This window comes from Bombina bombina, chromosome 6 (genome assembly GCF_027579735.1).
Source record: "Bombina bombina isolate aBomBom1 chromosome 6, aBomBom1.pri, whole genome shotgun sequence".
Classification (NCBI taxonomy): domain Eukaryota; kingdom Metazoa; phylum Chordata; class Amphibia; order Anura; family Bombinatoridae; genus Bombina; species Bombina bombina.
The window spans coordinates 548,292,264-548,364,352 of record NC_069504.1 but is presented as its reverse complement, the minus strand read 5'-3'; the positions used below and the strand labels follow the sequence as shown (position 1 = coordinate 548,364,352).

Below are 72,089 nucleotides of genomic sequence, written 5' to 3'. Positions count from 1 at the left end.
TTTCCAGATCTCCTCGCTCTGGTAGCTCTATGGTCGTTTCAGCTAGCTTATGTTTTCCTCCTCTGGTCCTTCTTCCCAGAGTGAGTCCCAAGATCAGGCTAGAATCCTGATTGCTTCAGCTTGGCCTTGCAGGGTTTGGTTTGCTGATCTGGTTCAGATATCCAGTTACCCTCCTTGGTCACTTCTTCTGCGTCAAGACCTTCTATCTCAAGGTCTGTTTTTCCCATTTGGATCTTTATTCCCTAAGCTTAATGGTATGGATATTGAACAGTTAGTTCTCAGGCAGAGAGGTTTCTCTGATTCTGTTGTTGATACTTTGATACAGGCCTGTAAGCCTGTGACTTGGAAGATTTATCATAAGGTCAGGAAGGCCTTTATTTTCTGGTGCATAAATCATGGGTTTTTTTCCTGGCATTCTTTTAGAATTCCCTAGGGTTTTGCAATTTGTGCAGTATGGTATAGATAAGGGGTTATCTGTCTGCTCTTTGAAAGGTAAGATTTCTGCTATTTCAGTTTTGTTCCATAAGAAGATTGTTCATCTTCCTGACATTCATGGCTTTGTTCAAGCTTTGCCTAGAATTAAACCTGTTATTAAGCAAATGTCTCTTTCTTGGAAAGTTTTGAACTTACAGCAGACATAAAATTATAGAATATAGTGACCAGCGCCAATAAATATAAATACTAAAACTCCAACTAGAAAATAGGACACCCTCTAAAGACCTATGATAGAAACCAACAGATAAATAAAAATACTAGGGAGCGCTCAAAAAAAGCTAAAGAGTATAGTAAATTCTGAACAATGAAAAAACTAATTTAAAATCAAAACTTAGAAAAAAAACTATATCTCACTAGCGCAGAAGATTAACCACAAAAGTGGACATAGGAATGATCCACAGTTATAAATATATATATAGATAATATAAAATATATAAATATAAATAATATAAAATGAGTGAATGTTACCAATAAAAAGTCAAAAAATGATATGTAATGTTAATAGCCAGAGTGAGATGCCAGTTACACAATAGCTGAAATATAAAAAAATTGTAATTTATTACACAAAACAATATAGGTCGACCTATTGCAAAATATCATAAATTATACACAAATACAATTTTCACAGAAAAAATATAAAAAAAAAATAAAAAAATAAAGTGCAGCAAAGTCTATATGGCTCTGTAGGACACGGCTATTGCATTGCACCCAAAAGAAATCTGTAGTATTCGTATGAAAGCCGTATTCCAAATTGCAGTCTGTTTTTAAAAGTCTTGTATGTCAATCCACCAGAATTTTTGCGAAGGAACAGCTGGTTGTGAAGGGCCGTCCTAGCAGTGATAGTAAGTGACGCTGTGTTCCTATAGACAGAGAGTCCTCTTAGTGTATTATCAGGACCAATACCAAAACGTATATCTGTACTCACATGTCAGAGAGCAGGAACCGGCTTCCAATCAGCACAAGCACCGATCGTGCCTTAGACCACCCACAGAGAATTTGCGGGTTAGAGTAATAAAGCAAAGGCGCTAGGCTATATGAGTATGAAAGTTGCGGCTGAAAACCCAGGTGATGCAGTGCAGTTTCTTTTACAGGTTTAGTATTGATCCAGCAAAACTAAACTTCCAAGACCTTTTCTTAAAAGGGCCAATACTGCCATTCTCACCAGAAGAGGGTTTATTCGCCTGAAAATCAAAAAGCTCCCGTGCTGGAGCTAAAATTAAAGAGCAACGCGTTTCAAAACCAAACTTTCTTTCTCAAGCTCTAATGAAAGATGACAGTTTGCTTCCTTTTAAACACAGAACTGACACCTGATCTATTAATTAACTTCCACCTGATTTTTAAACAGAGTTTTTAACTTCCACCTGATCTTTAAACCGAGTTCAAATAAGCATATATACCTCAATATAAAATATCAAGTGAAAACATCTAATACAAAAATCCATATGATTATAACATTAAACCAAGGGTAATTTGTTTAGAAAATAATAAACAGAAAAAAACATTAAAAACAGAACAGTAAGTATAATACATATATATAATAAAATCCGGCATCTTCAAACTGGCATAATACATTAATACAAAAGACTTAAAGTATAATAAATATGTAAAATTATTTTAAAAGAATCTATTTTATTTAAAAATATTCTTAAAAAATGACGCCTGATGGGAATCAAACCAACGACCTTTGATATCCAAAAAACCTTTGATATCCAAAAACAGTATACCATACCACTACCCCATCTTTCCATATAGGGGTGGAGGATTATTTTAGCAAAATAAATACTTTCAGAAAGATAAGTAAAAAAGTAAAAAATACTATGAACATTACGGGAGGCGAACCCGGGACCTTTGAGTCCCCAAAATATAGCTCTAACCACTAGGCTACTTCTTTCAACAAAGTTATTTAGAATATTTGAAATATTTATAATCAATATATCAACCAGAATTCATCTACCTGTGTCTTTAGAATTAATCTGCCTCAGTATTTAGATTTAAGAGCCCTTTCCTCAGAGCGGTATATTTAAAATTAGCATATTTAATATATTCAAAATATTCAAAAATCCAAAAATATATACTCAAAAAAAGGTACTCAGAAATGACCAAGATTCGAACCTCGGACCTATTGTGTCTAAAACAGACTCCCTAACCACTGTGCTATCTGTTAGGGTCTAACTAAAAGATTCAATAATAAATATATGATAGTTAAGAATATTAATTAAGAATAATTTCATAGCAAAGATAGACCCAGAGGGAACTACTAAAACTTAATACTAAAAACTAAAAAATGCCATTATAAAAAACACCCTAAGTCAAAATCTATATTTAAACCTTGTGGTGTAAGGGTTTTTAATTCAAAAATCCATTTCGCTTCTAATTTAAGGATCTCTTTTTGTGTATTAGAAACCCTCCAGTTTGGTTTCACCTTGTCTATTACAGTGTAAGAGAGATGTTTTATATTCCCATTGTTACACTTTTTAAAATGTTTGGGGACAGGCAATTCTCTATTTCTTTCTAAATCCATATTTTCAATGGAATTTATGTGTTCCCTAATCCTGTCTTTTACTACAGCCCTTGTGGATTCTCCAATATACTGGGCCCCACATAAGCATTCTAATAGATAAGCGACATTGGAATCTGTGCATCTATACAAATCCTTAATCTTATATTCTTTATTAGTAACATTTGATTTAAAAGTTTTATTTTTTCTTTAATTTTTGCACGTTTTACAGCTCAAACTAGGGAAAAAACCTGTAATTTTATTTCCCTTTAGATCTTGGTTTTTATTTTTATACTGTCCTATGGTTTTCAAATCAGTTGGGACCAATCTAGTTTTAAGATTCCTACATTTTCTATACACAACTTTCGGAATGTTTGGCAAATAAGGTCCTAAAGTCTCATCTGACCTAAGGACATGCCAATGTCTTTTTAAAATACCTTCTAGTTTTTTATTGTCAGCATTAAATTGAGTGATAAATGGAATATTTAAGGCCTCCACATTAACACAAGTATCCCTAGTTATATTAGTGTTATTATCCTCAGTCTTTATTATATCTTTCTTCGTCAGTAAATTGGCTCTATCTATTTTTAAAGCCTCCAATCTAGTTGATTCTATTAGGTCAGGGTTATAACCCTTTTGTAGAAATTTATTAACTAAAACATTTGATTGATCAATAAAATCTATCTCTCTTGTACAATTCTTTCTAATGCGTAAAAATTGGCTTTTCGGAATATTCATTTTCCATCTCTCTAGATGGCAACTTTCAGCATGAATATAGCCGTTCGCATCTACTGGTTTGAAATAAGTTTTTGTTATTCATTTCCCATTTTCCACATATATATTAAGATCCAAGAAATTTATACTGGTATTACTGATCTCGTATATGAACTTTAAATTCCTATCATTCACGTTCATTCTGGAGAAGAACCATTCCAGTTCTTCTTGAGTACCTCGCCATATAATTAAAATATCATCAATATACCTCTTAAAGAAGACCAGATTTGCCCCTAAGTCAGTAGAGTCCAAAAAAATTAACTCCCATAGACCCATAAAAAGATTTGCGTAACTAGGGGCAAATCTGGTCCCCATAGCCGTGCCACATTCTTGCAGATAATAATTACCATTGAAATTAAAATAGTTGTGTGATAAAATAAATCTAATACTATTAATAATAAAGTTCTTGTGTTCTATTAATAAACTGGGATCTTTGTCTAGAAAAAAAATTAGTGGCTGCTATGCCTTGATCATGTTTGATACAGGTGTATAATACTGATACATCTCAAGTGGCGAGGAGACAATCCTCCTCCCATTCAATGTTTTCTAGTATCCGAAGTACATCAGTCGAGTCTTTTGGATAACTAGGTAGGGTTTTTACATAATCCTGGAGATATAGATCTATATACTCCGACAGATTAGCAGTAATTGAGTTGATACCGGAAACTATTGGTCTTCCGGGCGGGTTAAGATTATCTTTATGGATTTTCGGTAAACAATACATAAGAGAATCTTAGGATCTTTGGGTAGCAAATAACCAATTTCTTTATCATTTAAGATACCTAATTCCTTTGCTTCTGTTAGAAGTTTGGTCAGCTCGTTTAGAAAATCTCTAGTTGGATCTTTTGTTAAAATTCGATATGTATCCTTATCATTTAGGAGTTGGTGACACATGTCTAAATATTTATCTCTGTCCATTAGGACAATCCCTCCTCCTTTGTCTGCTGGTTTTACCACCACCAAATTGTTATCCTCTAGTTCTTTAATCTCAGATAGTTGGGCCTTAGTCAGATTTCATTTTCTAATTTTACTTCCATCTATGTTTAAATTCTGTATATCATGCGTGACCAATTTTTCAAAAGTTCCACCTTTTATGTATTTAGGATAGAAGCGAGATTTATCTCTTAAGTTAGTGTGTTTGAATGATGATACATTACTTGTTTCTACTTTCACATTAGTACATCTCTCAGAGGGATTGCGAAGAAACCATTTCTTTACCGTCAGGTTTTTGGATATCAAAGGTCATTGGTTTGATTCCCATCAGGCGTCATTTTTAAAGAATATTTTTAAATAAAATAGATTCTTATAAAATAATTTTACATATTTATTATACTTTAAGTCTTTTGTATTAATGTATTATGCCAGTGTGAAGATGCCGGATTTTATTATATATATGTATTATACTTACTGTTCTGTTTTTAATGTTTTTTTCTGTTTATTATTTTCTAAACAAATTACCCTTGGTTTAATGTTATAATCATATGGATTTTTGTATTAGATGTTTTCACTTGATATTTTATATTGAGGTATATATGCTTATTTGCACTCTGTTTAAAGATCAGGTTTAAAGATCAGGTGGAAGTTAAAAACTCTGTTTAAAAATCAGGTGGAAGTTAATTAATTAGATCAGGTGTCAGTTCTGTGTTTAAAATGAAGCAAACTGTCATCTTTCATTAGAGCTTGAGAAAGAAACTTTGGTTTTGAAACCCGTTGCTCTTTAATTTTAGCTCCAGCACGGGAGCTTTTTGATTTTCAGGCGAATAAACCCTCTTCTGGTGAGAACGGCAGTATTGGCCCTTTTAAGAAAAGGTCTTGGAAGTTTAGTTTTGTTGGATCAATACTAAACCTGTAAAAGAAACTGCACTGCATCACCTGGGTTTTCAGCCGCAACTTTCATACTCATATAGCCTAGTGCCTTTTCTTTATTACTCTAACCCGCAAATTCTCTGTGGGTGGTCTAAGGCACGATCGGTGCTTGTGCTGATTGGAAGCTGGTTCCTGCTCTCTGACATGTGAGTACATATATACGTTTTGGTATTGGTCCTGATAATACACTAAGAGGGCTCTCTGTCTATAGGAACACAGCGTCACTTACTATCACTGCTAGGACGGCCCTTCACAACCAGCTGTTCCTTCGCAAAAATTCTGGTGGATTGACATACAAGACTTTTAAAAACAGACTGCAATTTGGAATACGGCTTTCATACGAATACTACAGATTTCTTTTGGGTGCAATGCAATAGCCGTGTCCTACAGAGCCATATAGACTTTGCTGCACTTTATTTTTTTATTTTTTTTATATTGTTTCTGTGAAAATTGTATTTGTGTATAATTTGTGATATTTTGCAATAGGTCGACCTATATTGTTTTGTGTAATAAATTACAATTTTTTTATATTTCAGCTATTGTGTAACCGGCGTCTCACTCTGGCTATTAACATTACATATAATTTTTTGATTTTTTATTGGTAACATTCACTCATTTTATATTATTTATAGATATATATATTTTATATTATCTATATATATATATATTTATAACTGTGGATCATTCCTATGTCCACTTTTGTGGTTAATCTTCTGCGCTTGTGAGATATAGGTTTTTTTCTAAGTTTTGATTTTAAATTAGTTTTTTCATTGTTCTGATTTTACTATACTCTTTAGCTTTTTTTGAGTGCTCCCTAGTATTTTACTTACAGCAGACATCCCAACTCTCCCTGAAGTTCAGGGAGTCTCCCTGATTGTAATAGCTGCTCCCTGATGCCAGCAAATGGAATGCAATCTCTCCGAAATTCCAAGTACCCAATTAGCAAATCAGCTCCGCAATGCTTTTAATGCGTATATTAATAACTCGTCTAAAGAAAATTGGGAGAAATACATTCACAGTAGACAAGAAAGAGATATTTTTCTACTATAAACACGGAGGCAGGGCAGGGAAATTCTTAGCAAATTTGGTCAGACATAAACAGAAAAAAACAATCTATTGAAGCTATCAAGTTTAATGGGAAGAAAGTATCAGATTTGCAATAATTTAGTAAGCATATAAGAGAGTACTTCTCCCAGGTCTTTTCTGACCCACTAGTTAATCAACAGGCCAAACAAACTTTCTGGGAGAAAATTAAGATCCCACAAATCCCTGGTGACTTTTTAGACAAGATTAATGCTCCAATTACAAAACAGGAGATAATGGAAGCTATTAAATCAACTCCTTCTAATAAAGTTCCAGGCCCAGATCAATTGCCTATAGAACTATACAAATTACTGGGGGAAGATATTTGCTTAGTCCTGGAAAAGCTATTTAATAACTATTTTAGTTTAGATGTAATGCACTCAAATTTTTTCACATCTTCCTTAGTTTCCCTAATTCTTAAGAAAGATAATAGGTCTTATAGACCTATTTCTTTGTTAAATAATGTCTACAAACTCTTGACAGGAATAATAGCACAGCGATTAAAGCCCTGTATGCATTTACTTTTATACATTCACAAGGACCAAACTGGTTTCATGTCAGGGAGGAATTCAACTAACATTTTGAGGAAACTTCAGACTGTAATAGAATTTTTTGGGAATAGTTGAGAAAAGAGGGTGTAAAACTATCAACGGATTTTGCTATTTTGGCGATCGACACGGAAAAAGCTTTTGATACAATTACATGGGATCGCTTGGTAAATACTCTTAATAGATTACTAACTCTAAAGCTTCTATTTTAGTTAATGGATCTCCTACAGAACCCATTCTCCTCCAAAAAGGGACTAGGCAGGGATGCCCGCTCTCACCGTACCTGTTCAACCTTGCTATTGAACCCCTGGCAATACTTCTTAGAAAGGAACTTGAGGGAATCTGTATAGGTCATATTCAAGTAGTACTTTACCTTTATGCAGATGACCTATTGATTTTTCTAAAAGACTCAAAAAAGAATATTCCGTTAATCTTGCAAATCATGGACGATTATGGCTCGTTTTCGGGTTACAAGATTAATCGTAATAAGTTAGAAATATTATGGTTATATAAACATAAAAATGGCTTACAGGAAATTCCTTTTTCAATAACATCTAATTACATTAAATATTTGGGCATTAATATCTAGGAAACCTAACGACTGGTATACTTTAAATTACACATTATTATGGGTTGAAATCAATAAAGATCTGTCTAATTAGTCAAAATTCCCTCTTTCCCTTTCAGGGAAGATTAACTTAATAAAGATGATGATCTTTCCTAAAATTCTTTACGTAATGCAGAGTATTCCTATGTTCATCACTAAGAAGGATCTTAGGTTTTTTAGACAAATCTGTACAAAAATCTTATGGAACAAAAAGAGGATCGCTATGGCCCACTCCAGATTGACATTACCCAGAGATAAAGGTGGGCTAGCTCTCCCCGATATTGAAATATACAACTGGGTCTGTATAGGGAAAATAGCTCTTGACTGGATCACAGATTCAGATTACTACATGCCCTTGTGATCAACAGCTAATTAAACCTTACTCAGTGAAAGCTATGTTACACTTAAAAAAGAATAATTTACCAGAAAAAATTAAAAACATAGTAAGTATAAAAATTATTATTTTAGCCTGGGGAAAAATGTGTGCAAGTCTGGAGATTGATTCCTCCTTCTCTGAATTTCTACCTATTGTTGGAAACCCTGAATTCCCTTATGCCCTAAACTCTAGAATTTTTCGAAGCTGGGAAGAGAATGGCCTGGTTTATATGTCACAGCTACAAGATTCTGAATTACTTTGTAAATCTTTCACCGACCTCAAAGGGGAATTTAATATTCCAAATAAATAATTCTTTGCGTATCTGCAGGTACGTAACTACCTTGTTGAGTTGACTAGAAACCACCCCAATCTTTTAGCCTACGACAAATTATCCTTGGTTATTGATCCTTATAGAAGTGGGAAAAGAGCGATATCTACCCTATACAAAATTATAAAGGATTTTCAGGGAGCGGACAATCTACGTAAAATGTCAAATAAATGGCAGTGTTTAAATACACCCCCTCAACTGAAAGTACTCCAAAACAGCTTTGCTTTGGTAGATTCCACCACGGCCTCTATTTCATGGAGAGAATCACATGTGAAGATTTTGAATAAAATATACATCACGCCAGCTATGATAGTCAAATGGGAGAAAAGACAGATAAGTGCCTGTAGTAAGTGCAGATGTCCTGCGGCCGACATCTATCACTGTTTCTGGAGATGCCCTAAAATCCAAAAATTTTGGTACAAAATTAATTACTGGTTTGAAAAAATTTGCAAATGCTCATTTAAACTACAAGATGTTCACATATTCTTTCTAGTTAACGACCCCAGTAAATTATTTACTAATAACTTTCTAAATATCATAATTTTAACAGGTAGGAATTTAATTTTGAAACAATGTATTTCTAAGAAAAGTCCTCAGCTAGCTGAATTCAAAAACCTATTGTCAAATCAAATGACTTTAGAGCAATATTACACTACTATTAACCTTGAAAAAAAGAAGTAAATGCTTCTTCCTCAAATGGATGCCACTAATTTCTTCTTTGCCTAAAGAAAGTCAATTGCAGATAATGCGTCCGTTTTGTGGTTCACTATTTTTGGAGGAAGCTATGCTAAGAGGCAACCTGCCCAGTTTATACGGCTAGGTTGGGAGGGACTGAGGAATTAGGGGAGAGTTGTTTTGCGTTTTTTTTTTTTTGAGGTTTTGTTTATTTTTGTTTTTTTCGTTGCTGTGGTGACACCCTAAGGAAGAAACTGTAACAAGAATGTTTTACCTTTTTAGTATTGTTTGTTATGTGATATAAAATGTAATAAAAAGATATTAAAAAAAAAAAAAAAAAAGAAATTCCAAGTACCATGATCCAATGTGGCCTAAATCTGGAAAAGTATTTCTTTAAGGAATGCCTTTAGTTGCTGGGACGTTATAGAACCCTCAAAGCATGCATCAGTAGTGATGTTGGAACAGTTCGCCGGAGAACAGTTCCCGGCGATCATAGCTTGCCCCCTATTCGTCATCATTGAGTAAACTTTGACCCTGTATCTCACAGTCTGCAGACACATTTCAGCCAATCAGCAGCAGACACTCCCTCCCAGACCCTCCCAGCTCCTGGGCAGCAGCCATTTTAGATTCATTATGATCCTGCATTCTTAGTGAGAGGAGTGATACTGCTGCTGCTGGTGATTTTATAGGGAAATTGATAGCTAGGCTAGAGTATTCAGTGTCCACTACAGTCCTGAAGGACTCATCTGATCTCTGCTGTAAGGACAGCACCCCAAAAAGCTCTTTTTAGGGCTAGAACTTCAGCCCAAAAAGCCCTTTTTAGGGCTAGAACTTCAGTCGTTTTTTTTTTTGTTTTGTTTTTTTGTTATCTAATTGCATTTGCCTGCCTGTCAGCCTGTGTGTGAGGCTCACAGCATATACTGTACCTACTTGCTCACTGCCACCACTCATATCTGGTGTAACATTAGTGTAAATTTAAAAAAAAAAAAACTTTTACATTAGTTTGCTAGTGTAATCTAATTTCATTTTCCATCAGGCCTGTGTGTCAGGCCCACAGCATATACTGTGATTAATTGCTCTGTGCCACCACTCATATCTGGTGTAACATTAGTGTAAATTTAAAAAAAAAAAACTTTTACATCAGTTTTCTAGTGTAATCTAATTTCATTTTCCATCAGGCCTGTGTGTCAGGCCCACAGCATATACTGTGATTAATTGCTCTGTGCCACCACTCATATCTGGTGTAACATTGGTGTAAATTTAAAGAAAAAAAACTTTTACATTAGTTTGCTAGTGTAATCTAATTTCATTTTCCATCAGGCCTGTGTGTCAGGCCCACAGCATATACTGTGATTAATTGCTCTGTGCCACCACTCATATCTGGTGTAACATTAGTGTAAATTTAAAAAAAAAAAACTTTTACATCAGTTTTCTAGTGTAATCTAATTTCATTTTCCATCAGGCCTGTGTGTCAGGCCCACAGCATATACTGTGATTAATTGCTCTGTGCCACCACTCATACTTGGTGTAACATTAGTGTAATTTTTTTTTTTAAATAAACTTTTACATCAGTTTGCTAGTGTAATCTAATTTCATTTTCCATCAGGCCTGTGTGTCAGGCTCACAGCATATACTGTGCCTAATTGCTCTGTTTTCCACCACTCATATCTGGTGTAACATTAGTGTAAATTTAATAAAAAAAAACTTTTACATCAGTCTGCTAGTGTAATCTAATTTCAGTTGCCAGGCCAGCCTGCCACTGCCAGCCTCAGTGCCACCACTCATATCTGGTGTAACATTAGTGTAAATTTTTTTAAATTTTTTTTTTACATCAGTCTGCTAGTGTTATTTAATTTTAGTTGCCAGGCCAGCCTGCCACTAGTGCCAGCCTGTGTGTCAGGCTCCCAGCATATACTGTGCCTACTTCCATCCTCAGTGCACCAACTCATATCTGTTTTAACATTAGTGTAACTTTTTTTAAAAAAAACTTTTACATCAGTCTGCTAGTGTTATTTAATTTTAGTTGCCAGGCCAGCCTTCCACTAGTGCCAGCCTGTGTGTCAGGCTCCCAGCATATACTGTGCCTACTTCCATTCTCAGTGCCACCACTCATATCTGGTGTAACATTAGTGTAAATTTAAAAAAACAAAAACTTTTACATCAGTCTGCTAGTGTTATTTAATTGTAGTTGCCAGGCCAGCCTGCCACTAGTGCCAGCCTGTGTGTCAGGCTCCCAGCATATACTGTGCCTACTTCCATCCTCAGTGCCACCACTCATATCTGTTGTAACATTAGTGTAATTTTTTTTAAAAAAAAACTTTTACATCAGTCTGCTAGTGTTATTTAATTTTAGTTGCCAGGCCAGCCTGCCACTAGTGCCAGCCTGTGTGTCAGGCATCCAGCATATACTGTGCCTACTTCCATCCTCAGTGCCACCACTCATATCTGTTGTAACATTAGTGTAACTTTTTTTAAAAAAAACTTTTACATCAGTCTGCTAGTGTTATTTAATTTTAGTTGCCAGGCCAGCCTGCCACTAGTGCCAGCCTGTGTGTCAGGCTCCCAGCATATACTGTGTCTACTTACATCCTCAGTGCCACCACTCATATCTGTTGTAAAATTAGTGTAATTTTTTTAAAAAACAAACTTTTACATCAGTCTGCTAGTGTTATTTAATTGCAGTTGCCTGTCTGCCAGCGTGTGTGCCAGGCCCACTTCCCAACTAGTGCCACCAATCATATTTGTTATAACAGTAGTGTAAATATTTAAAAAAAAACTTTTTTGACTGTAAAACAGCAGTCTGTTAGTGTAATCTAATTGAAGTTGCCTGCCTGCCAGCGTGTGTGCCAGGCCCACCTGCCAAGTTAGTGGCACCACTCATATTTGTTGTAACAGTAGTGTAAATATTTAAAAAAAAACTTTTTTGACTGTGAAACATCAGTCTGCTAGTGCAATCGAATTGCAGTTGCCTGCCTGCCAGCGTGTGTGCCAGGCCCACTTGCCAACTAGTGCCACCAATCATATTTGTTATAACAGTATTGTAAATATTAAAAAAAAAAAAAACTTTTTTGACTGTGAAACATCATTCAGCTAGTGTAATCTAATTGCAGTTGCCTGCCTGCCAGCGTGTGTGCCAGGCCCACTTGCCAACTAGTGCTACCAATAATAGTTGTTATAACAGTAGTGTAAATATTTTTTAAAAAAACTTTTTTGACTGTGAAACATCAGTCTGCTAGTGTAATCTAATTGAAGTTGCCTGCCTGCCAGCATGTGTGCTAGGCCCACTTGCCAAGTTTGTGGCACCACTCATATTTGTTGTAACAGTAGTGTAAATATTTCAAAAGAAAACTTTTTTGACTGTGAAACATCAGTCAGCTAGTGCAATCTAATTGCAGTTGCCTGCCTGCCAGCGTGTTTGCCAGGCCCACTTGCCAACTAGTGCCACCACTCATATTTGTTATAACAGTAGTGTAAATATTTTAAAAAAAACTTTTTTGACTGTGAAACATCAGTCTGCTAGTGTAATCTAATTGAAGTTGCCTGCCTGCCAGCGTGTGTGCCAGGCCCACTTGCCAACTAGTGCCACCAATCATATTTGTTGTAACAGTAGTGTAAATATTTAAAAAAAAAACTTTTTGGACTGTGAAACATCAGTTTGCTATTGTAATCTTATTGCATTTGCCTGCCTGCCAGCGTGTGTGCCAGGCCCACTTGCCAAGTTAGTGGCACCACTCATATTTGTTGTAACAGTAGTTTAAATATTTAAAAAATAAACATTTTTGACTGTGAAACATCAGTCTGCTTTTTTGTGTCAGGCTCACAGCGTATACTGTGCCTACTTACCCAGTGCCACCACTCATATCTTGTTTAATAGTAGTGTAAGTGTACATTTAAAAAAAATAAACTTTTTGGATTGTGAAACATCAGTCTGCTTTTTTGTGTCAGGCTCACAGTGTATACTGTGCCCACTTGCCCAGTGCCACCACTCATATCTTGTTTGATAGTAGTGTAAGTGTACATTTAAAAAAAAATAAACTTTTTGGATTGTGAAACATCAGTCTGCTTTTTTGTGTCAGGCTCACAGCGTATATTGTGCCCACTTGCCCAGTGGCACCACTCATATTTTGTTTAATAGTAGTGTAAGTCTACATTTAAAAAAAAAATGACAGGCAGAGGCAGGCCACCCCGCAGGTGCCGTCGTGGTTGTGGTTCTGTGATTCCCTTTGACCCTACAATAATGCACAGTGTTCAGAGGCCACGTGCCATGAACGCGAAAAGTTCTGAGGAGGACCTAGTTGAATGGCTAACACAGGACACCCAATCTTCTACAGCTTCCGCTCCTAACCTTGACGCACCATCCACCTCCAGCTTAGCTTCGAGCTCCTCTCAAGTGACCAGTGCCAGTACTGACACATCAGTTGGAAGAAATGAGTGATGCGCAACCATCATTGACAGAGGATGTAGATAACAGTGATATATCTCAGTCAGGCAGCATTACATACATGGATGTACGGTGTGATGATGATGGTGATGTTTTACCCGCTGCTGCTTCCTTTGTTGATTTGTCAGATACAAGTGAAGCGGTTGATGATGATGTGTCCGTGGATGTCACGTGGGTGCCCGCTAGAAGAGAAGAAGAAGAGGGGGAAAGTTCAGATGGGGAGACAGAGAGGAGGAGTTGGAAGCAGGAGGAGGTCGTCGCAAGGAGATAGTGGCACAGTCAGACAGCATGCATCGGCACCCGGGGTCAGCCAGACAGCACGCCAATCAACGCATACTGTTGCCACCACCAGAATGCCGTCATCGCAGAGCTCAGCAGTGTGGCATTTTTTGTGTGTGTTTGCCTCTGACAACAGCGATGCCATTTGCAACCTGTGCCAAAAGAAACTGAGTCGTGGGAAGTCCAACACCCACCTAGGTACAACTGCTTTGCGAAGGCACATGGTCTCACATCACAAACGCTGATGGGATGAACACATGAGTAGAAGCAGCACACAAACTCAAAGCCGCCATCCTCCTCCTGGTCCAGCATCTTCATCCACGTCAACCACTGCTGTCCTCCTTGCCCCCTCTCAACCATCCGTCACTCAGTCTCTCTTACGTAGCAGTTCCTGGTCATCTGCCCACAGTCAGGTGTCTGTCAAGGACATGTTTGAGTGTAAGAAGCCAATTTCCCAAAGTCACCCCCTTGCCCGGCGTATGACAGCTGGCTTGTCTGAACTCTTAGCCCGCCAGCTTTTTTTTTTTTTTCCAACAAGCTTTATTTATGACAAGATGAGATGTACAACAAAAATTGAGAAAGGAGGTTACTTACAGTGATAAACATTACATAGAAGAGTGTATCATGTTACACATGTCTGATTTCTGTGCCACTGGATCCATGTTACATCTCCAAATGGCTCATAGATTCACTCTAGTGAGTGCTAGATTGTCTCATTCTTGTCAATTAGAGTCCATTCATTGAGCAATGTTCATGAGCTTGCCATGTCGAGCGGTAAAGCTCGTAGTGCACAATAAAGATATATACAGGCTTAATATCCACATACAATTTCTACATCGGGCAGTTTTTATTGAACCAAGAGAGCTCAGCTTATCCTCAATACATTGCTGAGCCTATTATGTTGCCCGATGTCTACACACAGATGTGCATGAGAGCTATAGAACAGAAAGAGGTGCGAAAAGAGTGAGAAGTATATGTAGAAGGGGAAGAGGGAGGAAAGAGGAAGTGGAGAGAGAAAATAAAAAAAAAAAAAATAAAAAAAAAAAAATTATATTACAGGAGGGGGGGGAAGGGAAGGAGAAGGGGACGAGGGAAGAAGGCAGTGAGGGGGGGAGGGGGGGTAGGATGTGTGACAGTCGTATTGCTTGGGGAAGGAGGACAGGGAGCGTCATAGGTACTGATCTTAATAAAACCATATATTTTAGTCTAAAGTCCCCGACCTTCCCAGGTCAGGGACATCATTTCATGCGTAGCTATCTTTCCGATTTTGAGAAAGTGGTATTGTTCCAGCCTCAGCATCTCCCCTACTTTAAGCCTCCATTCCTGCAAACTTGGGGCCTGTGGACTTTTCCAATGAGCTGGAATAAGTCCCTTAGCACTGTTGAGCATCAGCAGGAAGAGAAGGTATTTGTCCTCTCCTAATATTTTAGGGAACCCGTGTGAAATTAGATATGTCGATTTTGGGGGGATTATGATTTTTAGGAGTTTACTCATTGTCCCCAGCACCTCCTCCCAGAACAGTTTTATATGCGGGCAATCCCACCATAGATGAAGAATTGTTCCCTCCTCCCCGCAACCCCTCCAACACTCCCCCCCCGCCTGAGGGTAGATCTTATGGATCCTAGAGGGAGTGAGGTACCACCGGCTTAAGAGCTTGTAGTGCATTTCTTGCACTCTCGCCAAAATCGAGGCTTTCTTGGTTCTCAAAAAGATCTTAGACCAGTCTTTGGGCGATATCTCCATGTTTAGCGCCTTCTGCCAGGCTATCGTATATGACGGTAGCTCCGACCCCCCTCTAGTCAGGATGATCTTATACAGTAGTGAGATCAGATGCTTTGGGGTCTGAAGCGTGATACAAAGCCCCTCAAATTGTGTTCTATGCCTAGAAAGCGCGCTTTGATCCTTGTGCGAATTCAGGTAATGTGAGATTTGTGCACATCTATACCAGGATACAAACATGCTTCGATCCCATTCAAGGAGGTCAGCCTGTGGTTTGAGTTTCCCTTCGTGTAGGATGTTCGAGATGGACACCTCTGCAAGGGTGTGCGTGTCTCCCTGTGAGTACGGTTTAGGTTCCATTCCCAGATCTGGGTTATCGAGAACCGGTATGTTTGGGGATGCTTTGGACGACACAAAGGAGCACCCATTCAGGGTTTGATCCCAAGTCGCAAGAGCGTCTGCTATCAGAGGATACGCCGAAATGGCCCGCCGGCCGGCTCCCCTCCGACACCCAGGCCAGCGCCCCCACATTTCTACTTCTGAGGATTTCGTTATCCATCTGAATCCACCTTTTATCAGGGGAGTTTCTACACCACTCTACTATCCTCTGGAGAGAGATAGCTCTCTGGTACTCTTTCAGCAATTAGCCCGCCAGCTTTTACCATACAAGCTGGTGGAGTCTGAGGTGTTCAAAAAATTTGTATCTATTGGGACACCGCAGTGGAAGGTACCTGGCCGAAATTTCTTTTCACAAAAGGCAATCCCCAAACTGTACTCGATTGTGCGAAAGGAAGTAATGGCATGTCTGGCACACAGCGTTGGGGCAAGGGTCCATCTGACCACTGATAGCTGGTCTGCAAAGCATGGTCAGGGCAGGTATATCACCTACACTGCGCATTGGGAAAAAAACCTGCTGACGGCTGACAACCATGGAATGCGTGGCTCTGCAGAGGAGTTGATGACACCACCACGACTTGCAGGCAGACCTGCTGCTACCTCCTTTACTCCTCCTACTCCATCCTCTTCCATAACCTCTTCCTCGGCTGAGTCCTCTTCTGCTGCTGTGTCTTGCTCCACATCAACGGCACCCCCCCCAGCTCCCCAGGTACTATTCAACATCCCGGATACGGCAGTGTCACGCCATCTTGGGGTTGACTTTCCTGAAAGCAGAGAGTCACACCGCACCAGCACTCCTGTCCTCCCTGAACGCACAGGTGGATCAGTGGCTGACTCTGCACCAACTGGAGATTGGCAAAGTTGTTTCTGACAATGGAAGTAATTTGGTGGCGGCATTGAAATTGGGCAAGTTGACACATGTGCCGTGCATGGCACATGTGTGTAATCTGATTGTACAACGCTTTGTGCATAAGTACCAAGGCTTACAGGACGTCATGAAGCAGGCCAGGAAGGTGTGTGGCCATTTCAGGCGTTCCTACATTTCAGGCGCACTTGTCAGATATCCAGCGGCGAAACAACCTGCCAGTGAGGCGCTTGATTTGCGACAGCCCGACACGTTGGAATTCAACACTCCTAATGTTCGACCGCCTGCTACAACAAGAAAAAGCTGTTAACGAGTATTTGTATGACCGGGGTGCTAGGACAGCCTCTGGGGAGCTGTGGATTTTTTTGCCACATTACTGGACGCTCATGCGCAATGCTTGTAGGCTTTTACGTCCTTTTGAGGAGGTGACAAACCTAGTCAGTCACACCGAAGGCACCATAAGCGACATCATACCATTTGTTTTCTTCCTGGAGCGTGCCCTGCGAAGAGTGCTGGATCAGGCCGTAGATGAGCGTGAAGAGGAAGAGTTGTGGTCTCCATCACCACCAGAAACAGCCTTATCAGCATCGCTTGCTGGACCAGCGGCAACGCAGGAAGAGGATTGTGAGGAAGAGGATTCAGAGGAGGAATGTGGCTTTGAGGAGGAGGAGGAATACCAAGCACAACAGGCATCCCAATGTGCTCGTTGTTGTCACCTATCTGGTACCCGTGGTGTTGTACGTGGCTGGGGGGAAGAAGATACCTTCAGTGAGATCAGTGAGGACGAGGAATGGGACATGATTAGCTCGGCATCCAACCTTGTGCAAATGGGGTCATGCTGTCGTGCCTGTTGAGGGACCCTCGTATAAAAAAGCTGAAGGAGAACGACCTGTACTGGGTGTCCACGCTACTAGACCCCCGGTATAAGCATAAAGTGACTGAAATGTTACCAAATTCCCGCAAGTCGGAAAGGATGGAGCAGGTCAAAAATAAATTAAAAAGTATGCTTTACACAGCGTATAAGGGTGATGTCACAGCACAACGGGAATCTAACAGGGGAAGAGATTAAAGTAATCCTCCTCCTCCCACGACCACGCCGGCAAGGACAGAACGCTTTCCAGACATGTTGTTGATGGAGGACATGCGGACCTTTTTAACTCCTATGCATCTCCACAGCCTCAGAGAAAGAATCAACCGACAGGTAGCAGACTACCTTGCATTAACTGCGGATCTCGACACTCTGAGGAGCGATGGACCCCTTGACTACTGGGTGTGCAGGCTTGACCTGTGGCCTGAGCTATCCCAATTTGCAATCGAACTTCTGGCCTGCCCCGCTTCAAGTGTCCTGTCAGAAAGGACCTTCAGTGCAGCAGGAGGTATTGTCACTGAGAAGAGAAGTCGCCTAAGTCAAAAAATTCTTGATTATCTCACCTTTATTAAAATGAATGAGGGATGGATCCCGAAGGGACTGACATTGTGCAATACATTAGAGTAAAAAAGGCATGATGAGATGAGCTGCCTTGGGCTACAAATGGTACACACGCTGCTGTATTTTATCTTTGAATGCCGGATGACTTGCGTGACTTATCCGCCAACAACTAGGGTTCAAGCCGCAATGTTTTAGGGCACTTTCTAACTGTCAAACAAACATCAATTTTTCTGGCCGCTGCTACAGCAGCCCACAGTCTCAAAATGACTTAAGCACCAGTAGTGTAGATAGGGTGTGCAAAGCTGGAGGAGCCACTGCTCAAAGACTCCCAAATATCAAATAAAAAGAAAATCCAGCAGCAGCTGCAACAATACCTAATTTTTCAGGCATTTGTACAGGTCTAATTTTTCTGGCCTCTGGTGCTGCACTGTGGCTACAAAACCCAAACCAAAAAAAAGGCACATAACAGTGATTAAACTGTTAAGAATAGTACTACTTAACACACCACTCATATCTGGTGGCACAGTAAATTGCACGCAGTGCCCCAAATTTGAAGTAGGAGGACCGACCAAGCATCTTTTTCCATTTGCCAGTTCCTAAAAATTATCTCCGGGTTCCTAAAAACTATGCCATACCTGTACTCGATTGTGCAGAAGGAAGTCATGGAATATGGGGTCTTTCATGCTGTCGTGCCTGTTGAGGGTCGGGACCCTCGTATAAAAAGGCTAAAGGAGAACGACCTGTATTGGGTGTCCAAGCATCTTTTTCCATCTCCCGATTCCTAAAAATGATCTCCGGGTTCCTAAAATCGATGCCATACCTGTACTCGATTGTGCAAAAGGAAGTCATGGCATATGGGGTCTTTCATGCTGTCGTGCCTGTTGAGTGTCGGGGACCCTCGTATAAAAATGCTGAAGGAGAACGACCTGTACTGGGTGTCCAAGCATCTTTTTCCATCTCCCGGTTCCTAAAAATTATCTCCAGGTTCCTAAAATTGATGCCATACCTGTACTTGACTGTGCAAAAGTAAGTCATGGCAGATGGGGTCTTTCATGCTGTCGTGCCTGTTTGGGGTCGGGGACCCTCGTATAAAAAGGCTGAAGGAGAATGACCTGTACTGGGTGTCCAAACATCTTTTTCCATCTCCCGGATGTAGCGGTACTCCACTAGGGGGTCTCCCTTCCTCTGTCCAAACCCAGGGGTGGCCACCGGATAGTGGGACCAGAGATATAGTTGCTGAGACCTGGGTCAAGCCAGCGGCTGTATCTCCCCCTGCTGGGCTGGTCTCAGTGGACTCCCAGTCCGGTAGCATCCTCTCTGCCCTGCAGCTCTTTCTTGGCAGGTATCGTCCCCTCTGCCAGTCTGCTTCTAGGCAGGAATAAATCCCCCTGCCAGGCTGCTTCTTGACAGGAATAGATCCCTCTGCCTCCAAATAGTGGGACCAGGGCTATCGTGGCTGAGACCGGGGTCAAGCCAGCGGCTGTATCTCCCCCAGCTGGGCTGGTCTCAGTGGGCTCCCAGGCAGGTAGCATCCCCTCTGCTGTCTGCTTCTAGGCATGAATAGATCCCTCTGCCTCACTGCACACTCCAGCAGGTAGCGTGCCCTCTGGTTTCTTATAGGCAGGAATAGATCCCTCTGCCTTGCTGCTCCTTTCAGGCAGGCCAGCTCTTTGCATACAGGCCCACAGACTCTGTAACAGATCTCTCTTGCAGGGAGAGGTGCAGCCAGAATGAAGGGTCAGAACCTCTGCAACTGGTATACCTGAAAGAATCAGACAGGACTACCTGTTCCAGAAGGAACTACTACTATTGCTTTATTTCACTCAGGACTAGCTATTACAAACACACCAGTAAGCTTATGGTGACACACACTCCTTAAAATCGTATCTATCAAATGTATATTGCATCTATTGATCTATGTAATTCGTATCTATCAAATGTATATTGCATCTTTTGATCCATGTAATTCGTATCTATCAAATGTATATTGCATCTTTTGATCTATGTAATTCGTATCTATCAAATGTAAACTGCATCTTTTGATCCATGTAATTCGTATCTATCAAATGTATATTGCATCTTTTGATCTATGTAATTCGTATCTATCAAATGTAAATTGCATCTTTTGATCTATGTTATTCGTATCTATCAAATGTATATTGCATCTTTTGATCCATGTAATTCGTATCTATCAAATGTATATTGCATCTTTTGATCTATGTAATTCATATCTATCAAATGTATATTGCATCTTTTGATCTATGTAATTCGTATCTATCAAATGTATATTGCATCTTTTGATCTATGTTATTCGTATCTATCAAATGTATATTGCATCTTTTGATCCATGTAATTCGTATCTATCAAATGTATATTGCATCTTTTGATCTATGTAATTCCTATCTATCAAATGTATATTGCATCTTTTGATCTATGTAATTCGTATCTATCAAATGTATATTGCATCTTTTGATCTATGTTATTCGTATCTATCAAATGTATATTGCATCTTTTGATCCATGTAATTCATATCTATCAAATGTATATTGCATCTTTTGATCTATGTTATTCGTATCTATCAAATGTATATTGCATCTTTTGATCCATGTAATTCGTATCTATCAAATGTATATTGCATCTTTTGATCTATGTAATTCCTATCTATCAAATGTATATTGCATCTTTTGATCTATGTAATTCGTATCTATCAAATGTATATTGCATCTTTTGATCTATGTTATTCGTATCTATCAAATGTATATTGCATCTTTTGATCCATGTAATTCGTATCTATCAAATGTATATTGCATCTTTTGATCTATGTTATTCGTATCTATCAAATGTATATTGCATCTTTTGATCCATGTAATTCGTATCTATCAAATGTATATTGCATCTTTTGATCTATGTAATTCATATCTATCAAATGAATATTGCATCTTTTGATCTATGTAATTCGTATCTATCAAATGTAAATTGCATCTTTTGATCTATGTAATTCGTATCTATCAAATGTATATTGCATCTTCTGATCTATGTAATTCGTATCTATCAAATGTATATTGCATCTATTGATCTATGTAATCTATGTATCTATCAAATCTATCGATCTCGTGGCCGGACTGTTTTGTGACAGCCACTTGTGTTTCGGCCAAATTTGAAGTAGGAGGACCGACCAAGCATCTTTTTCCATCTCCCGGTTCCTAAAATCCATGCCATATACACCGCCCCCGATAGGGGGAGTAACAGGTATTAAACTGCTAAGAATAGTACTACTTAACACACCACTCATATCTGGTGGAACAATAGATTGCACGCACAGTGCCCCAAATTTGAAGCGGGAGGACCGACCAAGCATCTTTTTCCATCTCCCGGTTACAAAAATCCATGCCATATACACGTCCCCTGGCGCCGCAACTGCCTCTGGGAACCTTACCATGGGTCCCAGACCGCACGTCTTGTAATTCTCTGTCAGGGAAATTATATGTCTATCTATCAAATCTATCTATTTATCTAACAAATCTATCTAACTATCAATGGTATCTATCAAATGTATATTGCATCTTTTGATCTATGTAATTCGTATCTATCAAATGTATATTGCATCTATTGATCTATGTAATTCGTATCTATCAAATGTATATTGCATTTTTTGATCTATGTAATTGGTATCTATCAAATGTATATTGCATCTATTGATCTATGTAATCTATGTATCTATCTATCAAATCTATCGATCTCGTGGCCGGACTGTTTTGTGACAGCCACTTGTGTTTCAGCCAAATTTGAAGTAGGAGGACCGACCAAGCATCTTTTTCCATCTCCCGGTTCCTAAAATCCATGCAATATACACCGCCCCCGATAGGGGGAGTAACAGGTATTAAACTGCTAAGAATAGTACTACTTAACACACCACTCATATGTGGTGGCACAATAGATTGCACGCGCAGTGCCCCAAATTTGAAGCGGGAGGACAGACCAAGCATATTTTTCCATCTCCCGGTTCCGAAAATCAATGCCATATACACGTCCCCTGGCGCCGCAACTGCCTCTGGGAACCTTACCATGGGTCCGAGACCGCACGTCTTGTAATTCTCTGTCAGGGAAATTATATATCTATCAAATCTATCTATTTATCTAACGAATCTATCTAACTATCAATCGTATCTATCAAATATATATTGCATCTATTGATCTATGTAATTCGTATCTATCAAATGTATATTGCATCTTTTGATCTATGTAATTTGTATCTATCAAATGTATATTGCATCTATTAATCTATGTAATTCGTATCTATCAAATGTATATTGCATCTTTTGATCCATGTAATTCGTATCTATCAAATGTATATTGCATCTTTTGATGTATGTAATTCGTATCTATCAAATGTATATTGCATCTTTTGATCTATGTTATTCGTATCTATCAAATGTATATTGCATCTTTTGATCCATGTAATTCGTATCTATCAAATGTATATTTCATCTTTTGATCTATGTAATTCGTATCTATCAAATGTATATTGCATCTTTTGATCTATGTAATTCGTATCTATCAAATGTATATTGCATCTATTGATCTATGTAATTCGTATCTATCAAATGTATATTGCATCTTTTGATCTATGTAATTCGTATCTATCAAATGTATATTGCATCTATTGATCTATGTAATTCGTATCTATCAAATGTATATTGCATCTTTTGATCTATGTAATTCGTACCCGGCCACAATTTCTTTGCACAAAAGGCAATCCCGGACCCCAACCTGTACTCGATTGAGCAAAAGGAAGTAACCTTACCATGGGTCACAGACCGCACGTCTTTGCAATTCTCTGTCTGGGAAATTATATATCTATCAAATTATCTATCAAATCTATCTAACTATCAATCGTATCTATCAAATGTATATTGCATCTATTTATCTATGCAATTCGTATCTATCAAATGTATATTGCATCTATTGATCTATGTAATTCATATCTATCAAATGTATATTGCATCTATTGATCTATTTAAATTGTATCTATCAAATGTATATTGCATCTATTAATCTATGTAATTTGTATCTATCAAATGTATATTGCATCTATTGATCTATGTAATTCGTATCTATCAAATGTATATTGCATCTATTGATCTATGTAATCTATGTATCTATCAAATGTATATTGCATCTTTTGATCTATGTAATTCTTATCTATCAAGTGTATATTGCATCTATTGATCTATGTAATTCGTATCTATCAAATGTATATTGCATCTATTGATCTATGTAATTTGTATCTATCAAATGTATATTGCATCTATTGATCGATGTAATTCGTATCTATCAAATGTATATTGCATCTATTGACCTATGTAATTCTTATCTATCAAATGTATATTGCATCTATTGAGCTATGTAATTCGTATCTATCATATCTATATTGCATCTATTGATCTATGTAATCTATGTATCTATATAGCTATCAAATCTATCTATCTATCTTGTGGTTGTGTGGACTGTTTGCGGTTGTTTGCATTGCGTTACACGGGGAGTTTGGTCTGTCACTGTCAAGCGGGTGTAACCCTTACACTACCTGATCGATACAACATCATACCTGATGTTTTAAAGCACGTTATTCTAAACAATTTAGGAATGTTAGGTAATTTAGGCCCTTTATGGCTTAAAACCAGACTCTGCATCAACTATGTAATTTTCCGTGGGAGTTTTGCCATGGATCCCCCTCCGGCATGCCACAGTCGAGGTGTTAGTCCCCTTGAAACAACTTTTCCATCACTATTATGGCCATAAAGAGTCCGTGTGGGTTTTAAAGTTCGCCTGCCTATTGAAGTCAATGGTGGTTCGCCCGGTTTGATGGTTCGCGAACAGTTGCGGAAGTTCGAATCCGCCGTTCGCAAATCGAAATTTTTCGGTTTGCGACATCACTATGCATCAGTAACCAAAAAGCCCCCACTGATTTTAATAAAATAAAACACAAATACTACCTTATTTACTGAACGTAATTAAACTTTGTATTCTAAAATATTTAGGCATTCAACAAGCGTACGATCACTGGAAAATAGGTTTATTGTATGTGGTTGTGCAATAAAGCTACTTTTCTCAATGTGACTTTAGTGGAAAGCTACTTTAGTAATAAGTCTCTATCTTATTTAGGGCTTCAAGGTGTCCAATATATAACTGGGGGGGTGACACAGTAGCGTGTGAAGCCACCTCCCTGAAATGAGTTTTTGCAGGTTGGGATGTCTGCTTACAGAATAAAAACTCTTAAAACACTGGGGGCAGGGCTACACTGAGAAATTCTAGGTATAATTTTTCAAGAAAACAAGTTATTTGCTGTTTTTTTACACAATCTTTTTCTTTTTTAATTTACAATCGCCTAGATTTAGAGTTTTGTCGGTAAAGACCCGCGGTGCTAACAAGCCTTTTTTTTCCAGCGCACCCTTAAGCCAACGCTGGTATTACGAGTTGTCTGAATGGCTGCGTTAGCCTCAGAAAAGGGAGCGTTGAGCATAATTTAGCTCCACTTTAACCCTCAATACCAGCGTTGCCTACGGTAGCGGTAAGCTGGAAAAACGTGCTTGTGTACGATATCCCCATAGGAAACAATGGGGCTGAGCTGGCTGAAAAAAAACCTAACACCTGCAAAAAAGCAGCGTTCAGCTCCTAACGCAGCCCCATTGTTTCCTATGGGGAAACACTCTCTAAGTCTGCACCTAACACCCTAACATGAACCCCGAGACTAAACACCCCTAATCTTACACTTATTAACCCCTAATCTGCCGACCCCGCTATCGCTGACACCTGCATTATAGTATTAACCCCTAATCTGCCGCTCCGGACACTGCCGTCACCTACATTATACCTATGAACCCCTAATCTGCTGCCCCTAACATCGCCGACACCTACATTATATTTATTACCCCCTAATCTGCCCCCCCAAAGTCGCCGCCACCTACCCACACTTATTGACCCCTAATCTGCCGACCGGACATCGCCACCACTATAATAAATGTATTAACCCCTAAACCGCCACACTCCCGCCTCGCAAACACTATAATAAATGTTATTAACCCCTAATCTGCCCTCCCTAATATCGCCGCCACCTACATACAATTATTAACCCCTAATCTGCCGCCCCCAACGTTTCTGCTACTATAATAAAGTTATTAATCCCTAAACCTAAGTCTAACCCTAACACCCCCATAAATTAAATATAATTTAAATTAATTTTAACTAGGTACAATAGCTATTAAATAGTTAATAACTATTTAATAGCTACCTAGTTAAAATAATTACAAAATTACCTGTAAAATAAATCCTAACCTAAGTTACAAATACACCTAACACTACACTATCATTAAACTAATTAAATAAATTACCTACAATTATGTAAACTAAAATACAATTAAATAAACTAAACTATGGTACAAAAAACAAACTAACACTAAATTACAGAAAATAAAAAAAAATTACAATAAGTTTAAACTAATTACACCTAATCTAAGTCCCCTAATAAAATAAAAAAGCCCCCCAAAATAATAAAATGTCCTACCCTAAATTACAAAGTAATCAGCTCTTTTACCAGCCCTTAAAAGGGCTTTTTGTGGGGCATTGCTCCAAAGTAATCAGCTCTTTTACCTGTAAATAAAAATACAATACCCCCCCAACATTACAACCCACCATCCACATACCCCTACTCTAAAACCCACCCGATCCCCCCTTAAAAAAACCTAACACTACCCCCCCCCCCCGAAGATCACCCTACCCTACCTGGAGCTGTGTTCACCCAGTCGGGCACCGATGGGCCAGAAGTGGACATCCGGAGCGGCAGAAGTCTTCATCCGATCGGGAAAGAAGAGGTCCTCCAAGCGGCAGATGTCTTCATCCAAGCGGCATCTTCAATCTACCGGAGCGGAGCGATCTTGAATCCATCCGACGCGGAGCCATCCTCTTCTTACGATGTCCTAAGACCGAATGAAGGTTCCTTTAAATGACGTCATCCAAGATGGCGTCCCTCGAATTCCGATTGGCTGATAGGATTCTATCAGCCAATCGGAATTAAGGTAGGAAAAATCTGATTGGCTGATTGGATCAGCCAATCAGATTGAAGTTCAATCCGATTGGCTGATCCAATCAGCCAATCGGATTGACCTTGCATTCTATTGGCTGTTTAGGGTTTATTTTATAGGTAAGTATTTAGTTTTAAATAGGATTAATTTATTTAATGATAGTAAATTTAGTTCATTTAATTTAAATTATATTTAACTTAGGGGGGTGTTAGGGTTAGACTTAGGTTTAGGGGTTAATAACTTTATTATAGTAGCGGCGACGTTGGGGGCGGCAGATTAGGGGTTAATAATTGTAGGTAGGTGGCGGCGATGTTAGGGAGGGTAGATTAGGGGTTAATAAAATTTATTATAGTGTTTGCGAGGCAGGAGTGCGGCAGTTTAGGGGTTTACATTTATTATAGTGGCGGCTATGTCCGGTCGGCAGATTAGGGGTTAATAAGCGTAGGTAGGTGGCGACGACGTTGGGGGGGGGGCAGATTAGGGGGTAATAAATATAATATAGGTGTCGCCGATGTTAGGGACAGCAGATTAGGGGTTCATAGCTAGAATGTAGGTTGCGGCGGTGTCCGGAGCGGCAGATTAGGGGTTACAAATTTTTATTATAGGGTTTGCGATGTGGGGGGGCCTCGGTTTAGGGGTTCATAGGTAGTTTATGGGTGTTAGTGTACTTTATAGCACAGTAGTTAAGAGCTTTATGTTCCCGCGTTAGCCCATAAAACTAACTACTGACTTTTTTTGCGGTTGGAGTCTTCCAAGACTCGTAATACCAGCGTTAGGCAAATCCCATATAAAAGATAGGATACGCAATTGACGTAAGGGGATCTGCGGTAGCCTCGAGTTGCGGAAAGAAAGTGAGCGGTAGATCCTTTCCTGCCTGACTCGTAATATCAGCGGGCGTTAAAAAGCAGCGTTAGGACCCCTTAACGCTGCTTTTTAACCCTAACCCAGAACTCTAAATCTAGGCGTTTGTTTTTAACATATTCATGTTTTCCAAAGGTGCAATTAAAAAAAAAACATTTAGTACTATCTCTTCCACCACCCACTGAGATGATTATAGCTGTTGACTCTTGTTTTCATATCCTTTCTATAGAGAATACAGCAGTATCTATGCTGTCAGGCGATAGTAGATATTTTAAATGACAAAATAAAGCTAAATTAGTAATGTGTAAACAATTTAATACACTCCATTAGGTAAAAAAGATCATACAATGTCCCTTTAATTGTTGGTGTTTTGGAAGGTAGACTTAGGGGTCAATTTATCAAGCTCCGTAACCTGTCCGCCTGCTTTGAGGTGAAATCAACCCTGATCAAATACGATTGGGTTGATTCACAAGAACTGCTGTGCTGGTGTATCATGTCCGCCCGCACTATCATAAATAGACCCCTAAGGCTAAATGAGGAACAATAAAACGTGCATGAAATTATTTAAAAAATAATGACTTCTATGCTATCGTTTACCAACCTTAAACAAATGACACAAAAATGTGGTGTTGTTTTTGCATTTCATATGTTAAATTAATTCGAGTTAACATTTTGGCTCCCGTGCCTTAGATTGTAGACACTCGTTTATGTAGTGGTATCAATTGCAGTTGCACATAAATGATCCATTGGCTTAGTCACACCATTTAATTTTATTAGGTGATTTGGTAAAAATAGATTTGCCGATCTTTCAATATACACTACATATGTTTGCATTTATCATAGTATAATATACTATATTTGCATTTAATATACTATCCAACGCGTCTGACTGTTCCGCGCCATCGAACTGAAAGATTTGAAAATAGTACGTCGTCACCGTCGTGTAATGCAGGGCTGTAAAACTACAGGTCCCATGATGCCTTGAGCATTGATCATGTGCCGTCATAGCACGGTTCGTTGAACACGCTTGAAGAGGATTCCCTGTCCGCCTTGACGTAAGTGAAGTGACGCGGGTAGCGTGGTTGCCATCTTTCTAGGAGGAGCCTTGAAAGTGTAGGGGCACACGGTGCTCTGAGGCCGCAGCATCCCTCAACTATGTCTGTAGATAGCCAGGAGACCAATACTGCAGAGGAGCAGAAGGTGAGTGCATGTGAAGCAAAGGTGGCAGGTCGCTAATACTGACTTCGGTCTGCTCTCAATGCTGTGGAGACTTTCTTGTTGATCTATTTCCCGGCTCGCTAGGCTGCATCGTCTGGTGAATGTGCACATCCTGCACTGTGTGCACACTCACTGTATTATCTGTCGAGATAGTGCTTCCACGAAATGTTGCATCTGCATTATATTACTTGGCTCAGAGTATCTATACGGATTATGGACTAATCCGACATTAGCAGTCACCAGGGATCTGAAGCATAACCACCCTGCCCACTGAACAGGCCATATTGCCTGGGAGGGATCATAGCATTATGGTCACTGGCTAATGCACTCCTGATGAGAAAAAAAGTCAATCTCTAATTTATACAGCTAGTGAAATGTTTTCACCGGTAGTGGCGAAATAACATTGCTAAATGTTACCTCTTGCATAAAGTAGGTTCTATCTGTACATTGCCAGGGATCCTCTTGGTATGATTCTGTATATGATGCAGCCAGAACATTGGATGTCTCTACTTAAAGGGACATAATACTCATATGATCACTTGAAACTGATGCAGTATAACTGTAAAAAGCTGACTGGAAAATATCACCTGATCATCTCTATGTATAAAAGGAAGTTATTTTACCTCACAATTTCCTCAGCTCACCAGAGTAAGTTCTGTGTAAAAAGTTTTACTTCAGCTGCTGCCCAGCTGCAGGTAAAAAAAGAAAAAATGAACAGCAGCCAATGAGCATCAACAGTGCTGAGGTCATGAACTATTTTACTGTGATCTCATGAGATTTCATAGTAAACTTCCTTAAACTGGATAGGGAAATAAGATGAGTGTGCACGTAAGCTCACTCCCTTAGCTGTTCCGGGACAGACATACTGATTTGCTGCTAAGAAGTCCTTTACAATGGGAGGTGGCTACTGAGGAACTTTTGAGGTAAAATATCTTTCTTTTTTTACATAGAGCTGTTCAGGTGATATTTTCTAGGCCGCTTTTTACAGCTATGCTGCATCACTTTCAAGTGTTTCAACATTTGGGTATCGTGGCCCTTTAATCTGTGCTTTTTGGGTACTGTACCTGTCTGAATAATTACAGCTGTTGAATGATGCCTGTAGCTATAATGGAAAGGCTTTGCAGGGATTTTGTTTTAAACTTTCACTTTAATTTAATAAATGCAAAACTATTTTGCTTATTCATGAATATCATTTAAATAAATGCAATCATGTTATAGCTTACCTCAAGTACAAATCTACATGCTTGCTAAAAGTAATTTTTATTATCATGGGACATATCTGCTATCCTTTAAAGTGAGAGGGAAGTCAAGATTAAACTTGCATGTTTCAGAAAGAGCATGTCATTTTAAGATCCTTTTAAAATCACTTATTTTAAAATTTACTTTATTCCTATGGTATCCTTTGAAACATATGTACATACCCCACACTAGTGGGAACAAACTGCTGATTGGTGGCTATATCCCAGTAATGCACAGTTGCTCCTTCAACAAAGGGATACCGAACGAATGAAGCAAATTTGATAATATAAGTCAATTGGAAATTTCTTTAAAAGTGTTTTTTTTTTCTTCTGAATTATGAAAGAAAAAAAGAGGTATATGTCCCTTTTAAATCTCTGCATGAACAGTGGAAGACAAGCTACTAACCTTTAAATATCTGTATCAACAGTAGAATTGTGCATTCAGATCCTTAGGATCCGAATGTGGATGTAATCGCTATAAAGACTATGACACACTGCATGCAAAGCGATGCAAGGCAGCTAGAAAAGTTTGCTCCTCTCAGCTTGTCTACACTGTAGTCTGTACCCCGATATCACTGGTCATGTACAGGGCTGTTGTAGAATACAGAAATAAAAATTACACTGTGCTCTGTATAGCTATCAACAGTCCTGATTTTATTAAAACAAGTCCTTATGTTGGTTAAATGAATAAACTGAGAACTAATGGAGATGATATATATACTGTATGTGTGTGTATATATATATATATATATATATATATATATATATATATATATATATATATATATATATATATAATGTCTCTGAAGCGCATGCGCGAAACGAGTCAGATCTAGCACCCCTTGCACACTGTGATTGTGCTACACACCTTTTGTTTGTATAAATCCACTTTGGCGTGGAGTTCTGTGGTTCTTTGTTTCCTTCCTGAAATCTTTCTCTCTTTCTCTCCTGTGTTACAACAGTATTTTGAAGCAAAAAACTGAGAATTTGCATATCTTACCCAGAATTCTCTTGTGCATTTGTAATATTGTATATGAGGTATTTCTGGGAAAAGCAAGCGGGGAATCTTGCCTAGATGTGCTAATTTTCTATGCAAATATATACATTCCTTCTGCAGGTTAAGGAAGAGCACTCCTCCGAATTTACTCAAACAATAACATTTATTGTATGAACATTTTCGGGGTTGCCCCCGTCCTCCGATACAGTATAAAAGAAATAATCTTACTCGCCACAATATAAACCCTCTTACCCAGTGGACATTTCTGCCTAGAGTGCGTGTAGAGCCACAGCGTCCCCCATCAGCTACTGCGCATGCATGAAGGGCACTATGGATGCCCGCATTGGCCAAATGTCAAAGCTAAAAATAAGAACATTAAAGTGAAGGTTAAGTTAGAGCCTTCATATTTCATTATTACACTTCTATGCATATTAAATATCTAGTCGCTATATTTATTTTTTGTAATTTTTATTATTTTATACTGTCTTTTTTGCTTAACGTTCCCTTCTATTCTCCTCCCATTAGTTATTTCGTGTTTTTTTTCATCCAGTGACGTATAGAGCGGTCCCTCCCGCTCTATACGTGTTTAGTAGGCTTGTGCATGGAGACTATCCAAAACTGCGCATCTGTCTCCGACTCATCAATGCGCATGCGTTAATCAAGTCCATTGCCCATTTCAGTGTATGCGTCATTCGTCCGCAACATAGTATTGAATGAATAACAATATCCATTCAATACTATGTTTGAACAGACAAAGGTTAGCTGTGTTTTTTAGCGATGCTTTGTTCCCGTTACTTGAAAAACATTGTATACTTTTGCAGCTTGTCGTGGAACTGCTGCTAACTAACAGTGCATAAATATTTGCAGTCCACATGCACGAAATGGGGCCGCGCTCGCTTTGCCGATGTAAACAGAGAATACTGACTCATGCGCATATTGTCGCAGTAACTGCTGACGTCAATTGACGGCCGCCTAATGGCCTAAAAGTCAATTGGCTAGCGAAACAACGTGATCATCCTTTAACAAAAAAAACAGGGTTAATTTACTGATAGCGAAATTACAAAGCAAAGATTTATATATCTAAGGAACAATGTAAAAGTATTGATGAATGAAACTGACATTTATTTTTTGAGATAAATACAAAATTTCATAAGAAACGATCAAAGTTAACCTTCACTTTAACAAATCGCACAACGTTAGAGAAATATAACTAGTGTATGCCGGCAACAAAAATAGGAACATGCAGATAACATAATATCCCATAGACTGACCTAACTTGGCAAAAGTGAATTATGTAAAAAAAATTGCTGACATATTAAAGTGATGCACCTATAAGCTAGTGGAGTGCAAATCCGAAGATGTTGCAAAGATGCATCATATAAATTGAATAACAGGTGGTTGAATCAACCAGACGTAAAAGAAATCCACCAGCTATAAGTGCATAAAATGTATATGTAGTATAAAGCAGACTAACCCTGTTCCATATTTAACCATATTATACAAAATGTATATAAAAAATATGGGACAATCTAATAGAATAAGATATTTTGAGAACAAATATGACTACCTCAATGTTGAGTTAATTAAGCAAATAAGACTAACCATGTTCCGTAATTAGAACCAAGATAATGAGACCTATTCATCTAAAACATAATTGCATATTAATAGATGACACAGTAACCATATGTGAATATTCAGAGACCCCAATGTAATCATAGGAAACATTGGAGATCCAATTTAACATTAAGACCCTTTTGGGGCCAGGGTGCCCAAGGTATGTATCAATTTGCTCTCCCTCTGCAACAGGATTCTTCCCCTATCACCTCCCCTAGTCAAGGGGGGGGTATATGGTCAATAACACATCTGATGTCTGCCACAGTGTGCTGCATTTTTAGGAAGTGCCTTGCTACAGGCTGGTCTGATGTCCTAGTGCCCAGGGCTGATCTTATCCCAGAGCGATGGTTGGCTATCCTGGTGCGTAGGTCGTCTTGGGTTTTCCCGATGTAGAATAAACCACAAGGACAGTGGAGCATATACACCACATATTTCGTGGTGCAACTAACTCTGTTTAATTTCATATTTTTTGTTTCTCAATGGATGTGTGAAGAACTTGCATTGTGTCAGTCCACTACAAGTGGTACACCCACTACAACGGTAGCAACCATTCCTGTTGGTGCCCAACCATGTCCTGGTTATATAGCTGGGTCTGAAGTCGGCTCTCAAAAGCAGATCCTTGATTGACTGACCCCTCCGGTATCCAATCATCAGTGGTTCCATATCAGTGAAGGGCAATGTTCTCAGTGGTGAGAATGTCCCAATTCTTTCGCATAATGCCCGGAAGTTCCAATGCGTCAAAGTTGAACTCGGTTAAAAAAAAATCAACCTTTCGAGCGGCTTCCTAGCTTTCTTAGTTAATGCCTCTGACTGATCCATCTCCTTGCATACATTCAGGGCAGAATTCAGCTGGGCCGCTTTATAGCCCCTTTCAGCAAATTTGGAAAACATGTCCTGAAGTTGTGCCAGTTTGTTGTCATTAATGGTATTATTCCTCACCACCCTCTTGAATTGTGACATAGGTAGAGCTTTTTTGATACTTGGATGACAACTAGTTGCCTCCAGGATGGATTTCCGATCAGTAGTCTTACTAAAGACTTCTCACTTTTCTCCCCTTCTCTCCATCGATTTGTGCCATTTTCAGAATAACAACCTTTTTTTTTTTCCCCCAGTCATGTGACTGCTATTGAAAAGCAGTGCACTAATTTAAAATAGCCAGTAGGTAGAGCTGTCAGCTTGTGTTGCAGCAAAGTTATGCTTGCTTAGCAGACTTAAATTAATCTGTGTACACAGAACAGACTTTAGCTATCAAGCAACAAGATCTAGCAGCCCTTCTCTATTATCTTCCTGCCCAGCTGCTTGAGGTGAGGGTGCCTAACTGCCTATTAATCACTCCAGATTGAAATGCATAGAATAGGTGCAGACACAATATTATCTAACATGCTAACAATGCAGAGAACTGTTTGCAGAAAAATGCAAGTAAAAATTTTTTTTTTTTTCATTAAAGGGACAGTATACACTCATTTTCATATAACTGCATGTAATAGACACTACTATAAAGAATAAGATGCACAGATACTAATATAAAAATCCAGTATAAAACTGTTTAAAAACTTACTTAGAAGCTGTCAGTTTGGTTCTGTTGAAAAGGCAGCTGGAAAGCCCACTACAAGTGGCAAATAAGACACTCCCCCCTCCCCCTTCTTTTGCATATGAAAAGACCCTTTACACAAACAGGAGCAAGCTGGAGAAGGTAGCTGACGGTATTCACATAAAACTTTGGGGCTTGGTTAGGAGTCTGAAAATCAGAGCAATGTTATTTAAAAATAAGCAAAACTATACATTTATTTTTTTTAAAAACTTTATGGGCTATATAAATAGATCATCTACAAAACATTTATGCAAAGAAAAAATGAGTGTATAATGTCTCTTTAAACTTAGTTTGATGATGCAGTCTGTTGTGTGATGATTTAATTAGGTTTATAATGCGGTTTAGCATTTAAAGTCTTCATTTCGAAGCTTTAAAAATAATGTATTAGGTGTTACTTATGTCAATTTTGAGAGGGGCCTGGAACCTAACTCCCATACTTCCCATTGACTTACAGTATAAACTGGGTTTGAATTTACAACAGTTTCGATTTACAACCATTCCTTCTGGAACCTAACCCTGGCTTAAACTGAGGGCTACCTGTATATAGAGAGAGAGATATTTCAGAGAATGTTCAGGTTCCATTCTTTTATTATGTAGATTATACTGTATATAGCACCTTTTATTTTGAAGTTACCAAGGACATGTTTTATAAAAAGTGTTTGCTGCATTATAAAAATAAATAAAAATGTTAGTACATTTTTAAATTAAAATATTACATATTTTTAAAAATACAAAATTTTTATCGCGCGCAGGCAAAACTACATTTTCTGCACTATGCTGACCAATCGATTCCTCTCACCAGACACTTATTTGTGTGGAGAAATCGGATTGGCTGCCCGCGTCTTGATGCGCAGGTTTATACGTGTGAGCTGATTGGCAGAGGATGAAACTTTTCAGCTTGCAGCGCTTGGCTACGCGAGCCCTTGCTAGATGACGCGCGAGAGGTAAGTAGGAAGACGCACTGCACGCGAATGTCTTCGTTGCCTCTTCCCCTTGCTGTGCGTGCAGTTTGTCACGGGCTTTAGGCTCTTTTTTTTTTTTTTTTTTTTTTTTTTTTAGGGTCCGGATTTATTCTGGTGCAAGATCACCACGTTTAGATCTGTGCTAAACTACCTGCACTGAAAAGAGCCGAATATCACTTGCTTCCATATTCGGATCCTAACTAAGGATAAGGTTAGCGTGAAAGAGTACTAAATAGAATCACAATATACTTGTATACAGACTTTTAGTTTGACATCTGTGCCTTACTGGTCTTTAAAATGTAATGGGTTTTCTTGGTGGACACTTCTTACTTCAGAGGACATTCTGCACTATGCTGACCCCCCTAGATCTTTTTCTTTTTTTATAACTTAGTTGGTAGGGATAGCATGGGGTTATGTTAAATAGAATGGTAAATGCAACTTAGTGTATTTTTCACTACAACAGTGTCCTTCAGTTAAAACCGGTATTCCTGAAATAGAGTATTAGAATTGTCCATCTTTTCTGCTGCTTAAAGTGAAGGTAAACTTTGATTGATGAAAGCCCGTTTTTTAAAAATACTGGGGCACTTTCATTCATCAAAGTTTACAAAGCAGCCATTTTGATTAAAAACAAACTTTTTTGTTTCTTTTCACAGCCAGAGCAACTTCCCCCTTCTGGAAATCCTCTCTTCACATGTCGGTAATGACTAATCCGGCTTCCTCCAATCACAGCATGGCTTCAGGCAATGACTACCCTGGGGGGAAAGCCGTGTTTGGAGGAAGCCGGATTAGTCATTGTGTGAAGAGGATTTCCAGGAAGGGGAATCTGCTCTGGCTGTGAAAAGAAACAAAGCTAAGTTGTTTTTTTAATCAAAACGGCTGCTTTGTAAACTTTGAATGAAAGTGCCCCTGTTTTTAATAGTATTTTTTTTTAAAAAAACGGGCTTTCATTCACCAAAGTTTACCTTCACTTTAATGTTTACAGGCCCATCATTGTAGCAGAATTGCTGTTTAACAAGGTCACCTAGTCCAGTGTTTTTCAACCAGTGTGCCGTGGCACACTAGTGTGCCGTGAGAGATCCTCAGGTGTGCCACGGCAGACTGACAACAGTGTGACATATTTTTTAAACTTTGCTTGTTTTTTACTCCCAGTGCAGGGGTAGTTTGTAGGAGGCATGGCATAACAGCACAATACATAAAATATATATATATATATATACTGTATTAGGCTACAATGTGATTTTTTTTTTTTTTTTTTTTTTTTTTTTTATTTTGGGATGGTGGTGTGCCACAGGATTTTTTTAATGTAAAAAAGTGTGCCACGGCAAAAAAAAAGGTTAAAAATCACTGACTTAGTCACAAGTCCAAATGAGGAGCTGAGCTCACTTGACAGAAGCTGCTGCATGAGCTGGAAGTACCCATTGCCACCTGAAATAGAAACACAGAAGCAAAAGTGGTTAAAATGCCCACCATTCTGAAGGGACTATATCAGTGATCCTAACCATATGGTGCATGAACAGAACTACTATACCATATGAATATTGCCTTTTGCCTGCCTTGCTGCACGCAGCTATTGGATGCAGTTTATCAACATTGGTTCTGTCACATCAATACTCTGTATGTTCCAACCACAATGAGAACCTCAGGGACTTACTTGTATTGTTCCTCAGCTAGGCTGGGACCCAAATAAAAGCTGGTTCAGTATTATGTGGTTGAGTGTGCAAATGCATCTGATGCTCAGGCATTGTATGTGTTTTACTGTCATCTAAGATGTTACTTGCTTATGTTATTTGCATACAGTGAAGCCAATCCTAGAAGTAAAGTCCACAAGTGAAACTAAATTTATAGGATAAAAAAGGTCAAAATTGAAACGTTCATTTCAATTTGAAATAGAAGCATTTTTGTATAATATTTTCCATGTGCAAAAAAAGCTTCTAGTCAGTTATTACGGTTTTTCAGCAGTTTATGTACCTCATGCACCAGTATGTAAACACCATGCCGCCTCACAGCAGTGGCTTGTATGACACAAATCTATCGCTTAAACAAAGTATTAAAAGGCAATTTGCCCTGCATTTTATGACACAGCTGACAGAACACAGCCTTCTGGTGAATTGTTTTAACTCTACAAAAAGCTTAACCCCTTCACCAAAACAACGTGTATATATTTTGTGCAGTTCTTTGGCTATTGTCGCATCAGGATGCTCCAGCACTCTCGGCTGTTAAGTTACAGCCGAGATCTAGAGCTTCTGAAGCTTCAGGCATCTCCCGCATATGGATCTGATCGGTGCTCCGCCTCCATAGGAGGGCAGATGCCTGATAGTTAAACGAGGACACTGTCGCCGTCTAACGATCTGCTGGAGCTGGCGGGAGGTCTGGCCGGGTGTCAGGTGGCGGTTCGGCTGCCCAGCAGGGAAGGTGGGAGGGGCCCTACGCTGCAGAACAATTCAAGTTGAGACAGGGAGGGATGGGGCAGCTACACTACGGAAAAGGGGGGTGGAGGATCCTAATCTAAAGATTGTGGGTGGGGGAGGCATTATGCTACGGAAAAGCAACAAAAATAAAAAATTTAAACAAAATACATAAGGTGGTGGCAGTTACGGTAGGTTTAGAGAGCTGTTTTGGGGGGAATCAGGAAGGTGGGGGTAAGGGGGATCCTACATTGCAGAAAATTATACACACACAAGTGAGTACACCCCTCACATTTTTGTAAATATTTTATTATATCTTTTCATGTGACAATACTGAAGAAATGACACTTTGCTACAATGTAAAGTAGTGAGTGTACAGCCTGTATAACAGTGTAAATTTGCTGTCCCCTCAAAATAATTCAACACCCAGCCATTAATGTCTAAACCGTTGGCAACAAAAGTGAGTACACCCGTAAGTGGAAATGTCCAAATTGGCCCAATTAGCCATTTTTACTCCCCGGTGTCATGTGACTCGTTAGTGTTACAAGGTCTTGGGTGTGAATGGGGGGAGCAGGTGTGTTAAATTTGGTGTTATCGCTCTCTCTCTCATACTGGTCACTGGAAGTTCAACATGGCAAATAACTCTGAGGATCTGAAAAAAAAGAATTGTTGCTCTACATAAAGATGGCCTAGGCTATAAGAAGATTGCCAAGACTCTGAAACTGAGCTGCAGCACGGTGGGCAAGACTATACAGCGGTTTCACAGGACAGGTTCCACTCAGAACATGCCTCGTCATGGTCGACCAAAGAAGTTGTGTACATGCTCAGCGTCATATCCAGAGGTTGTCTTTGGGAAATAGACGTATGAGTGCTGCCGGCATTGCTGCAAAGGTTGGAGTGGGGGCGGGGGGTCAGCCTGTCAGTGCTCAGACCATATGCCGCACACTGCAACAAATTGGTCTGCATGGCTGTCGTCCCAGAGGGAAGCTTCTTCTAAAGATGATGCACAAGAAAGCCCACAAACAGTTTGCTGAAGACAAGCAGACTAAGGACATGGATTACTGGAACCATGTCCTGTGGTCCGATGAGACCAAGATAAACTTATTTGGTTCAGATGGTGTCAAGCGTGTGTGGTGGCAACCAGGTGAGGAGTACAAAGACAAGTGTGTCTTGCCTACAGTCAAGCATGGTGGTGGGAGTGTCATGGTCTGGGCCTGCATGAGTGCTGCCGGCACTGGGGAGCTACAGTTCATTGAGGGAACCATGAATGCCAAAATGTACTGTGACATAGTGAAGCAGAGCATGATTTCCCCCCCCCCTCTCTTCAGAGACTGGGCCACAGGGCAGTATTCCAACATAATGACCCCAAACACACCTCCAAGAAGACCACTGCCTTGCTAAAGAAGCTGAGGGTAAAGGTGATGGACTGGCCAAGCATGTCTCCAGACCTAAACCCTATTGAATATCTGGAGTATCCTCAAACGTAAGGTGGGGAAGTGTTCTGTGATGTCATCATGGAGGAGTAGAATAGGACTCCAGTGGCACCCTGTGAAGCTCTGGTGAACTCCATGCCCTATAGGGTTAAAGGGACAGTTTACTCAAAAAATTTTCTGCCCTTTAATTTGTTCCCAATGATCCACTTTACCTGCTGGAGTGTATTAAATTGTTTACAAGTAGCTCCTTTACCCTTATATTGGCATTTGAAATTGTTAATTTAGCATGTGGTATCCCCACCTATTCTGAAAGTTTGTGGCCGCGCGTACCAGCTATAGATAAGCTTTGTAAACACAGCCAGCAGAAGACATTACACTCCCAGTGTGATAAAGCAGACATAAGGTAATAAAATGTTGATTTTGCATTGGTGATTGTTTTAAGGACAGATATAAGATAAAGAAGCGGGTATATGTGCACAATGTAATACAGTAATGAGATCTGATTATACCTACAAGCTCAACCTATTTTATTAGGCTGTGGCTTCAAAACACAAAATCAGAGCTTTAATATACAAAAATAAACCTTAAAAAGCTAATTTTCATACATTTTTTACTCTGCAGTTGTTAAAAAAAAGCAATTGTAAACACATTAAGGGAAAACTATTTTACAGTATACTGTCCCTTTAAGGCAGTGCTGCAAATGAATTGTGGCCACACAAATTGACACTTTGGGCCCAATTTGGAGATTTCCACTTAGGGGTGTACTCACTTTTGTTGCCAACAGTTTAGACATTAATGGCTGTGTGTTGAGTTATTTTGTGGAGACGGCAAATGTACACTGTTATACAGGCTGTACACTCACTACTTTACATTGTAGCAAAGTGTAATTTCTTTAGTGTTGTCACATGAAAAGATATAATAAAATATTTACAAAAACGTGAGGGGTGTACTCACTTTTGTGAGATACTGTATTACACACATCCAATTTTGTTACTGGCAAGACTGTCAGTACCTAAGATGGGGGTGAGGGAGGGCAGAGAACTGTTGGGAAGTGTCAGATGGCAGGGTAATCTCTAGACTAACGCTGAAATTAACCTATTAAACTACCTAATTAACCCCTTCACCGCCGGAAATAATAGAAGTGTGGCGTGCAGCTGCAATAAGCGGCCTTCTAATTACCAAAAAGCAATAGCAAAGCCATATGTCTATTTCGGAACAAAGGGGATCCCAGAGAAACTTTTCCCAGAGAAGCAGTATGTAAATAATTTGTGAGAAACCCAAAGTTTGTGGGGGGAAAAAGTACCAGATTTTTTTTATTTAGTGGGGAAATGGTAACATGAAATATACCAAAATTGGCGTAGATCAATACCTTGGGTTGTCTACTTAAAATTTTGTTTGGAAGTCACGGTAGTGAAAGGGTTAATGGTCTACGCAGGAATGTCCCAGCAGTTGTATGTATGTGTAATAGATGTATCTATCCCAATTATCTACATACAACTGCTGGGACATTCCTGCGTAGACCTTATGCTTTTTGTACAGTCAAAACACTTCACAAGAAGGCTGTGCTTTGTCAGTCTTGTCATAAAGTGCAGGACTTATTACCTTTTTAATAAATACTTTGTAAAAGGGATAGATTGGTCATACAAAATGCACTGCTTCCATCCTGCGTGTGATTCAGCACATACTTCTAACAATAAATATAAAGCAAACTGTTTTCTGTGGAAAGCTGGTAAAGACTATACTTAAAGTAAGCAGTCATCACCTGCCTATAATAAACCTAATATATTTGGGGTTCTTTTTTGTATCCTCCCTTTTTTTTTTTTTTTTAAAAACCGCTAAACATTTCATGCACTTCACTCTATTCAGAGGGGCCACCATTATGGGACCTAGGTTACATTGCAGATGCCTGAAGATCAGTTACTGCACATGTGCGAACAGCATTTGGCTCTTTACTGAACCTGATTTTGTCTTATGAAAGTGCAACAGAGATCTGTGCATATCCAGATCTTTGTGTGTTGCACTTTTAAATGATAGAGATGAATGCCGATGGTGGTGGTCGTATTTGGAATTCCTATAACTAGGAATAAAACAAATGTACGTCTAATATTAAAGGGACAGTGTAAACCAATTTTCATATCTGCATGTAATAGACACTACTATAACAAAGAATATGCACATATACTGATCTAAAGATCAGTATAAAACCTTTGCAAAATTTACTTAGAAGCTCCCAGTTTAGCACTGTTGATGAGATTAGTCTGGGACACCCAGTGAAAGGGCTGCATATGCAAAGACAGAAAACAACAAACAGGAGCCATCAGTAGTCTGTAAACGCATGTATACATCTGACACTGTGGGGTGCGGTTAGGACTCAAAAAAATCATCACAATGTTATTTATTAAAAAAAAAAAAAGCAAAACTATACATTTTTACTAAAACATCCACAGATGGGCTATATATATGGATAACATTTATGCAAAGAAAAATAGTCTACAATGTCCTTTTTTAATGGGATAGTATACTGTAAAATAGTTTTCCCTTAATGTGTTTCCAATTACTTTTTACCAACTGCAGAGTATAACATGTTTCTTCCATGATTCAGAGCATGCAATTTTAAACAACTTTGTTCTCTTGCTATCTTTATTTGAAAAAGGTATTTAAGCTAAGGAGCCAGCAAATATTTTGGTTCAGCACCACGGACACGTTGGACAGCACTTGTTAATTGGTGCTGTCCAATCAGCAAGGACAACCACGGTTGTTCACCAAAAATGGGCCGGCATCTAAACTTACATTCTTGCTTTTCAAATAAACATACCAAGAGAATGAAGAAAATTTGATAATAGGAGTAAATTAGAAAGTTGCTTAAAATTGCATGCTCTACCTGAATCACAAAAGAAAAAATTTGGGTTCAGTGTCCATTTAATAGCTATTTTTTGTTTTTTGAAGCTACAACCTAATAAAATAGGTTGAGCGTGTATATGCTGCTTTATCTTATATCTGTCCGTAGACCAATACTTGGAGAGAACATTGGAAAATTAACATTGTATTACCTTCTCTCTAATATAGCCCATTGGGAGTGTCATTTCTTCTGCTGGCTGTGTTTACACAGCTTATCTATAGCTTGGACCTAAGGCCAGAAATCTTCAGAATAGGTGGGGATACCAAAGGCTAAATCAACCATTTCAAATTCCTATATAAGGGTAAAGGAAATACTTGTAAGCAATTTAATACATTCCAGCAGGTAAAGTGGATCATTGGGAATAAATTAAAGAGAGAACATTTTTGAGTAAACTGTCCCTTTTAACTCTTGTTCTGTACATATATACCTGCAATGCTCATAGTTTGTAGCAAATTAAAGGGACACGCAATCAAAATTAAACTTTCTTTATTTAGATAGAGCATGCAATTTTAAAGAACTTTCCAATTTACTTCCATTAACAAAATGTGCACAGTCTTTTTATATTTAAACTTTTTGAATCAGCTCTTACTGAGCATGTGCAAGAAAGTGTGTATGCATTTGTGATTGGTTGATTGCCGTCACATGGTACAGTGGGAGTGGAAAAAGCCGGGGGAAAAAACTTGTAAAACTGTCAGAAGAAAAATCTACTACTCATTTGAAGTTCAGACTAAGTGCTATTGCATTGTCTTGTTATCTTGCATTTGTTGATTATGCAAATCTGTGACTGGTCCTTTTTTAAGTATTTTTTTTCCTTCTCCCATGGCTCTGTTTCCAGCTCTATTTCTTCTAATCAAACTTTTTTTTTTTTTTTTTTTTAATGTAGCCATCAATCAGCAAGCACTACCCAGATGCTGAACCAAAAATGACCCGCTCTTAAGCTGACATTACTGCTTTTTCAAATAATGGTATCAAGAGAAAAAAGACAAATTGATAATAGGAGTAAATTAGAAAAATGCTTAAAATTGCATAGTATGTATATACTCTGTGTAAAACACTTCACTTAATAGAGGTCGCTGCCTGCCCCGGTCCCCCTTAACTGTATATAGAATAGTTGATGCAAATGTGGCGACTCTGTATTCCTTTGGGAATGAAGCTTAATATCTCTCCTTGCTTCTCCCATCAGATTAAACTTCTTTAACCTCCAAAAGATAATAGCCCAAAATTGTGTAGTAACATCACACAATGGGTCGCATCAATGGAAGATACTCGCAGGATTTAAAGTGAAGATCAACTTTTATTACCGGAATCAATAACCGGAATGAAGATACAGCTTAGAGATACTAAATCCAAATTTTCTCTTTCATGATTCAGAGCAAGTAATTTTAAGCAACTTTCTAATGTACTCCAATTTTTCTTCGTTCTCTTGCTATCTTTATTTAAAAAGCAGGAATGTAAAGCTTAGGAGCTGGCCCATTTTAGGTTCAGCACCCTGGATAGTGTTTGCTTATTGGTGACTACATTTAGCCAACCAATAAGCAAGCGTAACCCAGGTCTGAACCAAAAATAGGCCGGCTCCTAAGCTTTACATTCAAGAGAATGAAGAAAATATGATAATAGGAGTAAATTAGGAAGTTGCTTAAAATTGCATGCTCTATCTGAATCATCATGAAAGGAAAAAAAATGGATTTAGTATCCCTTTTTAATACAAGTTTATTAAAACCAAAGTTAAGCTCTAAGCGTTTCAGTCATTATATTTCCTTTATTAAGAGCAAATCAAGAACATGTCAGGTAAGCTGCGATAGCCTAGCACTATAACATCGTAATATATAGTGTTTTAACCGTGCCTACCTGTCTCTCTTAACACACCCACTTCACAGGTTTTATGAGGCAGTTTACATCAGGGTAATTCTGTCCCTTTGCTATGATGGGACCTATTGATTAAAAAAAATCATCAAATCACATAATTTGTGTTTTGTTAGAAAATGAATATTGCGTTTTTAATCACAATTTTTAAAAAAAAATTACTGTTAAACATAGATTTCTCAATAAAAAATGCATTAAACTGTATAGAATGTTAAAGTACATACTTCTGATTGTCCAATACAAGCTGAGAGCATTAAAATACAAACAATAAAATATAAGTGCAAACGGATACCTGACGTGCAAGTAATACGTTTATATAGGTGTGTCAGTCACACACACTCACAGGCACCTGATGTGCAGCTAATACATATGTACACTCGGGTGTATATACATGACTAAGAGTTTATTCCACAAGCAGTCACTACTGTTCCCTCAGCACACTGTTACTCACATACTAAACCTATACACATCTAGAAAGACAAATATGCTGTGGTAGACGGATATTGTCAGTAACAAATACAATGAGACTGGCCAATGTACGGATACATACATATTGAGACAGTAATGCACACACATACTAAGTACTAATACTCTGGGATATTAGTAACATGCACTGAGAGATTGCCAAATATACTAAAATAGACTTGTTTATAGTAACGCACATACAGGGAAACAGCCGTACTGTGTACCTCAGGTGTTCAATCGCCGTCAACTTAAAAAGAAGCGCGATGTACACACAAACGTAGCCCTGGGAAATAAAGAAAAACAAGAGGACAAGCAGGCGCTCTAGTGCTTCAGGTGGCGGCGGTATCAACTCTTTCTGCTGCAGGCCTGGGCGTGCATCTCTGCTTTAGCTGTTAGCGGTCCATTTTAGAAAATAAAGATCTCAGGGCTTCATATTGTAAGGCACGAGAGAAACCCTCAAACAACTTCCAGACATGCCACTGACAACACGGTCTCCATGTGCGTACTGCTCTGCTTCTTTACCACTGTACGCGCACAGAGGCCATGTTACCGGTGTGTCTGCAAGTTTTTTTTTTTTTTTACCAGGTTTACTCGTCAGTGGAGGGCTAGCCTATATGAGCCCCCTCCGTACGTCATAGGGAGCAGGGTTATAGATTGCATACTCTTGCAATTTAAAAATCGCAAGATAAAAAATTGTGATTAATCGCGCAAAACTAGAAACAATGCACCAATTTTGAACAATATCCCATTGTAGCAAGAAATGGCTTCCAATCTACATTGGCAATGGATTTGTAAGTTCAAGTTAAACATCTGTGTCTTTCAAAAAATTTCTGATCACAAAAACATTTAGAACAATAATCATCCAGTGCAAAAACATATAATAGTACTAATTCCCATAATAAGATTTTTATATCCAATCAGATTTAATATAAATTATACAAATGGTAAAAATATTGTCAGAACACTGCGGTTATGTGACCAAGCTGTTCAATCAATTTACACTTTCAAACGAGTAGTGTTAATCATGAACTTCCCAAACTGGTACGTCCTAACCACCAGTCACGTGTCTCCCTTCTCATGATCATTCTAAGCCAATCGTCTGCAATTATCGGAGTAGATGGGAAAAGGAATCATAGTGATAGGTCGATGTTGTACCCAATTTTTAGAATAATGTTTCTTATCAGAAGAATAAAGTCCCATTAACCATGTAGAAATAATAAACTGAAAATACATAAAATAAAACATTTGTGAGATCTATATATCTATATCTCATCTACAGTGGATATAAAAAGTCTACACACCCCTGTTAAAATTTGAGGTTTCTGTGATGTTCCACCTTTAATGTGACCTATAAACTGTACAAGTTCTGAAATGATTTATCTTTGTCTCATTTTTTTTTTTTTTTTTTTTACAACTCAATTGAAAAACAAACAAATCTTTTAGGTAGAGGGAAGAAAAAATATAAAAATAAAATATGGTTGCATAAGTGTGCACACCCTTAAACTAATACTTTGTTGAAGCACCTTTTGATTTTATTACAGCACTCAGTCTTTTTGGGTGTGAGTCTATCGGCATGGCACATTTTGACTTGGCAAGATTTGCCCACTCTTCTTTGCAAAAACACTCCAAAGCTGTCAGATTGCGAGGGCATCTCCTGTGCACAGCCCTCTTCAGATCACCCCACAGATTTTGAATTGGATTCAGGTCTGGGCTCTGGTTGGGCCATTCCAAAACTTTAATCTTCTTCTGGTGAAGCCATTACTTTGTTGATTTGGATGTATGCTTTGGGTCGTTGTCATGCTGAAAGATGAAGTTCCTCTTCATGTTCAGCTTTCTAGCAGAAGCCTGAAGTTTTTGAGCCAATATTGACTGGTATTTGGAACTGTTCATAATTCCTTCTAGCTTAACTAAGGCCCCAGTTCCAGCTGAAGAAAAACAGTCCCCAAGCATGATGCTGCCACCACCATGCTTCACTGTGGGTATGGTGTTCATTTGGTGATGTGCAGTGTTGTTTTTGCACCAAACATATCTTTTGGAATTATGGCCAAAAAGTTCAACCTTGGTTTCATCAGACCATAACACCTTTTCCCACATGCTTTTGGGAAACTTCAGATGTATTTTTGCAAAATGTAGCCTGGCTTGGATGTTTTTCTTCATAAGAAAAGGCTTTCGTCTTGCCACTCTACCCCATAGCCCAGACATATGAAGAATATGGGAGATTGTTGTCACATGTACCACACAGCCAGTACTTGCCAGATATTCCTGCTGCTCCTTTAATGTTGCTGTAGGCCTCTTGGTAGCCTCCCAGACCAATCTTCTTCTCGTCTTTTCATCAATTTTGGAGAGACGTCCAGTTCTTGGTAATGTCACTGTTGTGCCATATTTTCTCCACTTGATGACTGTGTTCCATGGTATATCTAATGCCTTGGAAATTCTTTTGTACCCTTCTCCTGACTGATACCTTTTAACAATGAGATCCCTCTAATGCTTTGGAAGCTGTCTGTGGACCATGGCTTTTGCTGTGGGATGCGACTAAGAACATTTCAGGAAAGACCAACTAGAGCAACTGAACTTTATTTGGGGTTAATCAGAGGCACTTTGAATGATGGCAGGTGTATGCTGACTCCTATTTAACATGATTTTGAATGTGATGCGATTCTGAACACAGCTACATATATATATCTCTTCTATCTCCTCTCTTCATACAAATATAACAAGTGGATTCTATATTTAATCTTATTGATATATTTTTTATTTTTAATAAGTAAGGTGAAGTCTATATTTTAATTTGGTCTCCTAATCAAACCTAAATCTAACCAAAGTAGATTGTGTGTGTGTGTATATATGTATGTATATATATATATGTGTGTGTGTGTGTGTAATCCTATATTTTGATTTATTTAATCTTACATTATTTTGTGATCAAAATAAATGTTAGTGTTATTGGTAAAAAAAAATAGACAAACAGTTGCTGCTTTAGTGTCTTTATTCAGACCCCATTCTCCAGTTTTTTGTTTTTTTTTGAAGATCTACCAAATTGCATGCTCTATCTGAATCATGAAAGAAAAATGAATTAATAATCCTGTGTGTTAAAAACAAAGTATTAATATTGACCTATCTTGACACAGGGCAATAGAATTTTGAATTATAGGGATAGAATTTTAAATCCATACATCTAACCATCCCATCTTACAATGACTAGAGTATTTTATTTTTGTGTGTGTGGTATCTATTTCCTATCTATCCAATTATAATCTTCTCTTCATACATTGAAAATTAACATATTTTCCTAACAGGAAATGGAAGATAAAGTGTTTAGCCCAGAAAAATCAGAAGAAGCTAAATTAAAAGCAAGGTATCCCCACTTAGGACCCAAGCCTGGAGGCTCAGATTTCTTAAGAAAACGTCTCACAAAAGGAGTAAGTAGACAAGTGGCACGTGGACACATTTCTATTTTTTTTTTTTTTTTTTTTTTTTTTTTTTTTTTTTTTTTTTTTGCTTTATCCCATTATAATTTCTTATGCTTAAAAACCAAAGACGACAAATGTTTTATAGAAATGTTGTCCTGCCACTATCCTTTTACTACAGAGACCACAATAGTTTTCTTAGATTATGTTGGCAACAATTAACTAAAGGTTTAACTTGCACTTATGTGTGCGCCTTCATTGTTCACAACAGATTTAAATAACACCCACAGAACAGAGGCAGGTGTCAGATTTTGATTAATATAAATTTTATTTTTTTCCTCAGCAAAAATATTTTGACTCTGGGGACTACAATATGGCTAAAGCAAAAATGAAGAATAAGCAACTTCCGACTGCCACTTCGGACAAAACTGAAGTAACTGGGGACCATATTCCTACTCCACAAGATCTTCCTCAGAGAAAACCTTCTCTTGTTGCTAGCAAGTTGGCTGGCTGATCAGTCGGCCAGTCTGCATGAAAACGTCTCATTCCCATAATTTTCTTCTTTACACTTATATATTTTATTTCTTTCCTCAGCTCTTTCCTTTTGACACTATAGTCTGTCAGCTTAGCAGGTAACTGAGCAAGCTGCTCTCTTGAGTGTAGATTGAAACTACAATATCAGGTTAGTTGACATAAAAACAATGCACTGATTAAGAAGACATGTTTTTGGTATAGCAATGTAAATTAATGTACTTGAAAAAAAAATGAAAACTTGTACATATTGCCTATTTCCTATTTGTAGGACTGATTTAAACATGGACACTTCTGTGGGTTTTACCATTTTAATGTCTGCTTTTCTTTCTTTGAGTTTTCATACTGTAGTATGATTTTTGTATTTAAGATTTCCCCCCTTTTTTAGACGTATGTCCTTTTAAGATCACACATTCTGTTTTGAAAGGAAGCAAAGCATGTTCCATCATTCTGGGTTCTAAAAGGTTTTTCTCAGCCCTGCCTTTTTACTTGAATGGCCTTAAACCTTCCTCAGCTTTAACAAATATATTTGACTTGTTCAATATTTGCTCATACTGCTATACTTTCATTAACCTATTATCTAATGAAAGTCATTTGTTGAAGCTGGTATTTTGTTGGGTAGTAGTGTAGAACCTTATGTTGAAGATGTGGATGAAGTGTGCATAGACTGTTGAATTCACTTTTGTGCCATTTTGTAAATACAATAGTTTTGCAGAACATTTTGCAGATGTGTACCAATTTTTACAGTTTACAAGATCTATGTGTAAAGCTGTGGCACATTTTTACAGCCTTTAAATGCAAAAATCCTTCCCAATTTCACAAATATTAAGTTTGTAATCTTAACATGAATTGGTGTGACTATTTTGAAGTACACAATCTTCAGATTAATTTTTCATCGAGCCATGAAATGCACTGTCCATGCTGCTGTAGTTCCCATGTTACAAAGATGGTCATTAGCTGCCTACAATACCTCCTGTAATTACCATATAGCGACAGACTATTGACATGAATATCGATGTTGAGAATTGCATGTATTTGTCTCTGGTCCCATTCTCTGTGGGCCTGCATGGCACTTCTTGCCTCAATATGTGGTCTGTTGAAGGTATGTGCAGTTCTGTAGCAGAGGCTTAATGTGTGCGTCCCCCCTCAAAAATAAAAATAAAATGATGCCATATAAGGTGACCATAAAAAAACAAACAAAAAAAAAACTACTGTGATTTTTATGTTCTGGGACATATTAAAAAAAGACACAGCATATTCTGAAAAGCAAATGATGGCTTTTTTTCTCTCTGCTAAATTGTTGGGGTTTATATTAATGTGCTTATTGGTGTCCAAGAGCAGTCATTAATTGGTATTGACATTTAAAAAGACTAATGCTAGTGTAAGAACTACAAAAGTATAAGAACTACAAAATGCTGGATATTCTGAACATTTATGAATATTGTTAATAAAGATAACTGTACTTATACGCATTGACTTTTGGGTGTGTTTGCTTTCTTCAAAAATAATCATTCTGGGATGCCCATATTTACCCTTTCTTCTAGATTGGTAAAATTGATCAGAGCTTAACAAAAACTGGTTACATTGTTATAGCAGCCAATTTAGTACTTGATGCAAAGTAAATTAATTTCCAATGTCTCCCTTATGATTTATAAAGTGTAGGTTGTTCTAGTATCTTTTTCATCCCAAAGTGGATTCGGCACTCACTGCCCACTTCAGTCAGACCTAGCATCCTTTTCATGCTCTCCTTTCTGGTTCTATACTCTTTCCAGTGAAGAATATGAAACACTGTTGTGATTTACTGGCTGATTATCACTTGTGATGAGAACTTTTGCCATGATACCCAAATCTTGAAAGTGATGCAGCATAGCTGTAAAAAGCTGACTAGAAAATATCACCTGCACATCTCTGTAAAAAAGAGATATTTCTTCTGTTAAGTGTGATCAGTCCACGGGTCATCATTACTTCTGGGATATTACTCCTCCCCAACAGGAAGTGCAAGAGGATTCACCCAGCAGAGCTGCATATAGCTCCTCCCCTCTACGTCACTCCCAGTCATTCTCTTGCACCCAACGACTAGATAGGATGTGTGAGAGGACTATGGTGATTATACTTTCGTTTATATCTTCAATCAAAAGTTTATTTAAAATAGCACCGGAGTGTGTTTATATCTCTCTGGCAGAGTTTTGAAGAAGAATCTACCAGAGTTTTTGTTATGATTTTAGCCGGAGTAGTTAAGATCATATTGCTGTTTCTCGGTCATCTGAGGAGAGGTAAACTTGCAGATCAGGGGACAGCGGGCAGATGAATCTGCATAGAGGTATGTAGCAGTTTTTATTTTCTGACAATGGAATTGATGAGAAAATCCTGCCATACCGATATAATGTCATGTATGTATACTTTACACTTCAGTATTCTGGGGAATGGTACTTCACTAGAATTACACTGTAAGAAATACATAAAGCTGTTTAATAACTAGAGATTATGTTTAACGTTTTTGCTGGAATGTAAAATCGTTTTCATTTACTGAGGTACTGAGTGAATAAATGTTTGGGCACTATTTTTCCACTTGGCAGTTGCTTAATCTGTTTTCTGACAGTTTCTGTTCTCCCTCACTGCTGTGTGTGAGGGGGAGGGGCCGTTTTTTTGGCGCTTTTACTACGCATCATATATTTCAGTCAGCAACTCATTGTATTCCCTGCATGATCCGGTTCATCTCTACAGAGCTCAGGGGTCTTCAAAACTTATTTTGAGGGAGGTAATTTCTCTCAGCAGAGCTGTGAGAATTATAGTTTGACTGAGATAAAAAACGTTTATTCTGTAATTTGTTTCCTGCTTTCAGAATTTGTTATCTTTGCTAATGGGATTAAACCTTTGCTAAAGTTGTGTTATTTACAAGGATTGAGGCTATAACTGTTTCAATTTATTAATTTTCAACTGTCATAGATCTTCTGTGCTTCTTAAAGGCACAGTACGTTTTAATATTATTCTAATTGAATTGTATTTCCAAGTTACAAGTTTATTTGCTAGTGGTGTTAAACATGTCTGATTCAGAGGATGATACCTGTGTCATTTGTTGCAATGCCAAAGTGGAGCCCAATAGAAATTTATGTACTAACTGTATTGATGCTACTTTAAATAAAAGTCAATCTGTACAAATTGAACAAATTTCACCAAACAACGAGGGGAGAGTTATGCCGACTAACTCGCCTCACGTGTCAGTACCTACATCTCCCGCTCAGAGGGAGGTGCGTGATATTGTAGCGCCGAGTACATCTGGGCGGCCATTACAAATCACATTACAGGATATGGCTACTGTTATGGACTGAGGTTTTGGCTAAATTACCAGAGCTAAGAGGTAAGCGTGATCACTCTGGGGTGAGAACAGAGTGCGCTGATAATATTAGGGCCATGTCAGACACTGCCGTCACAGGTGGCAGAACATGAGGACGGAGAGCTTCATTCTGTGGGGTGACGGTTCTGATCCAAACAGACTGGATTCAGATATTTCAAATTTAAATTTAAACTGGAAAACCTCCGTGTATTACTAGGGGAGGTGTTAGCGGCTCTGAATGATTGTAACACAGTTGCAATACCAGAGAAAATGTGTAGGTTGGACAAATATTTTGCGGTACCCGACGAGTACTGAGGTTTTTCCTATACCTAGAGAGACTTATCTGAAATTGTTACTAAGGAGTGGATAGACCCGGTGTGCCGTTCTCACCCCCTCCGATATTTAGAAAAATGTTTCCAATAGACGCCACCACAAGGGACTTATGGCAAACGGTCCCTAAGGTGGAGGGGAGCAGTTTCTACCTTTAGCTAAGGCGTACCACTATCCCGGGTGGAGGATAGCTGTGCTTTTTCAGATCCAATGGATAAAAAATTAGAGGGTTACCTTAAGAAAATGTTTGTATAACAAGGTTTTATATTGCAACCCCTTGCATGCATTGCGCCGATCACGGCTGCAGCGGCATTCTGGATTGAGTCTCTGGAAGAGAACATTGGTTCAGCTACTCTGGACGACATTACGGACAGGCTTAGAGTCCTTAAACTAGCTAATTCATTCATTTCGGAGGCCGTAGTGCATCTTACTAAACTTACGGCGAAGAATTCAGGATTCGCCATTCAGGCACGCAGGGCGCTGTGGCTAAATCCTGGTCAGCTGATGTTACTTCTAAGTCTAAATTGCTTAATATACCTTTCAAAGGGCAGACCTTATTCGGGCCAGGGTTGAAAGAGATTATCGCTGACATTACAGGAGGTAAAGGCCATGCCCTGCCTCAGGACAAAGCCAAAGCCAAGACTAGACAGTCTAATTTTCGTTCCTTTCGTAATTTCAAAGCAGAGGAGCAGCATCAACTTCCTCTGCACCAAAACAGGAAGGAGCTGTTGCTCGCTACAGACAAGGCTGGAAACCTAACCAGTCCTGGAACAAGGGCAAGCAGACTAGGAAACCTGCTGCTGCCCCTAAAAACAGCATGAATTGAGGGCCCCTGATCCGGGATCGGATCTAGTGGGGGGCACAGACTTTCTCTCTTCGCCCAGGCTTGGGCAAGAGATGTTCAGGATCCCCTGGGCGCTAGAGATAATATCTCAGGGATACCTTCTGGACTTCAAATACTCCTCCAAGAGAGAGATTTCATCTGTCAAGATTGTCAACAATCCAGACAAGAAAGAGGCGTTTTCTACGCTGCGTACAAGAGCTCTTGTTAATGGGAGTAATCCATCCAGTTCCACGATCGGAACAGGGACAGGGGTTTTACTCAAATCTGTTTGTGGTTCCCAAAAAGAGGGAACTTTCAGACCAATCCTGGACTTAAAGATCCTAAACAAATTCCTAAGAGTTCCATCGTTCAAGATGGAGACTATTCGGGACAATTTTACCTATGATCCAAGAGGGTCAATACATGACCACTGTAGATTTAAAAGATGCTTACCTTACATACCGATTCACAAAGATCATTATCGGTACCTAAGGTTTGCCTTCCTAGACAGGCATTACCAGTTTGTGGCTCTTCCATTCGGATTGGCCTACAGCTCCAAGAATCTTCACAAAGGTTCTGGGTGCTCTTCTGGCGGTACTAAGGACCGCGGGGAATCTCGGTAGCTTACCTACCTAGACGACATTCTGATACAAGCTTCAAGCTTTCAAACTGCCAAGTCTCATACAGAGTTAGTGCAGGCATTTCTAAGGTCACATGGATGGAAGGTGAACGAAAAGAAAAGTTCACTCGTTCCACTCACAAAGAGTTCCCTTCCTGGGGACTCTTATAGATTCTGTAGAAATGAAGATTTACCTGACAGAGGACAGGCTAACAAGACTTCAAAGTGCTTGCCGCACCCTTCATTCCATTCAACACCCGTCAGTGGCTCAATGCATGGAGGTAATCGGCTTAATGGTAGCGGCAATGGACATAGTACCCTTTGCACGCTTACACCTCAGACCACTGCAACTGTGCATGCTAAAGTCAGTGGAATGGGGATTACTCAGACTTATCCCCTTCTCTGAATCTGGATCAAGAGACCAGAAATTCTCTTCTATGGTGGCTTTCTCGGCCAACATCTGTCCAGGGGGATGCCATTCAGCAGACCAGACTGGACAATTGTAACAACAGACGCCAGCCTTCTAGGTTGGGGTGCCGTCTGGAATTCTCTGAAGGCTCAGGGACAATGGAGTCAGGAGGAGAGTCTCCTAGCCAATAACATTCTGGAATTGAGAGCAGTTCTCAATGCCCTCCTGCTTGGCCCCAGTTGACAACTCGGGGGTTCATCAGGTTTCAGTCGGACAACATCACGACTGTAGCTTACATCAACCATCAGGGAGGGACAAGAAGCTCCCTAGCAATGATGGAAGTATCAAAGATAATTCGCTGGGCAGAGTCTCACTCTTGCCACCTGTCAGCAATCCACATCCCGGGAGTGGAGAACTGGGAGGCGGATTTCTTAAGCTGTCAGACTTTTCATCCGGGGGAGTGGGAACTTCATCCGGAGGTCTTTGCCCAAATACTTCGACGTTGGGGCAAACCAGAGATAGATCTCATGGCGTCGCGACAGAACGCCAAGCTTCCTCGTTACGGGTCCAGATCCAGGGATCAGGAGCAGTCCTGATAGATGCTCTGACAGCCACTTGGGACTTAGGATGGCTTACGTGTTTCCACCCTTCCCGTTACTTCCTCGATTGATTGCCAGAATCAAACAAGAGAGAGCATCAGTGATTCTAATAGCACCTGGTGGGCCACGCAGACTTGGTATGCCAGACTGGTGGACATGTCATCCCCTGTCCACCTTGGTCTCTACCTCTGAAACAGGACCTTCTGATACAGGGTCCCCTTCAAAACATCAAAATCTAACTTCTCCTGAAGCTGACTTGCTTGGAAATTGAGACGCTTGATTTTATCAAGACGGTGGTTTTCCTGAGTCAGTTATTGATACCTTAATACAGGCTAGGAAACCTGTTACCAGAAAGACTTTACCATAAGATATGGCGTAAATACCTATATGGTGTGAATCCAAAGGTTACTCTTGGTAGTAAGGTTAGGATTCCTAGGATATTGTCTTTTCTACAAGAAGGTTTAGAAAAGGGTTTTCTGCTAGTTCATTAAAGGAACAGATCTCGGCTCTGTTCATCTTGTTACACCAAACGTCTGTCAGAAGTTCCCTGACGTCCAGGCTTTTTGTCAGGCTTCTGGCCAGGATTAAGCCTGTGTTTAAATGTTGCTCCACCATGGAGTTTAAACCTTGTTCTTAATGTTTTACAGGGCGTTCCGTTTGAAACCCCCTTCATTCCATTGATATAAAGTTGTTATCTTGGGAAAGTTCCTATTTTTAATGGCTATTTCCTCGGCTCGAAGAGTCTCCTGAACTTATCAGCCTTACATTGTGATTCTCTTATTTGATTTTTCACATCGGATAGGTAGTCCTGCGTACTAAACCTGGGTTCTTACACCTAAGGTAGTCTACTAACAGGAATATCAATCAAGAGATTGTTGTTCCTTCTTTATGCCCAAATCCTTCTTCAAAGAAGGAAGTTACTGCACAACCTGGATGTAGTCCTGTGCCTCTAAATTTCTACTTACAGGCCAAACTAAGGAATTTCGACAAACGTCTTCTCTGTTTGTCATTTACTCTGGACAGAGGAGAGGTCAAAAAGCTTCCGCTACCTCTCTTTCTTTTTGGCTTCGTAGCATAATTTGTTTAGCTTATGAGACTGCTGGACAGCAGCCTCCTGAAAGAATTACAGCTCATTCTACTAGAGCTGTGGCTTCCACTTGGGCCTTCAAGAATGAGGCCTCTGTTGAACAGATTTGCAAGGCTGCAACTTGGTCTTCGCTTCATACTTTTTCCAAATTTTACAAATTTGACACTTTTGCTTCATCGGAGGCTATTTTTGGGAGAAAGGTTCTTCAGGCAGTGGTTCCTTCTGTATAAAGAGCCTGCCTATCCCTCCCGTCATCCGTGTACTTTTGCTTTGGTATTGGTATCCCAGAAGTAATGATGACCCGTGGACTGATCACACTTAACAGAAGAAAACATAATTTATGCTTACCTGATAAATTCCTTTCTTCTGTAGTGTGATCAGTCCACGGCCCGCCCTGTTTTTAAGGCAGGTAAATATTTTTTAATTTATACTCCAGTCACCACTTCACCCTTGGCTCTTTCCTTTCTCGTTGGTCTGCGCTCGAATGACTGGGAAGTGACGTAGAGGGGAGGAGCTATATCGCAGCTCTGCTGGCGTGAATCCTCTTGCAACTTCCTGTTGGGGAGGAGTAATATCCCAGAAGTAATGATGACCCGTGGAATGATCACACTACAGAAGAAAGGAATTTATCACGGTAAGCATAAATTATGTTTTTACCTCAAATTCCTCAGTAGCCAACTCCTATTGTAAAGGACTTCTAAGCAGTAAATCAGTATGTCTGTCCCTGGACAGGCAAAGGAGCGAGCTTTGTGCATCATCTTATTTCCCTATTCAGTTTAAGGAAGTTTACTATGAAATCTCATGAACGTTTAAGTCAAATCTCATGAGATCACAGTAAAATTAGTGCCATGACCTCAGCACTGTGATGCTGATTGGCTGCAGTTTGTTTTTTCCACCTGCAGCTGGACAGCAGCTGATAACATTTTACACAGAACTTACTCTGGCGAGCTGAGGAATTTGTAAGGTAATAAATATCTTCTTTTTCTTAATAGAGATGCCTAAGGTGATATTGTCCTTTCAGCTTTTTAGTATACTGCATCAGTTTAAGTGATTTTAGCATATGAGTATTATGTTCTTTTAAGCTCTACATCCAACTTTCCTCATTTGCTGCCCCTCCTTTTAATATGGGCACTGCCAATTATGAAACCTAGGTTACACTGCAGTATCTGACGGAGAGTGCTGCACATGTGCAAACACGTCAGTACTGGAATGTAGTATAGAGTTCAACATGGAAGCACCTGTAACTAGAGGCCATGTGGGGGAAAAAGCTCAATACTATACTTAAAATGTCTTTTAGTGTTTGCTTTTTAAAAACCCTTAAATCCAGTCTTAATCAGAAAAAAGAGCTCAGGATTATAAAATGAGAATCATTCTTTACTTCCTGTACAGTATTTAATTCCATTGTGTGAAGAGTATAATGTTTACAGGCATAAATCTGCTGCATGACCACTTAACTTTTTATAAATATGTAAGTTAGGATTTTTAACGTCTAGGCCACCTCAAAAATTAAGCCAATAATATTCTAAAATCAATGACAATTCAGTGTAAGTATTGAGAATCAAACATCCAGGACCTTTGCATCACTTTTGGAATTTGCTTTCTATAGTTATTGATACCTCAGCTCTTCCTCTGCTTTTGAGCCTTTTGATTTTTGTTTTTATTTTTTCTACTGACTTCAGCTAAAGGACGTTTTAGAACCTTTCATTAGAAAGCCAGGCTTGGCATTTTTATTAGAATAGGAAGTCGGTTTAAATAAAAATTCCAGATTTCAGCTTTAACCCTTAATGACCACAGCACTTTTCCATTTTCTGTCCGTTTGGGACCAAGGCTATTTTTACATTTCTGCGGGTGTTTGTGTTTAGCTGTAATTTTCCTCTTACTCATTTACTGTACCCACACATTTATATAACGTTTTTCTCGCCATTAAATGGACTTTCTAAAGATACCTATTATTTTCATCATATCTTATAATTTACTATAAAAAAAATTATAAAATATGACGGAAAAAAATTGAAAAAAACACCACCTCTTTTCTAACTTTGACCCCTAAATATCTGTTACACATCTACAAACACCAAAAAACACCGTGCTAATTAGTTTCTAAATTTTGTCCTGAGTTTAGAAATACCCAATGTTTACATGTTCTTTAGCTTTTTTTGTCAAGTTATAGGGCAATATGTACAAGTAGCACTTTGCTAATTTCCAAACCATTATTTTTCAAAATTAGCGCTAGTTACACTTAGAACACTAATATCTTTCAGGAATCTCTGAATATCCATTGACATGTATATATTTTTTTTTAGTAGACATCCCAAAGTATTCATCTAGGCCCCATTCTTTGTATATTTCAATGCCACCATTTCACTGCCAAATGCGATTAAATACAAAAAATTGTTCACTTTTTTTACTAATTTTTCACAAACTTTTCGTTTCTCACTGAAATTATTTACAAACAGCTTCACTGCCAATCTATGGCACAAATGGTTGTAAATTCTTCTCTGGGATCCCCTGTTGTTCAGAAATAGCAGACATATATGGCTTCTGGTGTTGCTTTTTAGTAATTAGAAGGCTGCTAAATGCCACTGCGCACTACCAAGTGTATTATGGCCAGCAGTGAAGGGGTTAATTATGGAGCATGTAGGGAAACTTTTAGGGATAATTTTAGCTTTAGTGTAGTAGACAACCCCAAGTATTGATCTAGGCCAATTTTGGTATATTTCATGCCACCATTTCACCGCCAAATGCGATCAAATAAAAAAAAATTAAATTTTTCACAATTTTAGGTTTCTCACTGAAATTATTTACAAACAGCTTGTGCAATTCATGGCACAAATGGTTGTAAATGCTTCTCTGGGATCAACCTTTGTTCAGAAATAGCAGACATATTGCTTTGGCGTTGCTTTTTGGTAATTAGAAGGCCGCTAAATGCCCGTCCTGCGCATCCACACGAGTATTCTGGCTAGCAGTGAAGGGGTTAATTAGGTAGCTTGTAGGGAGTTTGCCAGGGTTAATTTTAGCTTTAGTGTAGAGATCAGCCTCCCACCTGACACATCACACCCCCCTGATCCCTCCCAAACAGCCTCCCTCCCCCACCCCACAATTGTCCCCGCATCTTAAGTACTGGCAGAAAGTCTGCCCAGTACTAAAATAAAAGCTATCTTTTATTTTTATTTTTTTGAGCATATTTACATATGCTTGCTATGTAGGATCTCCCCCTTAGCCCCCAACCTCCCTGATCCCCCCCCCCCCCCGCCTTATTGAGCGCATATTGGGTACTGCAGCTGTCTGCCAGTACCCAGTTTCAAATAAAAACGTTTTGGTTTATTTTTATTAAAAAAAAAAAAAAAACTATTTTCTGTAGTGTAGCTGCCCCCCCACAACCCCCAACCCTCTCCCAGATTATAATTTTATTTATTTATCCCACTGAGTCTCTCCCACTGAGTCCCTTATATTTGTTCCATAGTGTAGGGTTCCCAACCGCACACGCACGCACCCACCCTCTGTGCACGCGCGCACGCACGCTCCCGTGCACGGCGCGCGCATTCTGGCACGCACCCCACACGCGATCCTGCCCCCCTCCTCCATTGATCGCCGCCCTTCCGCCTCCCTTGGTAAGCTCCCCACCCACCAACGAATACTGCGAATCAATGGCCGATGCAGAGAGGGCCACAGAGTGGCTCTCTCTGCATCGGGACTGCTCAAAACTGTTATTGCAAGGATGCCTCAATATCGAGGCATCACTGCAATAACATGAAAGCGGCTGGAAGCGATCAGGATCGCTTCCAGGGCTTTCAAAGACAACAGACGTACGGGGTACGTCCTTGGTCATTAACTGCATTTTTTTTGCAGGACTTACCCCATACGTCGTTGGTCGTTAAGGGGTTAAAGGGGCACTGACCCAATATTTTTTTCTTTCATAATTCAGATAGAGCATGCAATTTTAAGCAACTTTCTAATTTACTCCTATTATAAATTTTTCCTTGTTCTCTTGCCTATCTTTATTTGAAAAATTAAGGCATCTAGGCTTTTTTTTTTTGTTTGTTGAGGACTCTGGACAGCAACTTTTTTTTTTATTGGTGGATGAATTTATCCACCAATCAGCAAGAACAATACAGGTTGTTCACCAAAAAAGGGCCGGCATCTCTAACTTACGTTCTTTTCAAATAAAGATAGCAAGAGAATAAAGAAATTGATTATAGGAGTACATTAGAAAGTTGCTTAAAATTTCATGCTCCTATCTGAATCACGAAAAGAAAAAAATTTGGGTTCAGTGTCCCTTTAAGCTTGTGACTAAGTGCGGTTTTTTTTTTTTTTTTTTTTTTCTGTGAGGATGAAGTGGGAAGTCTGAAGATATGTATCTCTTGCACCATCTGCTGGAGAAGAACAGACATGCCATAGAAAAGAGCTGCTTTCAGAATAATTAAAGGGACCGTAAAGTCAACATTCCTGATTCAGATAGAACAGAGGTTTTCAAAGTTCATAGACAGTGGGCTTCCCCTTTGGCCAAATCTTTTAAGATGAGCCCCCCCCCCCCTCCCCAAAATGCAATCAATGTTATTAAATTTACAAAAAAAGGAAGGAAATTTAGAATTCGTTACCATCATTATATCATGGATGCATATAAAGGCCTCAGAGGAAATGTAAAAGAGAATCCACCTCCAATGTGGACTACTAACTATATTGATTATCCACTCTTAATACAGTACAAATGAAAGTCCCAGTGAATATGGTGCAGTATCATGCAACTTAAGGAGCGAGTATACTGCATCATATTCACTGGGTCTTAATATATACAAGTCTTCTTCGCTTTATTATCAGAGAAAACCACAAATTCCAGAGACCTGTGCCAATCTACTTTGTTTTTTTCTACTTTACCCATACTTGACCCTACTCTTTGGGACTCCTGTCCTTGCTCTTAGGCGTTGAGCACATAATATCACGTAGCCCAATAAGCTTTAACACATTCTCAGACAACCATCAACCAGGCAATCCATATGCACAGACCACAGCCTACTGTACATGGATGAGTCATGAAGTTCATAGCTTCCTGTCCTCAAAAACCGAGCGGCCCCCTTATCTTCTTACACAATCCACTCTGCCTTCTTTCTAAAAGCCCGCTCTGTAGTACTCGCTGTAATGCCTGGAGGCTTTTAGAGAGAGGATAGGGAGTATGTGCAACAAGTAGTAGCCACTGCCAGCGTATAAAATAAATGTTAAAATTGTACTTACATGCTGCCCCTGACGGTCACCTATTGCGCCTGTTTTAGCGCCCTACGCACAATCTGTTTAAAAACTACTTGCTGCTTCTCCGTGCCCCTCCTGGGGAGGTGCCCCCCCCCCCCCCCCACTATTTGAAAATTGTCGAGAGAGCAGTGTTTCTCAACCTCAAGTACCACCCAAATCAGTCCAGATTTTCGTTATAGCTGAACTAGAGCATAGGTGAAATAATCGTCTTTGAGTGCAGGTTAGTAACCATGGTTACTGATCAGCTAATTATGTCACCTGTGCTAGTTCAGCTGTAATGAAAACTACACTGTTGGGGTACTTGAGAACCCCATTTTAGAAACACTAAGAGCATGCAATTTTAAACAACTTCCCAATTTACTTTGCTTATCAAATGTTCTCTTGATATCCTTTGTTGAAGAGTAAACCTAAAAAGGCTGATAGATGTTTAGCAACATGCATGTGTCTTTAACAGTATGGCAGTAGTATTTGGAACAATGTATAACACTGCTATAAACATAGTTGCAAACCCTTCTTACAGATAGCTAAACACATCTGCAAGCTCCTTAGCCTCACTTAGTTCACCTTTTCTCCTTTGAGATTAAAGGGACAGTAAACTTAAAAAATGTTATATAATGCTGCACATAGTGCAGCATTATAATAACATTATCTTAGCAGCAGGTAGTAAAAAGCATTGCAAGATATTTTATATTAAACATGGATTTAGCAGCTCTCCGCTCCAGGATCTTCTGAGCGGGTCTTGAATTTTAAAAGTGCTTCGCAGGCGCGCTGTCTAATCACAGCATGCCCCGATCGAGTCATTGAAATAATGTAGCTCGCTCCCACTCTGGCCTTGGTAGCTGGGATGTGAGTACATTAATTTCAATGGCTCGATCGGGCAATGCTGTGATTAGACAGTGCACCTGCAAAGCGCTTTTAAAATCCAAGACCCGCTCCAGAGATCCTGGAGCGGAGAGCTGCTAAATCCAGGTTTAATATAAAATATCTTGCAATGTTTTTTGCTACCTGCCGCTAAGATAATGTTATATAATGCTGCACCTATGTGCCGCATTATATAACATTATTTCTTCTGTTATGTGTGATCAGTCCACGGGTCATCATTACTTCTGGGATATAACTCCTCCCCAAAGGAAATGCAAGAGGATTCACCCAGCAGAGCTGGCATATAGCTCCTCCCCTCTACGTCAGTCCCAGTCATTCTCTCTGCACCCAACGACTAGATAGGATGTGTGAGAGGACTATGGTGATTATACTTAGTTTTTATGACTCTCAATCAAAGTTTGTTATTTTAAAATAGCACCGGAGCGTGTTATTACTTCTCTGGCAGAGTTTGAGGAAGAATTCTGACAGAGATTTTTTTACTATGATTTTAACCGGAGTCGTTAAGATCATTTTGCTGTTCTCGACCATCTGAGGGAGGTAAAGGCTTCAGATCAGGGGACAGCGGGGCAGATGATTCTGCATTGAGGTATGTGGCAGTTTTTATTTTCTGAATGGAATTGATGAGAAAAGCCTGCCCATACCGTTTAAAAATGACATGTATGTATACACTTCAGTATTCTGGGATGGTATTTCACCGGAACTACTGTGTTAAAGGTCACTAATCCTTTTTAATAACTATTCTCATGTTAACGTTTTTGCTGGAATGTAGAATCGTTTACATTGCTGAGGTACTGTGTGAATAAATGTTTGGGCATTATTTTCCACTTGGCAGTTTTTTGCTTTAATTGTGACAGTTTCGTTTCTCTTCACTGCTGTGTGGGAGAGGGAGGGGCCGTTTTTTGGCGCTCTTTGCTACGCATCAAAAAATTCCAGTCAGCTACTTTTATATTTCCTGCATGATCCGGTTCATCTCTGACAGATCTCAGGGTGTCTTCAAACTTCTTTGAAGGGAGGTAAATTCTCTCAGCAGAGCTGTGAGAATTCTTATAGTGACTGTGTATAAAAAACGTTGTTTTGTTTTTATTATGTACAAATTTAATTAGTGTTGTTTTTTACTAATGGGAACAAACCTTTGCTAAAAGTTGTGTTGTTTTAAAATTTGATGCAATAACTGTTTTTCAGTTCATTATTTCAACTGTCATTTAATCGGTTAGTACCTCTTTGAGGCACAGTGCGTTTTTTTTGCTAAAAAAGATTACTAACCAAGTTGTAAGTTTTTTTGCTAGTGTGTTTAAACATGTCTGACTCAGAGGAAGATATCTGTGTCATTTGTTCCAATGCCAAGGTGGAGAGCCCAATAGAAATTTATGTACTAACTGTATTGATGCTACTTTAAATAAAAGTCAATCTGTACAATGTGAACAAATTTCACCAAACAGCGAGGGGAGAGTTATGCCGACTAACTCGCCTCACGCGACAGTACCTGCACTCTCCCGCCCGGGAGGTGCGTGATATTTTGGCGCCTAGTACATCTGGGCGGCCATTACAGATACACATTACAAGATATGGCTACTGTTATGACTGAAGTTTTGTCTAAATTACCTGAACTAAGAGGCAAGCGTGATCACTCTGGGGTGAGAACAGAGTGCGCTGACAATGCTAGGGCCATGTCTGATACTGCGTCACAGCTCGCAGAGCATGAGGACGGAGAGCTTCATTCTGTGGGGTGACGGTTCTGATCCAAACAGATTGGACTCAGATATTTCAAATTTTAAATTTAAATTGGAGAACCTCCGTGTACTACTAGGGGAGGTCTTAGCAGCTCTCAACGATTGTAACACTGTTGCAATACCAGAGAAACTGTGTAGGTTGGATATATACTTTGCGCGGGTACCGGGCGAAGTACTGACGTTTTTCCCTATACCTAAGAGACTAACTGACAATTGTTACTAAGGAGTGGGATAGACCCGGTGTGCCGTTCTCACCCCCTCCAATATTTAGAAAGATGTTTCCAATAGACGCCACCCACTCGGGACTTATGGCAAACGGTCCCAAGGTGGAGGGAGCAGTTTCTACTTTAGCTAAGCGTACCACTATCCCGGTGGAGGATAGCTGTGCTTTCTCAGATCCAATGGATAAAAAATTAGAGGGTTACCTTAAGAAAATGTTTGTTCAACAAGGTTTTATATTACAACCCCCTTGCTTGTATCGTGCCGATTACGGCTGCGGCAGCATTTTGGATTGAGTCGCTTGAAGAGAACCCTTAGTTCCTCTACGCTAGACGACATTCACGGACAGGCTTAGAGTCCCCTTTAAACTAGCTAATTCTTTCATTTCGGAGGCGTCGTAGTACATTTAACCAAACTTACGGCTAAGAACTCAGGATTCGCATACAGGCACGCGGGCACTGTGGCTAAATCCTGGTCAGCTGATGTTACTTCTAAGTCCAAATTACTTAATATACCTTTCAAGGGGCAGTCCTTATTCGGGCCCGGTTTGAAAGAAATTATCGCTGACATTACGGGAGGTAAGGGCCACGCCCCTACCTCAAGACAAGGCCAAAGCTAAGGCTAGACAGTCTAATTTTCGTTCCCTTTCGGAATTTCAAAACAGGAGCAGCATCAACCTCCACTGCACCAAAACAGGAAGGAGCTGTTGCTCGTTACAGGCAAGGCTGGAAGCCTAAACCAGTCCTGGAACAAAAGCAAGCAGGCCAGGAAACCTGCTGCTGCCCCAAAGACAGCATGAACCGAGAGCCCCCGATCCGGGACCGGATCTAGTAGGGGGCAGACTCTCTCTCTTCGCCCAGGCCTGGGCAAGAGATGTTCAGGATCCCTGGGCACTAGAGATCATATCTCAGGGATACCTTTAGACTTCAAATTATCTCCCCCAAGAGGGAGATTTCATCTGTCAAGGTTGTCAACAAACCAGATAAAGAAAGAAGCGTTTCTACGCTGCGTACAAGATCTGTTAACAATGGGAGGTGATCCATCCGGTTCCGTGGTCGGAACAAGGACAAGGGTTCTACTCAAACCTGTTTGTGGTTCCCCAAAAAAGAGGGAACTTTCAGGCCAATCTTAGATTTAAAGACTCTAAACCAAATTCCTAAGAGTTCCATCGTTCAAAATGGAAACTATTCGGACAATCTTACCCATGATCCAAGAGGGTCAGTACATGACCACAGTGGATTTTAAAGGATGCTTACCTTCCACTACCGATCCACAAAGATCATCACCGGTATCTAAGGTTTGCCTTCTTAGACAGGCACTACCAGTTTGTAGCTCTTCCATTCGGATTGGCTACGGCTCCAAGAATCTTCACAAAGGTTCTGGGTGCCTTCTAGCGGTACTAAGACCGCGAGGGGATTTCGGTAGCTCCGTACCTAGACGACATCTAATACAAGCTTCAAGCTTTCAAACTGCCAAGTCTCATACAGAGTTAGTTCTGGCATTTCTAAGGTCGCATGGATGGAAAGTGAACGAAAGAAGAGTTCTCTCTTTCTCTCACAAGAGTTCCATTCTTGGGGACTCTTATAGATTCTGTAGAAATGAAGATTTACCTGACAGAAGACAGGTTAACAAACTTCAAAATGCATGCCGCGTCCTTCATTCCATTCAAACCCGTCAGTAGCCTCAATGCATGGAGGTGATCGGCTTAATGGTAGCGGCAATGGACATAGTACCTTTTGCACGCCTACACTCAGACCGCTGCAATTATGCATGCTGAGTCAGTGGAATGGGGATTACTCAGATTTGTCCCCCTACTCTGAATCTGAATCAAGAGACCAGAAATTCTCTTCTATGGTGGCTTCATCGGCCACACCTGTCCAGGGGGATGCCATTCAGCAGGCCAGACTGGACAATGTAACAACAGACGCCAGCCCTACTAGGTTGGGGCGCTGTCTGGAATTCTTGAAGGCTCAGGGACTATGGAATCAGGAGGAGAGTCTCCTTCCAATAAACATTCTGGATTGAGAGCAGTTCTCAATGCCCCTTCTGGCTTGGCCCCAGTTAATAACTCGGGGGTTCATCAGGTTTTCAGTCGGACAACATCACGACTGTAGCTTACATCACCCCATCAGGGAGGGACAAGAAGCTCCCTAGCAATGATGGAAGTATCAAAGATAATTCGCTGGGCAGAGTCTCACTCTTGCCACCTGTCAGCAATCCACATCCCGGGAGTGGAGAACTGGGAGGCGGATTTCTTGAGTCGCCAGACTCTTCATCGGGGGGAAGTGGAACTTCATCCGGAAGGTCTTTGCCCAAATACTCGACGTTGGGGCAAACCAGAGATAGATCTCATGGCGTCTCGCCCAGAACGCCAAACTTCCTCGCTACGGGTCCAGATCCAGGGATCCGGGAGCAAGTTCTGATAGATGCTTTGACAGCACCCTTGGAAACTTCAGGATGGCTTATGTGTTTCCACCCTTCCCGCTGCTTCCCTCGATTGATTGCCAAAATCAAACAGGAGAGAGCATCAGTAATTCTAATAGCACCCTGCTTGGCCACGCAGGACTTGGTATGCAGATCTAGTGGACATGTCATCCTGTCCGCCTTGGTCTCTTACTCTAAGACAGGACCTTCTGATACAGGGTCCATTCAAACATCAAAATCTAAATTCTCTGAAGCTGACTGCTTGGAAATTGAACGCTTGATTTATCAAAACGTGGTTTTTCTGAGTCGGTTATTGATACCCTGATTCAGGCTAGGAAGCCTGTTTACCAGAAGGATTTACCATAAAATATGGCGGAAATACCTATACTGGTGCGAATCAAAGGTTACTCCTGGAGTAAGGTTAGGATAGCTAGGATATTGTCTTTTCTACAGAAGGTTTAGAAAAGGGTTTATCAGCTAGATCATTAAAGGGACAGATTTCAGCTCTGTCCATCTTGTTACACAGACGTCTGTCAGAAAATCCAGACGTCCAGTCCTTTTGTCAGGCTTTAGCTAGGATCAAGCCTGTGTTTTAAAGCTGTTGCTCCACCATGGAGTTTAAATTTAGTTCTTAACGTTTTACAGGGTGTTCGTTTGAACCCCTTCATCCATTGATTATAAAATTGTTTTCTTGGGAAGTTCTGTTTTTAATGGCTATTTCTCGGCTCGAGAGTCTCTGAGTTATCAGCCTTACATTGTGCTTCCCCTTATCTGATTTTTCACTCAGACAACGGTATTCTGCGTACTAAACCTGGGTTCTTACCTAAGGTAGTCACTAACAGGAACATCAATAAGAGATTGTTGTCCCATCCTTGTGTCCAAATCCTTCTTCAAAGAAGGAACGTCTTTTACACAATCTGGATGTAGTTCGTGCCCTCAAGTTCTACTTGCAGGCAACTAAAGATTTTCGCCAAACTTCTTCCTTGTTTGTCGTTTACTCTGGACAGAGGAGAGGTCAAAAAGCTTCTGCTACCTCTCTCTCTTTTTGCTTCGTAGCATAATACGTTTAGCCTATGAGACTGCTGGACAGCAGCCTCCTGAAAGAATTACAGCTCACTCCACTTGAGCTGTGGCTTCCACTTGGCCTTTAAGAATGAGGCTCTCGTTGAAACAGATTTGCAGGCTGCAACTTGGTCTTCGCTTCATTACTTTTTCCCAAATTTTACAAATTTGACACTTTTGCTTCTTCGGAGGCTATTTTTGGGAGAAATGGTTCTTCAGGCAGTGGTTCCTTCTGTATAATGAGCCTGCCCTATCCCTCCCGTCATCCGTGTACTTTTGCTTTGGTATTGGTATCCCAGGAAGTAATGATGACCCGTGGACTGATCACACATAACAGAAGAAAACATAATTTATGCCTTACCTGATAAATTCCTTTCTTCTGTTGTTGTGATCAGTCCACGGCCGCCCTGTTTTACGGCAGGTAAATATCTTTTAAATTATACTCCAGTCACACTTCACCTTGGTTACTCCTTTCTCGTTGTTTCTTGGTCGAATGACTGGGACTGACGTAGAGGGGAGGAGCTATATGCAGCTCTGCTGGGTGAATCCTCTTGCATTTCCTGTTGGGGAGGAGTTATATCCCAGAAGTAATGATGACCCGTGGACTGATCACACAACAGAAGAAAGGAATTTATCAGGTAAGCATAAATTATGTTTTTTTAAGTTTACTGTCCCTTTAATCCTAAATAAAAATTGATAATAGAAAGAAATTGGAAAAATGTTCATGCTGTATCCAATCCATGTATGTTTTAATTTTGACTTTACTGTTACTTTAACTTTGGCACAGTGGATATTCTTTTGCACCATCCAAAATTAAACTCAAAATATGCCAATCCTTTTAGGGCTGTAAGGAACATATTACATTGTACAATGCGCAGCACCAAGACTTTTTTTTTTCTTTCTTTCATGATTTAGACAGAGCATGCAATTGTAAACAACTTTCCAATTTACTTCTATTTAATGTTTCATTCTCTTGGTATTCCTTCTTGAGAAGCATACCTAGGTAGGCTCAGGAGATGCTGATTGGTGACTGCGCATACATGCTTTGACTCACCATGTGCATTGCTGTTTCTTCAACAAGGATACCAATAGAGTCAAATTGGATAATAGAAGACAATTGGAAAGTAGTTTTAAAATTGTATTCTCTGTAGGTAAGCAAAAATAATGCATTCTGGACTTTTAGACGAAAAGTGTCAAAGTATTTATTGACGTTTTGAGATCCATTGTCCCCATCTTCAGAAGAAAGTATTCCGTGCCACAACACCACAATATATAATGCCAACCTACCAAATCTAACTACATACCCCTCCTTCCCAATTTGCGCCAAACGTGTGTTACACTGTGATGTAGCCAACCAGAAGTGTGATAAACCATGTCACTTCGGTTATTCTGTTAACCTCTTAAGGACATATGGCGGAATGTTTCGTCGTAAAACAATTGAGCAAACTGAAAGCTGTGTCCTTAAAGGGATAATATATGAACCTTCATACATGAAATTCAATAACAAAGTGACAAGAACACTCAAGATCACTCTTCCATTTGTTTCGGCTACAGTAGAGGGAGCAATCTGAGGGACCCTTCTGGTTAATACAGACCTAAAAGGTTGTTAATAACAAGTAAAAGAGCAACATCAAAGGATGTTAACGGTGCATGGGATGCACAACCTGCAGTGGCCTTATCTCTAATAAGAATTTTTATCACCCTCACAAGACTAGGAGTTTAGAATACTGTTTTTACTAAAATACACAACCCCACATATGTGATCTACTTGCTGTTTTGTTCATGTACAACCGTTTTTTTTTTATGTGGGAAAAACGTAAAGGTACCCTGAGGGAGAGGATGGCGAACCTTCAGGCGTCTGGAAGAAAGGTACTTTGACCAACCGGTAGCACGGCACTGTCTGTAGAGGGACACATCCAGTTTCCTCCTCCTGGTACATTCTCATCGACATCCCCAAATTAGATAGGTGGAGCCGATAGACACAAGCTCCTGCTCATCCAAGAGGCTTAGAGGATGTATCGATTGGGGACAATTGTTCCAATGGCAGCAAATTTTGTCGTGCTGTCAGCCAAAGCTGCTTTCAAGGTTGACTCTCAGGACTTTTAGACAAAAAGTGGTTTAAGTATTTGACAAGTGCATTATTGTTTGTGTGTATGTATATATGTGTAACAAAGTTCTTGAGCAGAGATGTGATAAGAGTAATCCTTTATTTTCAACATTGGTTAAAATACATCTAAGAGTCACAAAGGCAGTATGCAGCAAAATCTGCTAACATGTTTCAGCTATTCAGCGTAATCATAGCTATGGATCATGCACACATAAAATACAAAACATAACAAAAAATAGTGGACAATTGATTAACCATATTCAGTAAAACAACAAATCTTCCAAACTGTGGCTAATCAATTGTCCACTATTTTTTTGTGTTTTGCTTTGCTTTGTATTTATGTCCCAATTGCAGGCATTAGGAGTGTGAATATCACTTTAAATATAAACAGGCCAATAGATTGCAGTGTTTTTATTTTAACCAATCATATCAGACTTGTGTTCTTAAGTAGTTGAACAGATGTATGATCCAGAGCTATGATTGCGGCTGAATAGCCAAACATGTTAGCCTGATCTTGCTGCATACAAGCCTTTGTGACCCTTGGATGTATTTTAACGCCGTTATGCCGTTCCATTCCGTCATAATTACACTGGGCTTTTAGAGCCGTTATGACGGATAGAACGGCATAACGGATTTTCAGCTCCTGTGCCCCCTCCGTTATTTTCTTTGTTGTGGATCCGGTTGGGGGATGTGCCTAGCACCTCTGGCACTCCCCCAGGATCCAATCAGCATGGAGGGGGTGTATCGATTGTCCCCTGTAACACTGTAGCAGCCAATGAGTGGAATAATTGGCTGTTACAAGTGTATCCGCTTCCTCTCTGCTCTCAGTGCGATCTGAGAGAGAGAGGAAGACAGTTTAGTGTTGGTGTGTGCTGCAGAAAGCGGAGAGGGAGAAAAAATATAGTTACAAACAATATATATATTTTTTTTTGCTGCTGATCACAGAGCTGCTACTGTGATTAGCCTAATATAACTTGCTTAGCCTGTTAGGGCTTTGATCAGTGTTGATCAAAAGCGTTGGGGGTTTATTTGTGGGGGTTACAAATATATATATATATAGTTTTTGCTGCTGATCACTGAGCTGCTACTGTGATCAGCCTAATATCACAGTGATCAGCCTGTCAGGGCTTTGATCAGTGCCCAAAAGTTTATTTGTGGGGTTCTTTAGTTATTATTAACCCCTTCCTGCTGTTCCCAATCACTACCCTTCCCAGTTCCTTTTTTTTTTTAGTTTATTAAAAAAAAAAAAAAAATATATACAAAGAAAAAATCATAATTAAAAAAAAAAAAAATAGGGAATAGGGGTGGGTGGGGAATAGGTGGGTGGTAATTGGGAGGTGGTAATTGGTGGTGGTTTAGTGGGATTTTGGGGAAGGTGAAGTGGTAATTGGTGGTGGTGAAGTGGTAATTTGTACTGAAAAAAATCCCTTATGGCACGCTATTCAGCAGAAGAGGCTTATGCCATTCTTGCCGCAGATTCAGGGAGTGAAACCCTCTCTGCTCTGTCTGACAGCGCAACCCTTACGGCATCAGATATAGAGCCCCTGAGTGATACATCTGATGCTGGTGCTCCCTGCCCGCCACCTAAAGGAGGCGTCGCACAAATGACCAAAATTGGATACCCCCAAATTTCACTGCCCCAGAAATGCCAGAATTTACTGAGACTCCTGGTATAACAAGTGATGTTCCAGTATGTGAGCCAATAAACTATATGTCACTGATTCTGACAGATGCTATGTTTGAGCATATAGTTGCTCAAACAAATTTATATGCCAGCCAGTATCTGTCCAAAAATCCCCAATCTCTGTATGTCAGAAAAAATACCTGGCATCCACTGACATACCAGAGATTAAAAAGTTTTGGGCCCTGACATTAATAATGGGGATTGTGAAGAAACCCAGCATTCGTTCATACTGAGCCAGAACCCCATCCTGGCTACCCCTCTTTTTCCAGGGGTTATGAAGAGGGACAGATATGAACAATTGCTGCGGTTTCTCCATTTTAATGATAATACCAAGTGCCCCCCCAAAAATGACCCCCTGCATGACAGGTTATATAAACTAAGGCCCCTGATAAGCCACCTGTCCCAAAAATTTAAAGAAGTTTACATACCTGAGCTGGGACATTTGCATTGATGAGTCCCTCATGAAATTTAAGGGGAGATTGCTTTTCAAGCAATATATACCATCCAAGAGGTCCCGCTATGGGGTAAAATTTTATAAGCTCTGTGAATGCAGTACTGGGTATACCTGGGCATTTCGCATCTACCAGGGAAAGGATAGCCACTTGGATCCACCTGGCTGCCCAGATTCAGTTGGCACAAGTGGGAAAATTGTGTGGGATCTCCTACTACCCCTGCTAATAAAGGGTACCATTTGTGGCTCGATAATTTTTACACCAGCACAGAGCTATTAAAATTTTTGTTTTATTTTGAAACCGTGGCCTGTGGCACAACAAGAAAAAAATCGCAAAGGTTTCCCCCAGAAGCTGACATATGGAAAAAAAAAGTAGGGGCACAACGTCAGCTTTACGCCACAATGAGCTACTGGCCCTTCGGTACACTGATAAAAAAGATGTGTACATGCTCTCCACAATGCACGATGAAGCTACAGTGCCAGTGTCCTGTGAAGGAAGATCTGCACAGATCCGAAAGCCAAAGTGCATTGTGGAGTACAACAAAAACATGGGGGGGGGGTAGATTTAGCTGACCGGTGCCTGCAGCCATATCTAATTCAAAGAAAAACTAGAACTTGGTACAAAAAAGTAGCCTTTTATATTATGCAGATCGCAGTATATGATGCATATGTGCTGTACAAAAAAAAACAGGCACAGGGAAAACTTATACTTTTTTGGAATTTGTGTTAAATGTAACATCTGATATTTTGTTTAACCAGACCCCTAATCCTCCCACTGTTCAATCTGAAAATGTTGAGCGACTCTGTGGCAGGCATTTTCCCACTAGGATCCCCCCCACTGCCTGCGATTAACACCCAGAAAAGATGCAGAGTCTGCTATAAAAAAAGGAGGGGAGGAGGGATTCTAGTTACCATTGCCCCTGACTGCCCCTCTCAACCTGGCCTCTGTATCACTGATTGCTTTCGAATATATCACACAGAGTTAAACTTTTAATTTGAAAGCAATCTGTATGTGTTCCTAATTTATTTTATTTTATTATTCTGTATTCCTAACTTCATAAATCCCCTGCCCTTGTCCTGTCCCTTTATATGTTAAGCCCATCCACTCTAAGGCCATTATAAGTTATACAAAAACAACTAAAATA

At 39.6% G+C, this 72,089-nt stretch overlaps 1 protein-coding gene across 1 annotated transcript; it reads left to right on the top strand.

Annotated features, from left to right (window-relative positions):
- Positions 1–28,362: 28,362 nt before the first annotated feature.
- On the top strand, positions 28,363–49,416 carry ARPP19 (cAMP regulated phosphoprotein 19). The gene is made up of 3 exons (XM_053717488.1): positions 28,363–28,517; positions 47,299–47,421; positions 47,753–49,416. Exons 1-3 carry the CDS (start codon positions 28,473–28,475, stop codon positions 47,921–47,923), a joined length of 339 nt encoding a protein of 112 aa, XP_053573463.1. The 5' UTR covers positions 28,363–28,472; the 3' UTR covers positions 47,924–49,416.
- The last annotated feature ends 22,673 nt before the right edge of the window (positions 49,417–72,089 follow it).

Coding starts and splice junctions, on each gene's coding strand:
- ARPP19 (XM_053717488.1), top strand. CDS start 28,473: ATGTCTGTAGATAGCCAGGAGACCAATACTGCAGAGGAGCAGAAG. Junction 28,518..47,298: donor ATACTGCAGAGGAGCAGAAG/GTGAGTGCATGT, acceptor TTTTCCTAACAG/GAAATGGAAGATAAAGTGTT. Junction 47,422..47,752: donor GAAAACGTCTCACAAAAGGA/GTAAGTAGACAA, acceptor TTTTTTCCTCAG/CAAAAATATTTTGACTCTGG.